Source organism: Manis javanica, chromosome X (assembly GCF_040802235.1).
Source record: "Manis javanica isolate MJ-LG chromosome X, MJ_LKY, whole genome shotgun sequence".
Taxonomy (NCBI): Eukaryota; Metazoa; Chordata; class Mammalia; order Pholidota; family Manidae; genus Manis; species Manis javanica.
The window spans coordinates 103,496,349-103,568,437 of NC_133174.1; the positions used below are offsets into that span (position 1 = coordinate 103,496,349).

At 36.7% G+C, this 72,089-nt stretch overlaps 1 pseudogene; it reads right to left on the bottom strand.

Moving 5' to 3' along the window:
- Positions 1-41,367: 41,367 nt before the first annotated feature.
- Positions 41,368-55,325, bottom strand: LOC118969016 (dnaJ homolog subfamily B member 6-like; annotated as a pseudogene).
- Between the last annotated feature and the right edge of the window lie 16,764 nt (positions 55,326-72,089).

Genomic DNA, 72,089 nt, shown 5'->3' on the forward strand with positions numbered 1-72,089 from the left:
TGTACTCCACAGGGCCTTTAAACATGCTCGTTTCTTGGTAAGATAAATTACCCCCTTTTATCTTGTCAATTCACTCTCATCACTGAGATCTTAGCTTAGTTTTCTTTAAGAAAGACATTTATGATTTCCACAACTTGATCAGCCTGCCCTATCTTGCATTCTCATAGTTCACTGTGCCTTTCTTTATTGTGCTTATCACATGGGTGTGTGGCCTGCCAGTCATCCAGGAGGTGGGAGGGTGGGAGGTGCTGTGTCAGCTGGGCTGATGGGCTTTTGCTTTACCTTTGTGTCCTCATAAGCTGACTCTGGGAGGGTTTCCCCAGCTTTGTGGAGGCACCTGGCTGCCACCTTTTTTTATAATTCAACCCAACTTTGTACTTGCTGTTCCTTGACTAATTATCTCTTATACTTTACCAACCAGATGCTCACCCTTCATGGTAGGGCTATCTGTACTCTACTTTCTCCATAAAAATAGTAAGAAAAATAATGTTTTGCTAGTCGTTTACTATGTGCAAGGTCTGTTACTCTATTTTCCCATTTAATTCTCACAACATCCTGTTCAGTATATTGTATTATCTCCATTTTACAAATGAGAAAACTGAAGTTCTGAGAGATTAAATAACTCAGCTTCAGTCACAAAACTGGTAAGTGTCAGAGCTAGAGTTTGTACTGAGAAACCTGGCAAACTGATTTCTGGTGATATGTTCTATTTGTGAAATGATATTTTCTTCATGAAGCCTTTCTTCTTGTGCCCAACAAGACATTGCAACTTTCTCTGCATATAGAAAATGTTTCTAGTATGGTGATTATCATATCCTGTACTTTCTTATGAATATGTGTATTCTCCCAAAGCATATCATAAAGGCCTTTTGAGGGCAAAGACGCTTCTGCTCATTGTGTACTCCCTTTGAATGATTTAGGATAGTCAATTAACTTTTGAGTTAGTCAAACTCTATTGAATGTGAGAAAGTTGGACCAATCAGTGGTTATAAGGTCAAATGAGTATAGCGGCCAAGCATGTAACAAATAACTGAGATAGCCCGTTTGGTTGAGATGTAGTGAAGAGCACAGCCCTATTTGAAGGGAGAGGCAGTTACTTGGTTCCTGTTGATTTTGGTCACACTGTATGCCTGGTGTTGCCAGGTTGTTCGATTTTTCAAGAGAAGTCAGAAATCTGGATTTTTTAAAAAGTGCTATCTCTTGCTTTTGAAATGTTCAGTTAAAACACAGACTAGACTTATGTGGGCTAGATCTGGGCCAATGACTGGTAGGTAGATGTTCTTTCTACTCTTCTTTGATATTTTGTTATGTAGAATAATGCTGTGTAAATGCATATTCTAATTCTTATCAAATTTGTTCTAGAAATCACACTGCTATTATCAGTAGTGTCTCCTATAATGTTTGAGAGTGGGAAGAAACAGGGAGAAGGAATATCAAATCTGTATGGTTGTATTAATATTTTGGAAAAACAAACATATATTTTAAAAAATTACCTGAGAGCCCTGTTCTATCATTATCTGTCTGTATATTTGTATGTATAGATGTATATGTAATTTGCACATATATCATTGAATATGTATTTATTTTATATACAGAATTTACAGATTTACATTACATTTTACATTTATGCAAATTTACTTTAGAATTTGCAGAATATGTAAATCGTGTCACAGATTTTTGAAAAATTAAAAAAGGCTCAGATTCAATTTTAGCTGAAAAATATTGAAAACTGGACCATCATATCATTGCTTTGGCAACCCAGTTCCCTAAACTAGCCAGACCTTGGAAAATGAGCATCTTAAAAATGTTTCTGCCTGTGTTAGAATTTGAAATGACTGTTTAATCTGTTTTGGTCATATCCTGTATGATAAGAATATTTTTGAGAAGCCACATGTTGACAAGAATGAAAATGAACTAGATTAATCACCTCCAGTACATGCAAACTATTAACTCTTTTCACATTCTGTTGTAAGAGCTCTCAGTTTCTTAGGTCACCAGAGCCTTACAGTGAATAACAGTCTTGATCAACATCTAAAAATAGGTGTACAGAGCTCATCATGGATGTGGCACAGCATGAAGTACTGTAGAGATAATGAAGATGATGGGTAACATTTTCAAGGAGCCAAACATTAGTCAGTCTCAAGCAAGAATGTAAATATTTGGTACTATTTTGTTAACTTCTTAAGACGATTACCCAGGGAATTTAGGAATTTCCTTCCTGGATTGGCTTTATGCATAGGCTAGACATTAATCTAAGGGACATTCATTTTCTTTCTAACTCTGTTGATTCTTTGTTTTACAACTTCTTTGGGCTTAAGAGTATTGCCTTAAAAGCAAATGACTTCAAACTTTCTTCTTTTTGGAGTTTCTTCCAGGTTGCTGGTTGCTTTTTTAGCACAAAAGTAAATAGAGATGGTTATATATTAGCCGGAACAATGACCACAGAAAGATAATATAATACCATCCACTGACATTTTGTAGATTAGAGAATGTTGGAGCTGGAAGGGACTCTAGCAGTTCCTTAGCAGTTGCCCTACCCTCTTATGGAGTTAAGACTAGTTATCTCCAAGATCCCTCATGGCTTGTTTGTCAAATGGGGCAGCTGAGGCCCAGGGTCAAAGTTTATATTTACTGTGGATCAGCCTTTTAGGGGGAAAGGGAGCTGGCTACTAAAATACCAAAACGAATTCAGATAATGAAAAATTGGCCATAATTTATGTGACATTTCAAATAAATGGAACAGAATTGGTCAAGTACTTGGGATCCTAGACATGAAATTTTCTAGTATATCTTTTTCTTTAATCTTGAACAAAATCTACCATATCTTGGGTATCTCTTGAAAGAAGCAAACCAATTAAACAAAAACAGCTAGCTCACCACCTGGCTCATTACAGGCACTCAACATCTATGTGTTCAGTGGTCACAGGCAGTGATGCTCACCAGTTTTATATTTTTTTCATGTATCTAACCTAGATGTTTTGATCCTTGCAGTGGAAGTAACTTTGTGATAGAAGAATAAATGTTCTTTGACCCGAGATTATAACTCTTCTTTGAGGCAGAAACTAATTGAACAGTTCATTTGGTAGTTTTTTTTAAATCATAGAACTGCTGCAAAAGGGACATTTGGCTGCTATATAATTTTGCTAGATATATAAAAAGAAAAGGGAGTGGCAACTACTTGGTTCCTGTTGATTGTGGTCACACTGTATGCCTGGTGTTGCCAGGTCTTTTGATTTTTCAAGTCAGAAATCTGGATTTTTTAAAAAGTGCTATCTCTTGCTTTTGAAATGTTCAGTTAAAACACAGGATTCCCCGGATTTTATGTCCTACCAAAATAAAGTAAATATGTAAAATAGGTAAATAGAACCTCATCAAATGTTAGACTGTCAGGAAAGAGCATGAAATTTGTGCGTATTGTTCTCATTGTTCGGCACAGCAGAATAGGAAACAGATGGTATTAAGTTTTAATCTTTCTCCTTTCACATCAGAACACTCATAGATAAATAAGATTTTTAAAAAAATTTAGTGGGAAATTGTACGGACTTTAATATTAATTGTGACTAACAGTTACCATTTCATATGAGCTATATAAAAATTATGAACTTCGCTTTTATATTTATCCTTCACATAACTGTGGGAATAATCTGTAACGAATAGTATTTGCATTATATTCTTCTCTTGCTGAAAAACCAATAAAGAATAGTTATAGCTTTAGTGGTCCTAAGTGGGAGCTCTAGAGACAGAAGTTCTGAGTCTGAGTCTCTACTTTTTGCTAGTTGTGTGACTTTGGCAATGCCATTTATTTCATTAAGACCCAGTTTCCTTATAAACAAAGTGGGAGAATATATTAAAACTCATAAGATTGTTGTGAGGGATAAATGAGACAAGGTTTAAAGTTCTATGCATAGTACCTGCATGAAGTAAGCCCTGGTTCCTAGTAGGTATTCAATAAATATTGATTTAATTAATTGATAGATATGTAGTGCCTGGACAGTAACTTGTAAATCCTACAGCCTACCATTCAAGAACTGGCTTCCATATTCATCCCAAGCACCAAAACTCTGAGTTTGTCATGGCCTGGTTAGGATCAGTCCCTTTGTTATAGCCAAACTAATTTCCTTTTCGGCCTTTATACAGTACTTAGCTTCTCGGTCCCATGCTTTCACTATTATCATTACCCCTACAGAGAGTGCTCCTCACTCTTCAATGCCACAACATTTCAATTAGTTTCTTAGTCTTGCACGAAACTCACCTTTTCCAGGAAATTGCCTAGTTAACCCCGTTCAACTTAGGTCTCACCATTATTGTGGTTCATCTCAGCACTCACATAAGCAGTTTGCATAATTCTCTGCACCTGCAGGTATACAGCTTAGCATTGTTCTTAAGTCATTTTTTGTTTGTTTAGCTCCCTCCTCCAGTTAGTTCCAAAGCTCTTCAGTGGCAGTAAGGAATGTATCTCCTTGTTTTGTTTATAACACCTTTCACATATCACCCTTGGCCTCTAGCCTCAAGAACATAGTTTCAAGTTCTTGCCGAATAAATGAATCAATGATATTTAATGAAATTGCATTTTATAGCTGTGAAAGGCAAAACATTAAATGGATGCAATTTCATGCTTATGATCTAAAGAAGCAGATCGAGTGTTCTGAAAATGAACAGGTATTTGTGATTATTTTTATATTTTATAAAATGAGGATGAAAGAGGAAAATGCAGCACTGTGTGACTGCAATGGCAATGGTTAGTATAACATATATTACATTACCAAATGTTCTACTGTCACAGAATGAATGTACAATTTAAAACAATGATATAGCTGTGTGACCCTGGGCATGTCAATTAACCTCTCTGCTTAGTTTCCCTACCTGTAAAATAAATAAGGGTTTAGATTGTATTATCTCTGTCTGCTCTCAGTTCTATCATTTTATGGGTTTTTAGACCACATATATCAGTCTAAATTGGTAATGTGGTGGTGTGTATATGATGTGAATTCTGAGTATGTGATATCTTAATAGTCATCAACTGTTGCCTTTTGGGGGTGTTGAAGTATATATTAAATATATATGGCTTTTGTCTTAGGTAGATGACATTTGTGATCTATTCTTTGAGAAACCAATATGTGGCTTTTGTCTTAGGTAGATGTTATTTGTGATCTATTCTTTGAGAAATCAAATGGTTCCAGGGCTAGGATAAAAAAGATTCAGTATTTTCTAGTGGGCTAAGGATGATGAATGAAAGAGAACCTGAATAAAGAGTTTTTAGTTGAGGAATAGATTGAGACTTAGGTAAAATAGGGTCAGCATTTGCTTTACCAATAAGCAGAAGAGGTTATCTTTCCTTATTCTCTCTCTCCCCTTTGTTTATCTTCCCACACTCCAGGGAACCAACCCCCTCAAAGAAGAATTTATCATTATCTACAATTCATGACTCAAAGTCATCATAAAAAATTGCTGCTCTTAAGCACAGACTTGTCTTTACAAAAGAAAAGCATGTAAAAGTTATATTAACATATGAAAGTAGAAAGATATAAATTTATATCAAGTAATATAAATCACTTGCAAATCTGCCAGTGCCCTAGGTTAATGAGATTAAAGAATTGTAACAGACTGATGAAGAATTTATTCCCCAAACACTAACCCAGAAGTAAAAGACAGACTATATTGATTTGTCTAGTTTCATAAAAATATTGATTTCTAATGATTGAGTGAAAATTACTTATTCAAAAACATCTTTTCCCCACCTGCCTTTTCTTAAAAAGCAAAAAAGTCTATATAATTACCTTATAATTGTAATTAAGATTATTCTTTTCATGAAAATAGAAATAATTTCAATGTATAAATGAGTATGTGGAAAATATATATGGCATAAGAGAAAGTCTTCCATAATGAGAATCAGTGTTTGAAGAAATGTAGTTTTGTCATGTAACAACAACCTAACACAGCTTTTCAGAGTCTGGCACTCTATGTAGTATACTGAACACATAGGTCTTCAAGCTAAGAGGTGAATTATCTAAAATGAATTACATTTATGTATCCCTAATACATAAAGAACTATAGCAACATGTTGTTGTATCCACAGAGGATGACAAACGGAACCCAAAGGGAACAGAGAAAAGCAACAATGGATGTTCCACAGCATCAAGGGGAAAACAAGCCTTCTACCAAAGGACTGAGAGAAAAAGGATGGGTTGCTATGAGGTCAAGAGTATGTACAGGGAGAGTGAAAGTGGGAAGTAAAGAGTTGTTGGAAGCACAAGGAATTGAGATCAGAGGGTAGGATATTCAAGTTAAGGATTTCTGATGTAGACCAGTATAGGGTTGGCAAGGTCTAGAGGGCTTCCATGACAGTAAGTGGGTGGAGATGAACGTCACAGGAATTAGAGGTTTAAGAACTATAAATTAGGGTACTGAGTGGACTGACTGTCCATAGGAATTTTTACTGATTGAATGAATACTGAATTCTGATTCTGGGGAAAGTATGCAGATATGTCCATAAATGAGGAAAACACAGTTCCTGACATCATAGAACTTCTAATACAGAAGACAGACAGTTAAATAAATAATTACAATAAAATATAATGAGTGTTACTTCTCAGAAACCAAAGAAAGACATCTAGTCAAGTCCTATATCTGTTATCTCTGGTAGCCAATGATAATGGGATTATCTTTAGGAGGCCTGTCCTTGCCTATTTTTCTATCATTTTTGGGGGGTAAAAAATGGCCTTCAGTTCATAAATAAAAACAAGCAGATTCAGAAAGGTTTCATGAGTTGTGAAACCATCACTACAGTTCAGTTTTGGCCATTTCCATCACTTCAGTAAGATCATTTTTTTCTGTTTACAGTTGGTCTCTGTTCTCACCCCTACCCCCTGGAAACCACTAATGTACTTTTTGTCTTTATAGACTTGCATTTTCTAGACATTTCATATGAAAGCGTCATATAGTATGTGGTCTTTTGCCTCTGGCCTATTTCACTTAACAATGCTTTTGAAGTCCATCCATATTGTAGCATATATAAGTATTTTGTACTTTTTAAGGATGAAAAGTAATCTATTGTATGGCTATTTCAGATTCTAAACCAAGATTTGAACTGCCACCTATGTAAGGCAAGACAAATTTATGGTCTAAACTTAACAGAATGATTACCTGATAAAACAAAAGCATCAACATTCTCCAAAAGTCCCAGGACTCAGAGTCTAAACAACATAATGGTCAAAATTTCTGACAGATGATCTAAACTGGACATACTAAAAGCCAGGAAAATATGACCAATCCTCAAAGGAGAAGGCAATCAGCAGATGCAAATCTTGAGAAAACCCAGATGTTGGAATAATCGAAGTCTTTAAAACAGCAATTATACCTATGATCCATGAGGTTAAGGAAAGAACACTGGAAATGCATGGATAGATGTTCTGAAGCAGAGAAATAGTACTAAAAAAAAAGAACCAAATGGAAAATTTAGAACTGAAAAGTGTTCGAGATGGGCTCAATAGTAAACTAGAGATGATAGAGGACAAAGCCATTAACTAGAAAATAGGTCAATAAAACAAATACTGTATGCTCTCATTTATATGTAGAATTTTAAAAAGTTGAACTCATAGAACCAGGGAGTAGAATGGTGGTTACCAGAGGCTTAGGGATGGGGAAAATGGGGAGAGGTTGATCAAAGGGTACAAACTTTCAGTCATAAGATGAATACATTTCTGGGGATCTCTTGTATAGCACAGTGAACATAGTTAGTAAAACTATATTGTATACTGCGAATTTGCCAAGAGAGTAGATTGTAAGTGTCCTCACTGGCCCAGAACTAACTATGTGAGGTGATGGATATGTTAATTAGTTTGATTGTAGTAATTATTTCACAATGTATATGTATACCAAGCCATCACATTGTATACCATAAATATACACAATTTTTATTTTTCAGTTATACCTCAGTAAAGCTGTGAAGAAAAGAAAACAGGTCAATAAATATTATTCAATCTGAGGAACACCAAGACAAAGATTAGAAGACTGAAAAAAATGAATAGCGCTTCAAGGACTTGTGAGACAGTATGAGAACATCTAACTTCATGTCATTTGAGTCCCAAGAGGAGAGAAGAAAGAGATTGGTGCAGAAAAAAATATTTCAAGGAATATTAGCTGAAAACTTTCTACATTGGTGAAATATAAATTTACAGATTCTAGTAGTTCAGTGAACCCAAACAGAATAACTTAGAGAAAACCATGCACAGCTCTATGATGATCAAACTAATGAAAACCAAAGATAAGTTTTTTTAAGAAATATTTAAGGCAGCCAAAGAAAACATCATATGTTTATATATATAGGAACAATGGTTCAAACATCTGTGGATTTCTCATCAGAAACTGTGAAAGCCAGAAGACAGTGCTGAAACAAATAACTATTAGCCCGAAATTCTATATGCAGTGTAAATATGCTTCATGACTAAAGATGAAATAAAGACATTGTCAGAAAAAAGGAAAACTAAGAGAGTCTATCAATAGTAGACATGTTCTATTAGAAATGCTAAAGGAAATTCTTCCAGATAAAGGAAATTATATCAGAGGAAAACTGGAATCCTCAAGAATGAAGGAATAGCATCAAAGGTGTTAAATATATGGGTAACTATGACTATTTTTCTCCTACATTCTTTAAAATATATTACCATTGAAATCGAAAGTGTAATATTGGTAGAGCTTCCAATGTAAGTAGATGTTATACACATGAAAAATATAAAAGGGCAAGGGACCTATATAGTTATATAGATTTTCACTTAATTATGATTTATCACTTATTAAAGTGATTATGAATGTATAATATATACTTATTAAAATGATAGTAAGGGAATACTAAGGATAATTATATGATTATAAATAATTGTAATTTATATAAATTATAAATAAACCATAAATAATTATGACTTATCACTTATTATAAGTGATTATGAGTACAAAATATATACACTTATTAAAAAGATAATAAAGGGATACTAAGGACAATTATATGCTTATAAATCTGGAAACTTAAATTAGACCAATTCTTGAAAGACAAACTACCAAAACTTACTCAAGAGGAAACAAGTAACTGAATAGTCCTATATCTATTAAAGAATTTGAGTTCATAAAAATTAAACTTTCAAAAAGTGGACTCCAGGTCCAGATGGTATCAATGGAGAATCCTATCAAACATTAAGAAAAGAGTACACTGAATCTGTATAATCTCTTCTAGAAGAAAAGAGGTTGACATCCCTGTGATATCAAAATCAGACATTAAAGAAAACCAGAAGCCCAATATCCAACATGAACATAGATGCAAAACCCTGAATAAAATATTAGCAAATAAAAATCATTAACATATGAAAATGACAGTGCATTAGGACCAAATGGGGTTTATCTCAGGAATGTAAGTATGGTTTATCACTGGAAATAAGTCAGTTTAATTCACTCTAATAACAGATTACAGAAGAAAAACGGTATGATCATATGAAAAGATGCAGAAAAAAGAATTTGACAAAATTTAGCATCAATTCATGATTTAAAAAATTATCAACAAACAAGGAATCAGAGGGGAACTGAACCTGATAAAGAAAATTTACCAAACCAAAACACCTGCAAACGAAACAGACAAAACAAGACAAAAATCCCTCAGGCAACAACATACTTAATGGTCAAAGGCAGTATTTTTTTACCTATCATCAAGAATCAGGGAGGGATGTTCACTTTCACCTCTTTTATTCACCTTCATACTTGAAGTCCTTTTGAGTGAAATGAGGCAATAAAAAGAAATAAAATGCATACAAATTGGAAAAGAAGAAATAAGTCTGTTGTTATTCACAGATGTCATAATTTTCTAAATAGAAAATCCCCAGGAATTTACAAAAATAGACACTAGAACTAATAAGTGATAAATGAGATTGACAATGTATGATACAAGACTAATATACAAAAATCAATTATATTTAAATGCTGACAATGAACATCTGGAAAGCAAAATTTAAAAATCCATGCCATTTGCAATAGTACACACAACATGAAATATTTAGGTGTGAATTTAGCAAAGTATGTGTATCTGTTTGCTGAAAATTACTGAACACTGATAAAAAGACTCAACATTATTAAATTTCAATTCTATCCAAATTGATCTATAGTCAATTCAATCACAATCAAAATCATAGCAGGATATTTATAGATACAAAAAAGCTAATTCAAATGTATATAGAAATACAAAGGAACTGAAATAGCCAAAACAACTTTGAGAAAGAAGAAAAGGTTGGAGAACTCATGCTAGCTGACTTCAAGACTTACTATAAAGCTACAGTAATCCAGACATGGTGGTAATGGTGAAAGGTTAGACATGCACTGTTGATACAGAATCTAGAGTACAGAAATATACCCACAAAAATATGAACAAGTTATTTTTTTTGTAGTTAAGTCTATTTCCTTCAGTATTTCATGCATTTAAAAATATTTTTATTTGGGTAACAGCACGTAAAATAAAACTTACTATCTTAACCATGAATAGGTGTACAGCTTAGTAGTGTACACCTGCAACTAATCTCCAGAACTTTTTGTCTAGAATTACTGAAACTTTCTACCCATTAATCAACAATTCTCCATTTTTTCCTCACTCCAGTCCCTGGAAACCCCCTTCTATTTTTTGTTTCTGTGAATTTGACTATGCTAGATACCTCATATAAGTGGAATCATACATATTTGTCTTTTTATGACTGGCTCATTTCACTTGTTATAATGACTTCAATACTCATCCATGTTGTGGCATGTGTCAGAATTTCCTTCCTTTTGGAAAATTGAATTTTGACAAAGTTCCAAAGGCAATTAAATGGAAAAAAATTGTGCCTGAAAAATCAAACAGTGTTCGAAAAAAAAAAAAGCACATCCAGTGCCCAAATCTTGGTTAGATACACTATCCTCCAAAGAAAGGAACCAGAGCTCTTTGGAAAAATGGTTAATTGTAGGGCCAGAGAAGGAAATATACAAGATGATTCTGGAACGTTCTCCATTGCCAGAAAACAAGGAAGCATGCAAACAAGCAAGCAAACATAAAACCAAAAAACGAAAAGCCAAAAACTCTCAATGATGGGGATATGTTAACGGGACACAAGATCCAAATGAAAGAAGTCCCAGTGGCCAAAGTGGGAATAATTTAAACAACAAAATAAATAAAATAGTGTCATAATCCAAAGTATAAAATAAATATCTGAATATATACTGATATAAATGTTCACTAGTAAAGAGCAATGACCAACTGATTTTCAAAATTTTGTGAGTACTGATAAATCAAAAGAACATGGATGGATTCAAAACAATTGTGATGAGGAAAATCATATAGATATCAAAGAGTACATACTTTATGATTCCATTTATATGAAATTCTAAAAATACAAACCAATCTATAGTGACAGAAAGTAGGTCAGTAGTTGCCTGGGAATGGAGGTGAAAGGAAGGATGGAAAGGTGCATGAATAATCTCTTTAGGATGATTAAAATATTTATTATCTTGATTGTGGTGTGTTTTCATAGTTATATATGTATGTCAAAACTAATCAAAGGTTATACTTTATTATGTACATTTTATTTTACTTCAACTAGGCCTCAATAAAGTTTTAAAAATTGTCTGATCCTCAGTCTAGAGTTCTTTTTATTACACTACAGTTATCTCTTCAGGTTGGGGATGGAACCTTTAAGAATGGCAGACAGAGAGAGAATCATTATTTAGGAGGTAATCTATTAGAGTTAGGGACTCCCAGATTTTGAATCATAGTGTTAGGTCAGACTTCAAAAAGTTGGTGAACTATAGGAAATTGCTCTTTTTACTAGGCTGACAGTGGTTGAATATCAGAATTTCACATGGTTCAATCTAGAGTAATTTGGATTTTCACAGTGGGTGTGTATACAGGGAAAGAACATAATATATGCATTACATTTAGACTTAGATGCAAATTCTTAAGAGTGGTGAAAAGTGACATCTGTGAGTTGATTCAAGGAAGGATGTTGGCTCTCACTTTTAGTACAATTCATAAAGGCTCAATAGAGCACATGACTTTTTTTTCTTAAAATGGAAATAGCTTCAGACAATGTAGAAAATTTAAAGAAGTAAAAATCACCCAAAGAAAATCACTGGTAATTGGTACAAATTCTTTAGAACTTTTTTCTGCACATAAGTAAACTCACATAGATTATAGCTTATTTTCTCAAGTGGTATTGTGCTATTGATACTAATTTGATATGAATGCCACACATGTAATTTTATTTTGTTTTTATCTTGGACACCCCTTCAAAGCAATACATAAAAGAATATTCTTTTGATTTTTAGCTTTCATATTGTTTTGTCATTGTATGGAGGAATCCTAATTATTTAAAAAATAATTTGTGTTGTTAACATTTTGGTAGTTTATAATTACACTACTCTAAACAACAGTCTAAAGAATATTCTTGTAGATACATCCTTGTACACACACAGGAACATTTCTGCAGGATAATTTGCTAGGGGATGGTCAGTGGGTAAAACAGTTTTGAGACTTTGGATGTATAGCTGGCAATTTGGTAAATCCTTTCAACACTGTTTCCTTGGCTTTGGGATACTGATATTCTCTTGGTTTTCCTTTTAATCCATTGACTAGTCCTGCCTCCTTTGCTGGATCATCTTCCTCTTCTAAACACCCAAATGTTAGATGTCCCAAAGCTCAGTCCTTGGAGTTCTGCTTTATCTACAATGGCTTTCTACATGACCTCAGTCGATCCTGTCTTCTAAATTCATATCTCTAGCTCTGACCTTTCCTTGAATCCCAGACTATCCACTTGGGTATCTAATAAGCATTTCAAGCTTAACATGTCTCAAATCAATATTTTTATTTCTACTTAATTCCTCAACCTGCCTTTCATTAATTAGCACCGCCCCCCCCCACCTTCTTCAGTTACTTAAGCCAAAAACTGAGAAATATCCTTGATTCTTCTTTCTTCCAAAATTCACATCTAATCCATCAGCAAATACATTCAGGTTTACCTTCGAAATATATCCTAAGTATGACAAACTCTCACCATCTCTGCTCAACCAATCTAGTCCAAGAAACCATCATTATCTAGGCTGAGCTACTGCAACTGGCTCCTGAGTGCTTTTATCCTTGCTGCATTAAGATCCAGTCTACAGAGCACAGAATGAGTGATCCTTTAAAAATGTGAATAAGACTATGCCAATGCCCTACTCAAAATCCTCCAACGGCTTCCTGGTAACCTTGTGAAATCCATAGTTCTCTGTTTCATACACTGTGTCATCCCTTGAATGTCTCCTTTGCTCCTACAGTTCTTTTTCACTTCAATAAATTTTATGCATAACTGCTACCTCTTCAGGGAGGACCTCACTGACCACTCTATGTAAGACAGCACCCCCTTCCATTCTTTTCCCTTTTACCCTGCTTAATCTTCTTGTCATAACATTTATTAGTACCTGACACAATAAATATTCATTTGTTAATTTGTTTATTTTGTCTGTTAAGAATGTAAGCTCTACCAGAGACAGGGCCTTTGTCTATTTTCTTTGTTGTTATACATAGCAGACATTCAGTGAATAAATGACTTAATGAGGGTGATTTCAGTAAGCTTTTAATAATACCCATTCCCTACCAGCAGTATCTGAGAGAGTCTGTTTTCACATATATTTGTCAACAATGGATGTTATATGTGTTTTTCATCTTTGCTAATCTGTTGATTACAAAATAATCTATCATGGTGACAAAATGTAGAAAAATGGTCAGGATGGAGCTTTTTTCTTTCTTAGTGGCACATAAAATAAAGCGCATCTTACAAATGATGGCATCATGTATTTGGAGTGCCTGTCATTTTGCCTTGCACTGTAGATACAGAATAGTTAGAGAACATGATGTCTGCCTTTGAAAAGCTGACAAATCAATTGGTAACTAAAATGTGCACAAATGTTTTGAGTAATTTGGGACTAAGTCAGGTAGTTACCATTTATTATCATTAGGTAAGTAGTTTTCTGGTTGTGTGTGGTGGGCCTGCCTCAGGGGTCTCCAGACGGTGGGTAAAGAGGGATGGGAAGACATGGTTTGGCTTCATCAGCAGAGTTCATATTCCAGCTTAAATTGAATAGCTCTTGTTTTACTTACATTACATTTTGGATTTCCTTGGTCTTCCCATTATTTCACCTGAATAAAGAGTGCCACTGATTAGAAATAAACATGAATATTTCGAAACTACTGTTCTAAATGCTTAGAGAGGGGCCAAGGGTATGTGCTAGAATTGTAGAAGAAAGCTTTAGTTAAGTAAATAGAGGGAAATTAAAGAATACTCCTTTATATTTATATAGTATTTTATACTCTTCCAAATGTATATACATGTATTATTTCATTTAAGCTTTATCACATCCCCATGAGTTAGGCCAATCAGCTAGCACTATCCTCACTTTACAAGTAGAAAGCATGAGTCTGTGAACTCCAAATTATATGGTTATTTAATATAATCTATGGCAGAACCAGAATTCACAAATCAAAAGTCAAGATATTCTAATTCCAATAACAGCATTAGTAAAATGTGGACACTTTCATATGTAAGAAAAATTAATTTATCTCTCTGACTTTGATTCTCTTACAACAATTTATTTAAAAGTTTTCTTCTCAATCATATTTACCTACAGTTTAAATCTAATCCTCATACTATATTGTTACTACACATATTTCTGCCTCAAGAATTTTGTCCTCTCCAATCCAGAAAACAGGATAAAATGTGTCATTGTAATGTGCAGAGGTGATTGGGTAGACTTTTTTTCAAAACGTAGTCAAGATGAGATGTTTCTATGAGATTGCAAAAAAAATGGCTTTTAATGGTGGTTTATTATAGAATCATAACATAACTGATGAGAAGATCAGACTTAGCTGACTGAGTCTGGCAGCTTAACAATAATTGGTGTGCTGACATAATTATTCTATGCCAGACATATTACCCAAATCATTTAATTTGATTCCTCACAACAACCTTGTTTAATGAAGTGAATGGTAGATCATGAGTTGACTCCTCTCAGCACCACCGCCCCCCCCGCTTTCTCCATAAGCCATTCCACAGGAGATCAACCTTGAAGAAAAATCATGTTTTCTTTTTGTCACCACCATTCAATTTTTAGAGATATTTTTTGCACTCTTTAATATTATACTTTAGCTTTTTAATTTCACTTAATCTTTAAAATTAGCCATGAACAGCCAAGATTCAGAGAGCCTTCATCCAACAAGTGAGATATTTCACAAAAGTGTAAATTTACCTGTAGGGTACAGTTTTGATGGACTGAAATAAAGGTTAATCTACTCCAAAAGGCAAGTTCTTAGGGATGAAAAGAAGACTTCAGGCTTTTAACAGCATCTTTTTAAAAAAATTGAGATACATACAATAAAATACACAAATCTTAGTGTACAGCTTTATGAATTTTGACATGTTTATACACTCATGTAACCATTGCCCAGATCTAGATATCAAACATTCCCTCTTCACCTATTTCACCCATCCCCCACAGACCCATGGCAACCACAGGTCTGGTCTCTGTGTAGCCCCATCTTATTGGTTCAAGAATGGACTCATTTAGGCTAGATGCAAGAATTCTGGGACTTCACAGGCTTCTCAAGAGTCTACTTTCCCAGGCAACATGGAGTTAGACAATTTCACAGAGAATCTTCCCAGTGTTCTGCTTCCTCATTCACCAACCACCACATCTGCTTTAACTTGCCTCAAGTTGAGACCAATTCTGCATTTATGCTAGAGAAATGGAAGAACAATAATGACATTTATTTAATATTTTCCCTGTGCCAGAAACATTATCAAATCATTTCATTGACTTCCTCACAATACTGATTATTACCCACTCACAGCAGCTAAGACAGTAAACTCAATAAATACGTACTGAATGATTGAACCGACAACATAGTTCTTAATATTGCCATTTTATAGTTGAAGAAACTGATGCTCAGACAAGTGAAATATATTGCCCAAGGTTACACAGGTGGTAAATTTCTTCTTCCCTTCTGTTTTTCTATTTTCATTTCTAAATTTTATTTCAAAAGTTATGCATACTTGACATTAAAAACCTAAACATTACAAATGGATAGAATTAAACTGAAAGTCTTTCTCCTCCTCTTCCCTGCTCCAGTCCAGAGATATCCAGAGATAACCACTATCAGTTATCTGGTATATCCATGTCTTCTTCACTGCATCCAGCAAATCTTACAACTGGTGTCATGGCTCTAGGTTGGACCTCATAACTCCTAGATTCAAATAATTGTACTATGTCTTTATCTTCAGGTCCAAGCTCCCATCCTGTAGCCAAAATTCTGCAGCTGACTGTTTTTATTATTGTATTCTCATGCTTTTGTTTCTGCCACAGTCAGCAAGAATATATTGGTGTTGTTTGTAATAAATATATTACTCTAGCTGAGTTTGCCAAATTAAATCTTTTCTATTTAAGTTGCCAGTGTACACTTGGGGGCTGTGAGAGACATTTAAGCTGTACAATACAGCAACTGTTTGATGATTGTGGTAACAATTGAAAGGGTAAGCATAGCAGCAGTATGCACTAAAACTGATAAATAGATTGTAAAGAAAAGCAGTACACAGTCAAAGAACTGGTAACTGCTTGTCTCTCCTCTCTGATGTGATGTGCTTGCTGGTGATGGAGCCTCAGTCTTTCTGGAGGCAAACTGTGTTGTCACAGAGAAAGGTAAAACTATCTTAATAGATCTTTAGTTTATCATCACATTTCTTCTTTCATTGTGTCTTGCTGTAGTTTATCTTTAATAAGGGATCTGTAACAATTCCATTTCCAGCAAATTGCTCCCAACATCTTTATTTAGCCCTTTTAACTGTTTCTTCAGCCAGTCAATTCTAAGTACCAACCATCAAGACTTTCTGACTACAATATAATTCCTTCCTTATCCTTACTCCTTTATACCTACTGACTTCTCTCCTTTAGCTCCCCAACCCTGCTACAAATAATCTCCTGTCTCTTTAGCTCTTCTGATGAATTTTTCTTTTTTTTTGTTATTTGTTTGCCTTCCCATTATGGGACCCATGATCAGCTACTTTAACATACCTGCTTATTAACTCAAATAATCTCTCATTTCTTTGATCTTTTGCTTAGTCTGCAAAGCTCATTCTCAACCCAGGAAAGAAGCTTCTTGTTATTCTATTGTGATTTCTGAGGAAAGTCACAAAACCGTGATGACCAAGTTCACAATAAATTTGGACTACTGAACTTTAGCTGGATTTCACACTTCACTTGCTAGTTCTTTTGTCCCTTCTTTACTTTATCTGATCATTCCCTATGGTAGACACCATACAGGCTTTATATAGGCTCTAGTATTTCAGCTTGAATATAGTTACTATCTAAGTCCTTGGGTAAGATTGAGGCCATTTGATATGGCTCCCTGGCCTTTCCTGATTTCCTGATTTCCTTCTAAGTAGATTTTTATTGCCAAACTCTCTTCTCCATTAATATCTAACCACCTAACATCCTGTCTTTATCCTGTAAGAGATACTTTTTCAAGGCAGGTGCCTCTCGTTCCCATCCTTTTCACACTCCTCTGGCACCTTGCTGCATCAATGATCTCCTCTCTGCAATGCCACTCTTTCTTCTCTTCCCACGAATAAGATCAGTTTCTCCCAGAGTCATTTACAATCTTCCTTGAAATTGGATATCTCCTAAAACTGCCGTTTCATTTCCCTCACACACCCCTTTACTGTCAGTATTTTTAAATGAGTAGGCTGTACTTCCAGTTTTCATTCCTTACTGCTTCTTTGTACTCCTTGAAAATTTGATTTCTATTTTCACAATTGTATTGAAATTATTTTTTACAAAGTTCTGATAATAGTTTTGTATAATGACTTTTCCAGTTGTCATCCTCTTAGTCCTACTCTAAGGCATATGTACTTGAGGCTTAAGTTCATATGTTGACTACCATATCCTTCTTAAAATTCTTTTATCTCTGTAAGGAGGACCTTCTCTACTATGGACTTCCTCCTACATTTAGGTGTTCTACGTTACTTTCTGCTGTTTATTGTAAACTTTTGCATAGAGAATTGAAAGCATATATCCATACAAAAATCTGTACTTGAATGTTCATGGGCATTTATTCACAATAGTCAAAACCTAGATTCAACCCAAGTGTCCTTCAGTAGGTGAATGGGTAAACAAATTGTGGTACATTCATCAAGCGGAAAACTAATCAGGAATACAGATGAACAAACTACTGGTGTACACAACATGGATGATTTTCAAAAAAGTATTATGCTAAGTGAAAGAAGCCAGACACTGAAGTCTGCATACTGTGTAGTTCAATTTATATGACATTAAAAAAAAAGGCAAAAACTACAGTGACAGAAAACAAATTAGTGGTTGCCAGAGGTGGAGATAGAGAAGAGGATGTTGAGTACCAAGAGCCAATAGGGAACACTCTGGGGCAGTGGAAATATTCTATATAATGATTGTAGTGGTGGCGGTTACATAACTGGAAACACTTGACATTGACAGTTTAGAGTTTTATTGTATATAAATTATACCTCAACAAAGCTCACAAAAAGTTAAAATACAAGAATCTAGAACTAGTACAATGACTTTCAAAACCTCATATATTTCCCAAAGAAATCAGTTGGTTTTTTTAATGGTCATTCTCTTATTCAAAGTTTTCTGTTATTTGCCCAAATAGGTGGTAAACTTATTTTTTGATCTACCAGTGAATCTAGTAGTATTAGTTACATGGAATGTGTCCTGCAAGTATTTGATTTGCTGATGGAATTGTTGAGAATTGATGTAGTGTAATATTTCAAATGTTTTTGTTAGAGAAACCTAAATTCAAATCATTGCTTTGCTACTCGCTGTGTGAGTTGGGGTAAATTTATTGCTGTATGTGTGCTTCTGTTTCTTCTTATGTAAAAGGGGAAAAGACTAGTACCTATTTTATATGTTTATTGTAAGAATTTAAAGTCATACTGCTTGTAAGTAGTTGACAGAGAAAACAATAAATGCAAAAACATCGGAAAGAATAAAATTTATATTTTATATAATTTATATAATCCTTTTAGAAGAACTTATTCAGTATTTAATTTTTGCACCCATAGTGGATTTATTCTTCAATAAAAATATAATCACTATCCACAATCAGGACCCCCTAGTTCTCTAGATGACCTTTGATGCTACAAACAATTGCTAATATATTTTCTTTCTATCATATCCTACCATACCCAGTTACCTATTTTTCTTCCTTCACTTTCTTCAAGCTTTTGCTTTTATCCTCTATGATATTTACTGTTACTTTTTAGATATGGGATTTTAAGACATGTCCTCAAGAAGCCATATATTTTATTTCCATTATTTTGTTTGCAACTGAAGTGCATTACTTGATGACTTGTTTAATAAATAAGTCAATTTTTCAGGTAATTATTCTTTAAAGATGATAAGTAATTCCTAAAAATAGCTCTGTAGACCATTAAACACTGACAAGTATTATCAATAAATTTTAAAGTAGACTAAAACTTAAATAAGTCATAGAATTTCTAAACTATAAGGCATAGACAAGTGTATATTCACTATAAGCCCCTTATTACCTGTTAAAGAAACTGAGGACAAAGAGACTAAATGGTTTGCGTCAGGACATGGAGCTGATTAGTTACAGAATCTCTTAGTTAATCCAGTGGCTTTCCATCAACGCCAGTCTCCATCTGTATAATATTTACGAATGTAAAAATGTAAATGAATATATTTTTTCAACTTACACTGAATCTCTTAGATCAAGAAGTGGATGTAATACAATTTCCCTAATGATGCCGTAACTCTTGTGCTCTCACTTTTCTCGTTGAGCCATATCAAAGTACCCCCACCTGTTCTTACATTAGGACACTTTTCATCTGTCAAGACACCTGAGAATATTTCAGTTCATATCTGGTATAAGATTCTTTTCTGTTGTTTGACCTATCTTTCAGCCTCCTACTGAAGCATTCTTCAGTGTTTCCAGTTCCTCTGATTAGTTTAGATCAGGGATCAGCAAACTACAGCCCATGGGTTAAATCTGGCTCACTGCCTATTTTTGTAAATAAAGTTTCCCTGGAACAGACCCATGCCCATTTGTTTATATACTGTCCATAGTTGTTCTTGCATTACAATGGAAGAGTTGGATACTTGTGAGTTGAGACCATAAAACCCATGAAGCCTAAAATATTTATTCTCTGGCCCTTTAGGAAAAGAGTTTGTAGATCCTCTGGTAGAGATGACGATCAATTTTATGTGATGGTCATATACATTTTGAGGGAAAGAATGTGTATTCTCTTTTCAGTATATTTATTAGATACATACCTAATAATTCAAATACATAAATTATATTTTCAAATTTTCTCTAGAATTATGTGTTTTTTCTACAGTCATACCTTGGAGATATTGTAGGTTTGGTTCCAGACCACTGCAACAAAATGAATGTTGCTATGGAGTGAGTCAAATGAAATATTTTTGGTTTCCCAGTGCTTTATGTTTACACCATACTGTAGTGTATTAAGTGTACAATAACATTATGTCTATGAAACAATATACATACCTTAATTAAAAAATACTTTATTGCTAAAAAATGCTAACCATCCTCTAAGCTTTCAGTGAGTCATAATCTTTTTGCTGGCAGAGGGTCTTGCTTTCATGTTGATGACTGCTAACTGATCAGGGTTGTAGTTGCTGAAGGCTGGGGTGGCTGTGGCAATTTCTTAAAGTAAGACAACAGTGAAGTTTGCCACATTGATTGACGTGTCTTTTCATGAATGATTTCTCTCTAGCATGTAATGTTGTTTGATAATTTTACCCACACTAGAACTTGTTTCAAAATTGGACTAAATCTTCTCAAACCCTGCAGCTGCTTTATCAACTCAGTTTATATAATATTCTCTATCTTTCATTGTCATTTCAACAATATTCACAACATCTTCATCAGGAATGGATTCCATCTCAAGAAACCACTTTATTTTTGCTCATCTACACGAAACAACTCCTTATCTGTTCAAGTGTTATCATGAGATTGTAGCAATTCAGTCACATCTTCATGTTCCACTCCTCATTCTAGTTCTCTTGCTATTTCCACCACATCTTCAGTTACTTTCTCCACTGGAGTCTTAAACCCCTCGAAGTCATTCATCAGGGTTGGAATTAATTTCTTCCAAATGCCTGTTCATGCTGATATTTTGACCTTTTCCCATAAGTCACAAATATTCTTAATGTCATCTAGAATGGTGAACCCTTTCCAGAAGGTTTTCGATTTATTTTGCCCAGATCCATCAGAAGAATCACTATTTATAGCAGCTAAGGCCTTACAAGATGTATTTCTTAAATAATAAGATTTTAAAGTTGAAATGACTCCTTGATCCATGCACTGCAGAATGGATGTTGTATTAGCAGGCATGGAAACAACATTAATCTCATCCATCTCCATTATAGCTCTTGGTTGACCAGGTGCATTGTCAATGAGCAGTCTTATTTTGAAAGGATTTTTTTCTAAGTAGTGAATCTCAACATTTTAAGCAGTAGGCTTAAAATATTCAGTCAACTATGTTGTAAAAAGATGTTTTGTCATTCAGAAATTGTTGTTCCATTGATAGAGCACAGGCAGAGCAGATTTAGCATAATTCTTAAAGGCCCTAAGATATTTTGGAATGGTAAATGAGCATTGGCTTCAACTTAAAGTCACCAGCTGCATTAGCCCCTAAAAAGAGAGCCAGCCTGTCCTTTGAAGTTTTGAAAGGCATTGACTTATCTTCTCTACCTATCAAAGTCCTAGGTGGCAACTTATTCCAATAGGAGGCTGTTTAATCTGCTTTGAAAATCTGTTGTTAAGTGCAGCCACCTTCATCAGTGATCTTAACTAGATCTGGATAACTTGCTGCTGCTTCTACATCAGCACTTCCTGCCTCACCTTGCACTTTGATGTTGTGGAGATGGCTTCTTTCTCTAAACCTCATGAACCAACCTCTGTTACCTTCTAACTTTTCTCCTGCAGCTTCCTCCCTGTTCTCAGCCTTCAGAGAATTTAAGAGGGTTAGGGCCTTCCTTTGGATTAAGCTTCAATTTATGGGAATGTTGTGACTGGTTTGATCCTCTATCCAGGCCACTGAAATTTTTTCCATATCAGTCGCAAGGCTGTTTTGCTTTTGCTTTCTTATTACTTGCATGTTCACTGGAGTAGCACATTTAATTTCCTTCAAGAACGTTTTCTTTGTATTCACAGCTTGGCTAACTGGTGCAAGGGGCTCAGCTTTCATTCTCTCCCAGCTTCCGACATGCCTTCCTCACTAAGCTTAATCATTTCTAGCTTTTGATTTAAAGTGAGAGACATGCAACTCTTCCTTTCACTTGAATACTTAGAGGCCATTATAGGGTGATTAATTGGCCTGATTTCAATATTGCTGTGTCTCAGAGCACAGGGAGGCCTGAGAAGAGGGAGAGAGACTGGGAAATGGCAGTTCAATGAAACAGTGAGAACACATACCACATTTACAGATTAAGTTCACCATCTTTTATGGACATGGTTCATGATGCCCCCAACAACTGCAATAGTAACACCAAAGATCACTGATCACAGATCATCATAACAAATACAATAATACTTAAAAAGTTTGAAATATTGCAAGCTACCAAAATGTGACACACAGATATGAAGTGAGTAAATGCTGTTGGAAAAATGTTGCCAACAGACTTCCTTGAAGCAGGGTTGCCACAAACTTTCAATTTGTAAAAAACACAGTATCTGTGAAGCACAGTAGGTATTATGCCTATACTTTCCTCTATCAAAGGTTGAGTGATATTGTCAATCTTTTCCTGCCATTACGTTTCTCTCAATTTCTTCTTGAATTTATAACAGATTTTGCACATATATAATGGTTCATTACTGTTCTATCCTTATTGTAACTTACACATTTTTAAATAAAAAAATTATCCTGTGTATTAAGTATGCTCCTTTTCCTTGAATTCTAGTTTGGTAATAACATCAGTTCTTCTGATTTATTTTATTTTTTATCTACATAATTTGATGTTTGTATAACCTTGAGAAGGAGACACATGAGGTGATTGTCAAGTACATCTAATATGTGTAATTCCCCTATATTTGCCTTTTCTTCAACCAAAAGAGATTGCCTGGGACTTGCAGTGCTGGACAGGACAGAGTAAGTAAGCCCTTTATAGCCTATTTCTCCCCATTAATTACAACTAAAAACTGTGGATACAACAAAGAAATGTAACTAGTCGAAGGCTGAAAAGTAAATGATAGGAGGTATTGGGGAGAGAATTAAAAACTTGAAAATGACCAGTAAAGCGATCAGTTCACTGTTTTTTCTGTTTTGTTTTGTTTGGCTTTGGCTCAAGGGTGGCAAGTGTCCCAGAACTGTGCAGTGGGTCTGAAGAGCAAAAACTCTTTGAATGACCCCCTCTTTTTAGTGAGAGGACTGAGAAAATGGTCTGGAATGTAAGGGAAATTCTTGTATTTTCTCTTTTCTTTCCAGGCTTGCTGAGATCATCACTAGTTACAAAGTCGCAGCACTATCATGATGTGGCATTACCTAAAATCTTGAGGCAAAACCAATCTTCCTTTTTCTTTCTAGAGGAACCAAGGAAAGGGGCCTTGGTGGGCCAAAGTATAATTCCAATTACTTTTTCTCTCTCTTGTTCTTCCTTCACTCTAATTTTGGCCCAGGTTGCATGGAACTCCACAGCAGCACATACTATGAGAGAAACACCTGTATTCTGGGCAGAGGAACTGGCAAAAGAGGCCTCTTGGAGCCAGAGACTGTGAGGAAGTCCCAGACAGTAAAGGATTGAAGAAGGGGGGTTCCCTAATTCTGCTTTAAACTCATGCAAGTTCTTTTTTCTTTATTTCCTCCTTAGTTGTCCATATTGATGTGTAGCATATATCTGTCTGCTCACCCTCAGACTGAAACAAGTTGCTGGGTCTTTGACTCAGTAGAGGCCCCTGGCTCTCTGTTTTATAGCTTAAGAGTATACATACTTGCATTGTTTACACATACAGTCGTCATTTTTGTGATTAGTGTCTCTGTTACTATCAGTACGCTGACCACCTTCAGAGCAGAGCTTTGGAATGCAGAGGTATGGAAAAAGGCAATGAGCTTGGAATGCAGACTGCTGAGAAGATAATTCCTATTCTTGAAACTACTGGCTACAAATTTCTCAATCTGTTAAGTGGTAAAAATAACAGTACCTTCCTTATATGTAATCTCATATATTGCATGAGATAATCCAGAGTTTGGACCCAGGTATGTCTGTTTCCAGAAATCAAACTCCTTATCACACCATGCTGACTCTCATAAAGTGCCAAATGCATTTTCCAATGGAAGCAATGCTGTAAAAAACATGACTAAATCCCCTGATTAACCCATAAATGTAATCTGGTCAATCCCACTCAAAACTCCAGCAAAGAAAGGAATTGGCCAAAATTCCTTAAGGTTGGAGACTGGGATGAAATGTGATACACTACAAAGTATTATCTTCAAACAATTTTCAGGTTTAGTGTGTTAGTACCCAAGAGCTTTGATCCATATAGAAGTTAAATTCCACTCAGAGTCCATGTTTATGGGACCATAATCAAATGCATAGAAACAGAAGACTCCCTGGAAACTCAAATTTCAGAATTGTGCAATGCATTGTTATATACATGGAAAGACTATGTATATGGCTATCACATTGCTTTAACTATTTGATTCCTGAGTAATACTAGGTCATTTCACAAGTAGACAGACAATACAAAGATTGTCTGACTAACAAACTACAGTATGTGGAGGTGGGGAGTTATGATCCTTTTCTTGAGGAAACACTCTTTGATTTGACAGCAAGGCACAGGCAAGCTGCTAATTTTAAATGGGTATGGTCAATTTTTCCAGCGACTCTCTTGTTATTCTTAATGCAGGTTTTCACAAGCTGGAATACTAGTCTTTTCCAGGAAGATGTTTATTTAGTCATTTATTTGTTTACTTATTTATTTATTTTTTTATTGAAGTATAGTTGATATACAATGTTATATTCATTTCAAGTATACAACACAGTGATTCAACAGTTATATACATTATTAAATTCTCACCCCAGCTAGTGTAGTTACTATCTGTCAACAGAGAAAGATGTTATAGAACTATTGACTATATTCTCTATGCTGTACTTTCATCCCTGTGACTCATTTATATCATGGTTGAGACTTTGTGCCTCTTTATCCCTTTCACCTATTTCACCCACTCACTACAACCCCAGCCCTATGGGAACCACCAGTTACTTCTCAGTGTTTGTGAATCTACTGCTAATCTGTTCACTTTGCTTTGTCTTGTTTTTAGATTCCACATATAAGTGAAACCATATGGTATTTGTCTTTCTCTGCCTGGCTCATTTCACTTAGAGTAATATCCTCTAGGTCCATCCATATTGTCATAAATGGCAGGATTTCTTTCTTTTTATGGCTGAATAATACTCTTGTGTATATGTACCACATCTTTATCTGTTCATCTGTTGATGGACACTTTGGTTGCTTCCCTATCTTGGCTATTGCAAATGATGTAGCAATAAACATAGAGGTGCACATATCTTTTCAAATCAGAGATTTTTTTCTTTGGGTAAATTTGTAGCAGTGGAGTTACTGGATCTTGTGGTATTTCTATTCTTAGTTTTCTGAGGAACCTCTGCACTGCTTTCCACAGTGGCTGTACCAATTTACATTCCCACCAACAGAGTAGCAGGGCTGTCTTTTCTCCACATCCTCATCAACACTTGTTACATCTTGTTTATTGGATAGTAGCCATTCTGACTGGTGTAAGGTGATATCATATTGTGGTTTTGATTTGTATTTCCCAGATGATTAGTGATGTGGATCAGCTTTCAATGTGCCTCTTGGCCATCTGTATTTCTTCTTTAGAAAAATGTCTGTTCAGGTCCTCTGTCCATTCTTCAACCAGTTATTTGTTTTTTTGGTGTTGAGTTGTATGAGTTCTTTATATATTTGGATATTAATCCCTTATCAGATAAATCATTTACAAATATATTCTCCCATACTGTAAGTTGCCTTTTTGTTTTGTTGAGGGTGTCCTTTGCTGTACAGAAGCTTTTTAGTTTGATGAAGTCCCATTTGGTTTTTTTGGCTTTCATTTCCTTTGCCTGGGGTGACATATCCAGAAGAAATCACTCATGCTTATGTTCAAGAGATTTTTGCCTGTGTTTTCTTCTATGAGTTTTATAGTTTCATGTCTTATATTTAGGTCTTTAAAACATTCTGACTAGATGATGTTTAGTAGGTGATCCATTAAAAAAAGATTTCTGTGGAAAAATACTACATTAAATGATGTAAAATTTAAAACAGATTACTATAAGACATTTCAGAACACTTTGAATTATGAATAAATATTCATTGGAAATCTTCAAGCTGGTGATAGAATAAGCAGTGCTTCCCAAACTTATTTGATTATGTAGCATGTTTTTAAGGTATACCTATTACCATCTCTCAGATCTACTAATCTGTAAAACATGATTTTCCTAACATTTATAGATCCATGAAGGCAGTATATACCCAATCTTCAAGCTTTGCTATGGAATGTTTAGGGGTAGGGACCAGTACAAGACAAGGAAAATTAATTGGGCAGATGGGTAAATCAAGTGGGTAAAAGCAAGTAGAAGCTTGTTAGGCAGATCCTGTACCACCTTGTCATCAGCAAAATATTGCAAACCCCCTCTTATTGTGAGTTACTAGGAAAATATCCAAAGCTGGCAACCCTGATCTGTTGCCTTTTCATTGTGTCATAACCCCACATATTCTTTCTCAGGCCAGCTTCTCTAGTCTCTGTCATCACACCCTTTCAGTTTAACTTATTGTCTTGCCAATGGGTTTCAGCCCCAGGCAAGTTCACTATGGATTCAATGAGACTGAAAAATGACAATGGAACATTCTTGGAGTGAAGGGCTTTATACTCAACTTTATTCCCACCGTGGCTGGTCAATCACTAGAATCCTGTCCACTCAGAGCGAGTCTGCATGCAGCAAGCCAGTCTCTGCCTCTGGGTCTCTCTGCCTCCACAGCTGTCTCAGTCTCTGTCCTCGGCTCTGCCACCACTCCAGTCGCTGCTTTCCTGCAGCCATGCAGCCGGGTAGCCATGCCACCATGTCACCTAGAGTACTGGGTGGAGCTGTTTATATAGAGTCAATAGCAACGTATTGCCCACATGTGTGTAGTGAGCTAGCCACCCATCAGGGCCAAGTGAGAATTCTGGCCACAGGAACCTTCACTTTATCCACATTTATCAACCAGATTTTATCAAGCAACTGTTACATACATTTCACTGAAGTTAGTTTTAAAAAAGTTTGATATATATGTAACAAACACAGTTTCTATTCTTGAGGATCAAATCATCTCATGTGTGAGACAAAACATATTACTCATGCAGTCTTCTCATTGTGGACAATATAACCATTAGAGGTATGTCAGGCTCATTCTTCTCCTCCCCATTCAAATACATTCCATGCCAATTTTGCTCTCAGTCTTTTAGCTTGTGCTATTCTCTTGCTTTGGAATGACCTCTGACAAATAAAAAACTCTAGAGATCAAGAGATCTCTAAAATAAAAGGGTTCATTGAGTCTTTACAGATGTTAGCCAGAAAAGGACTGAGTCCTGAGAAAGGAAGTTTCTGCTTCACCAGCAGCAAGGCCAGTTCACAGAGGCAACATGCCTGCCAGATTCAAGAAATGGGACATTTACAAGGGGTCTTAAGGAAAGAAAGTTGTTTAAATTTATATTTGCCATAGAAAAGGAAGGTGGGTGAATGCAAAGTTAGGAAAGCCTGGGGTTAGTTCACAGAGAAGGCTTGTGGGTTGGTTTTTGGATGACGTTAGGGACTGTTCATACATAAGAAAGATGCAGTAGTTCTGGGGGCCTGCTAGATCATTGTTGAAATGATTTCATTTAGGAAGGTGGAGTCTCTGGTTAGCTATGGGGGGAGGCTATTTTCTGATTAACTTCCCTTGTCTCTCCTCCATTCTCCAGCACTTATGTCATTTAATTTTAAGACATTTCAGAATTTTTTCCTTATCACCCCCTCCCCCTTTCTACCTATCAATTACTGGATCCCCTTTAAGGCCTGGCTGAGGTTTCCATCTCTTCTCTGAAGCTTCCCTCTGATCTTCTGTTATCCTGTGTTTTATACTGAGGTTTATTGTTAATGTGTATTTATCTTGCCTCCTCATATAGATTTCAAATTCTTTAACTAGGAAATGGTTTCTATGGGTATTACTCCCAGTACCTAGCACAATCGTGGATGCAGAGTAGGTTCATAATAAATATTTACTTATTGATATATAAAATATGCTTCTTTATTTTCATAGTATCTTGTAGATGGGGTTGAGGTGATGACTGGGAGGGGCAACAACATTTTAAGCAAAGCAATAGATGGTTAAAAATGACTAAGCTGTAGTGACATGACCTTCATATTCTAATGTTTTAATCTATTGACTCACTGTACTTCTGGTCAAAATAACACCATTTAAAATGGTATGTTGGCACAGTTCAAATTTCTACAATTAGAACCTCAGAAAGGATGTACCCACTATCTTGCTCCACATTCAAAAATATTCCCATAGCACACTTTAAGCAATTAGTGTGTATCCTCCTGATGCCTGCCAAAATATTAATTATATTAGCACAAAGAACCACTTTTTCCCAGAACTATCATAGAAATTGAAACTAAACTTCAGAAGAGATCAAGACTAGAAAGACTACCCTGTCACCATTTTATTATGCTTTTTCCAGTTGAAATCATCTCACCCTGTGATGTATAAAAGGGCATGCAAATATGAGGTGAAGTAAAATGAAAAATTAGTGTACATTCAAAATGGAGTTCATGCAAGCCAATTTTAAGCAGTAAGTAAAAGTAGACAATGCAGCTCATTTTACTTTGTAGAAGGATATAAGACACATTATTTTTCACTACCAGCTTCTCTTGTAAACAACAGTTTAGTTCTGTAAGTGTGACCTGTTCAACAGGTCATTAGCTAACTGAACTTATTAGTCAAAAAACTTTTTTCACAGCTTTTGGAAGTTGCTGCATTATGTAAATTCTTTTAGTTAAACCTTGATTGACCTGAATCTAACTAACCTGAATCTTCAATTAACAGGATATTTTTTAGATATCTTGTCATTGAATTTTAAAAGAACTTGAATTTTGAGAGAACAAGACAAATGGCAAGACAATTTCATAGCAAGTATAATATCAATGTCGTTGTCAATCATAGGTCATTCTGATGAGTAGGCCTATTCCTTGTATTTTGAGTAATACAGGGAAGCATCCCCCAAATAGCATCCTGTTGATGATGCCTGAACTTTTACTTTTGTTATTTATCTTTGATTTAAGGAATGGTAAAATCCAAGTGTTCTTGATGAAAGAATTACATAATCTCGTAAGTGAGATACATCCTTGCTGATTGAGTATATTAGATATTTCCCAACATGGAAGTTTGCTGAGAGGCTCATAATAGGCCAGTTCAGATGGGGTAGGGGTAGATCCAAGACCAAATGCAGGACACTGACCAAGGAGGGCAGACCTCTATGGCTACCATACAAAGGACCCTGGTTCTTCAGTGGGGAATGATGGGAAGCAGCACTCATGAGGATAAGGCAATGAAGGGAAGGCTAGGAGATACCACAGCAAACTTGATTTACCTCATTTTTTCTTAGGTCAGCCTTACACTCACTCCTAGAATTTTAAAAGGGTCCTACCACAGTGCTCTCTGTAATTTCTTAAACATTTTATTGTGCTAAATGTAAAATGACTGTATTTCACTATAATAATTCACAGTGATAGGCATCTGGAAAGTAAATTTTGAATTGACCTATTTTTCCCTGGTGAGCTCATGGAGAGCGCATAGCCACTGAGCCAAGCCACACCTTTGCTTTTGATTCTGAAGGTTTCTTTAGATGTCAGCCTCCCTTCAAAGAGAATAAAAACCCCAAATAACATCATAGTGGAGTCAGAGAGGCAATCCATTCCAGCCAGCTCCAGTTAACTGAGAAACAGTTTCTCCATCTACAGATCTATTTTATTGGCTTTTCATTTTTATTGCAACAGTTTGAGCTTTGGCAGTGCCGTGTGGAGACTCCCTTGGGCATGGGAGTCATGCATTTAACTAGAAAAGAACTTTGTTAGACTGGAGAAATTAACTATAATTTTAACACACTAATATGTTAGATCCATCTTTTCATAGAATCTAAGTATTAGTTTTCATTTGTTTAATGAGGTACGAATTCAAATGGAAAAGGTACAGGATGTATTTGTAGAATGAACTGTAATTATAATCAGAAAATAGCATTCAGGGGAAGATGAATTATATAGGACCTGTGTTGACTAACCCTGTGAGTTCATCCATTCATTCATTCAATAGTTACTGAGCACCCATTATGTAAACTGGTGATTTGTCTATACCCTTCCCTTTTGTTAGAGGTACCAAGTACTAAAGGGCCTTGGATTCTAAAGTATTTTAGAGTTTATTCTGAGGTCAGTGGATTTTAAGCATGGAAATGGCATCATGTGATTCACGTATGAGAACAGATTTTTTTTAATGAAGAAAAATAAAGAAATATTTTCAGGTGGTAGAAATGATAGGATGCTGTGATTGATTGGATAGGAAGAAGGACAGTGTAAGAGAGAGGGCAGTCAGGGATGATGTCCAAGTTTCTGGTTTGGAGAATTAAGTTCATGTTGGTAATAATAGCCCTTGTGCTGCCCTCTGAAGTGTCCATTATGTGCCAGGTATTCTGCTGGACACTGCTGTGGTGTAGGGAAAATTCTCTTTCAGTGGAAAACTATGTATTGTCCATAGCACACCTTCAGGGTTATCTAACCTGCTTAGATGGCAGCTGTTTTGCAATTCTGTAGATTGGAGATAACTGAGAGCAATGCAAAATAATGCTTGTCTATACACAAGCAAGTCTATTTCTCTCAAATGGAGGGACAACTCTCCCCTGGAGCAACCAGTCCTGCCTCCCATTTGCACATTCATTTCAATATTCCTGATCTATAAATGTGTCTGTTCTTTGGATTCTCCTTTTAAGGTTGTAACACATTAGAGTTTTCCTCATAACTGAGTTAAATAAAATCTTTTACCTGTATTTATTTCTGTATTTGTATGAGGATCAAGATTTTGCCATTTTTGGAAACGTTTTCTTTTAACGGTGGTGAATTTGACAAACATGATCTTGTCCTCATGGAACTTACATCCTGGGGGGCAAACGGATAATAAACCAAACATCTTAGTACATATGTATAGTGAAGTATTTATTACTAAGTGCTATAGAGGAAAATATAGCAGGGAAATGGTATAGGGAGTGGGGTGGCTGGAATGAAGTAGAGGTGCAATTAGCTAGGAGGGTCAGAGGAAGGCCTTAATGAGAAAGTTCTCTATACCTAACTTAAAACAACAAACAGATCCTTAACTTTGGACTTATCAGGGGCATTCAGAATTATGTGCCTATATAAACCCTATTTAAAATCCTGTAAGTTTTCCTAGTCATATGTATGTCTCTTCATGGAGGAATGGGGAGGGTTTGTTGCCCCGCCAATCTTTTTGTTTTTCCCTTCCCTCTCCTCTTGCAGGGGAAACACACTCCAACCTTATCCCCTCCTGTCTGATCAATATCTTATCTTCACTTAATGGGAATTGGTGGTTTACATTCAAGGAACCTCTTAGTAAGTATAGGCCAGTCATCTCAGAGACAGCTTTCTGAAACAGCTTGGAGGTAGGAAATTTTCAGTTTATACCAGAAATTTTTCAAATAGGTTGGGATCTCTCCAAGAACAAACCAATCAATGGGAAAGTATTAGTTAAATTTCTTCTTCTATGTGGATGGCATTATACCTGGTGCTATAAGGCATACAAAAAGAGAAAAGTACTGTGTGGAAATAAGTATTTAACCTACATTTGACAGAAATTCAAGTTATTTGAAAACAGACAATTAGAAGGATTTTATTGCTGTTTCTATAGTTAAGAAGATATATGCAGCTGTTCCTTCTATGCCTGTAGTTTGGAGACAGACAGAAAAACATAATAGATAATTCTTTTTAAGTGCCCCTTTCCCAGAAAACCTCCAACTCCCTTTTGGCTCAGGATGAGAACCACTGCTCTAAGTAGTGTTTATCTTTTCGAAAATTCAACTCCTAAATCCTGATTTCAGAGTTTCAAACTAAGGAAATTGTTTTGTATAATTGCTGAACTTATCTTCTGGATATTAGGCACAACATTAATTTAAAAAACATCAATTCTATTTCCAGTGTGCTCACAAGAAAATAATGGATGGCAGTTTTCAGGAGGTATTTACCAAACAGTGGCTCATCCATGTTTTCCTGGGGCCTGCACCTTTACCACTGGAACAATCTAGCACACACTAGGACTGATGGAAGCATATGCTGTGGCCATGACCTCATTTTCACAGTGTATTTGTGCCCCTGTCACTGCTTCATTTATCCTCTTCCATTTAGTTACTGATACCAGACTCTGAGGATGTTGTTTTCAGGTCTTCAACCCTCCTACCCTTGCTAGGTAGTGTCAGAACACTGGTCACTGGCACCAGCTGTGCTCCAGATCATCAAATCCAGGAAGGCCGTCATATTTGTTTTTTTGACTTTTTATATGTGTTAATTTTGTCTCCCTAGCTCAGTTGTTGGGAGTACCAGGCTGATAAGCATGACTCCATTAATGTTCACAAACAGATGTCACATCTCTTATGCCCATTAGTCCTTTATCTTGTACAGTCAGAACTTTCTCCTTGCTGCTGTTGGAGACATTATAAATTCACCATCATGGAATTTATGGGTTCACAAGTGGATGAAAGGGAAGAGATAGCTTAGGAAGAAAGATAGGTTGAAGGTTTTGAAAGCCCTATCCAAATGCAAATATGTAATCTGGTAGGGGTAATGCATTAAATCATTGCTAACCATCAACGTCTTTGCTAGATAAATTGACCAAGTGAGTTTAATTAGAGCCCTTAAATCAGAATAAGTTTCAGGAAGGAGCAAGTTTTAACTTGGGTAGGGAAGACCCTGTTGAACATGAAATATGTTAAGAGGGTCTCAGAGAGCAGGCCGCCCTGCTGCCAGAAGCTTGGGCATGCATTTATTCACAAGTATTTATTAGCTCTGGGACTACTTAGGGTGGAGGAGTAGAATGATGGGAGAAGAGGTGAGTGCAGAGGAAGTGAAAGAAAACAGACAACCTTCTTCACAATTTTGTCAAAGGCTAGCCCTTTCGGCATCCAAAGGTTATTCTTTGTGCAAACATCTTATCTTTTCTTTGTTAGTTTGTTTTACACCATACTGGAAATTCCCTAATCTGCTTGTTCCTTATCTGTCCTTGATTCCTTTGCTTGTTCGTTCATTGACAGCAGGGCTGAGAGCTCCCTGGCTTACAGGAAACTTTTCTTCTCTGTGGTCATAGAAGATATTTGCCTTGTAAGCTGCCTCGGCTGGGCTCTAGGGATTTATGTAAAGAGATATTTCAGGCAAAACCAAGGCCCTCTCATATTTTGGTGTTGTGTACAGACTGAGTTGATGAAAGGGTTAACCTCTGTTCCTGCCAAGGTCATCAGGAAGAAAGCTGTCCCCTGAGACATGCTAACATTAACCTGAGAACTAAAGATTACAGATGCAGAGGGACCTTTGAGCTGTAAGCCTTTTACAGGCAAACTCCACTAAATCAGAAAAAACTCAAGAGCCAGGCCGCTGGCAGGGAAAAGCTCAATTATACACTCTGTCAGAAGAAATGCATCTTTTGTTTCTTCAGCACTTGTACAAACCCTCAGTATACCTTGTCTGATTGTAACAAGCCAGTGCTTTGAAGGTAACACAGTTTCAGAAAGGCCACACACAGGCTTTGGTGTTGAGAGACTCGTGTTTGCAACCTTGCTGCACACTCCAAAGCTGTGTGGCCTGGATCAAAGACACATAACTGCTATTGCCTCAGTTTCCCAATCTCTAATATAGAGATATCCGTGACCAGCTCCCAGGGTTTTTAGAATTAGAAATAACATAGGAAAAGCACTAGCACAGTTGTCTCACAAAGTAGAGGCCCAGTCAGTGGTAGGTAATATTAATACAATATTACTGATACGAAATAATCCAGTCTCCTTCCTCTGCCTGGGCAATGGGTTAGAGAAGTTGGGACTGAGGAAAAGGGTACCCTAGCTCTACAATGGTTGGATAATTTTCACAGAGGTAGGAATTTATCATGCCAGAGAAGCAATGAACCGAAAATGTTTCAGTTAAATGATAAGAGCACACAGTATAAACAAAAGTTTTATTACATAATGAGCGACCCTAAATATGTTTATGGAAAATACAACTGTGAGACAATCACAATTAATATTCATATATATATATATACCACTCACCCACACACACACCACATTTTGTTTATTCATTCATCTGTTGATAAACACTTGGGTTGTTTTACCTTTTTGGCTATAGTGTGAATAATGCTGCTATGAACATATGCGTCGCTGCTTTTGTTTTTTGGGGGGTATATACCGAGGAGTGGAATTGCTGGATCATATGGTAATTCTATGTCTAACTTTTTGAGGAACTTCTAAACTATTTTCTTTGGTGTTGTGGATAAAATGAAGGTTCCTGTGGCCAGGATTCTCACCTGGCCCTGGTTGTCTAGTTCACTACACACGTGTGGGCAATGTATTGTTATTGACTCTATATAAACAGATCCACCCAGTGCTCTGGGCAACAGGGTGGCACAGTTGCTGCAAGGCTACAGGAGAGCAGAGGCTGGAGTGGTGGCAGCACCGAGGATAGAGACTGAGATGGCTATGAGGGCAGAGAGGCCCAGAGGCAGAGACCTGCTTGCTGCATGCAGACTTGCTCTGAGTGGACAGGATTCTGGTGATTGACCTGCCACCGTGGGAATAAAGTTGGGTATAACCCTTTCACCCCAAGATATTCTACTGTTATTTCTTTGGTCACATTGAATCCACAGTGAACTTGCCCGGGACTGAATCCCATTGGCAAGACAGGTGTCTATACTCTTTTACATTCCCGCCAGCAATGCATGAGAGTTCCAATTTTTCCACATCCTTGCCTTTTTTCCTTATTTTCCTTTTTTCTTTTTTTTTGTGCTTATAGTCATTCTCATAGATGTGAAGTGGTATCTCATTGTGGTTTTAATTTGCATTTCTGTAGTGACTAATGATGTTGATCATCTTTTCATGGGTGTATTGGCCATTTGTATATTTTCTTCAAAGAACTATCCAAGTCCTTTGCCTATTTTTGAATTGCAGTATTTGGGCATATTTTTGAATTGCTATTTTTGCTAAGCTTCAGTCAGCTCCAGCAATGGAGCAGAGTAAATTCTTTTCAACAAGAAAAATAAAACTAATTTTAAGAAATCAGGGACAAACGTGAAAAGAAACTTTCTGGAGATTGTGGAGGGTAAATTATGTTTCCTGAGTGAAGAGAAAGAAAGGGAGAACAAATGGTAGAGCCAGAAAGCTGCAGGGAGATGAAGAGACCATAAGAAACCCTGTTCTTTAATTAGCCGGCATAACTTGGCTACATCATGCTTGACTGTCAGTGGGAGGGTACAAAACAAGACTAAACTGAAGATTAAAAAAAGTCAGAAGGAGCAGTTTAGTGCAAATGATAATAAATAGGAAGATTAATATTCTAATGAAACAATGGTAAATGGTTGTGGGGTTGGCATAAGATATTTTGTATGATAACATTTGAAAGATGGTGAATAAAATTGCATCCTGGAGTTCAGTTGCTTGATGGTTATTCTAAAGTATTAGGATTTAGTTACTATTTAAGTTTATAATACACTTTTGATATGAACAAGGTTCAAGATTGCCTCTTACCTCAATCAAATCTGTTTGTTTTATAGCTCACACCTTGGGGGTTGTGGCATACCACTGCCATCTGGTGTCGGTATGTTCACATAGCAGGGTTATGTATTTCATATATTAAAAAAAAAACTCCTGAAGCCAGAATTTGGAAAACGGAAGCAATGAAGTGATAAGTTTAGCAGCAGTCTAAAATAATAAGGTGCTATTGTTTTTTTAAAAAAAGAGGTCAGAAAGCAACCTCTGAGAGTACTTATGAAATTCGGAGTGATGTAGAGGACATTCCTATTATTGATAAAAGGGGATTTTTTTTCACGGATGTGGACAATGAATTGTGAATGGATTCGTTGTCCTGGTGTTCTGGTTTACCCTTAAGTATGCTGTAAATGTACACAGTAGAGAAACTGATCAAATAAAAAAAAGTGCATTTGAGAGGAGACATTTTGTAAGCTCTGAATCTCTCCTTTTAAAGGTTAATCAAAAATTATTTTTCTAGAGTTGTGTAGCTCAATCTTTCTCTGTCATGTAAGAGTACTTAATGCTTCCAGAATTAATTTTACTGAAAGAAATGAGTTTGATGAACCAAGCCCCATGATGCTTTCAGGATTAAAAACCTTCTGTTGAAAATAGGTGTACTGGTAGCACAAATGGATATGATCTGCAGAGTCTTAAGTGCATGTCTTTTTGCTCTGGTCTGAGAAAGTTTGCTTAAGAAATGACAATTTTATAAAGAATGCTACTTCTCTGAGGAAAATAGTATTTTATTGAGCAACAGTGAAAAGTTGTGACTTTTAGATTTTGTGAACAATTAGCTACCTTACTTTGGTTTACAGCTGGGAGTTACAGGTGATGGAGGAAGCTGAGAGTGGCAAGAAAAAAATTTATTCAGGCATCAACAGGAAACTTCATGGGGCACTTTCCTGAAACTTCCATCTCAAGCAATCAGGTCTTATGAAACCTCAATTGATACTTTATAAATTTATCTAGTTCTACATTAAGCCTCTGACAACTTTAGTGTTAGCACGAATAAAGTGAATAAATAGGTATCAGTCTTAAAAACCTACAACTGATGTCTGCTTTTAACTCCACCTTTCCATTTCTTTTCCTCTGTGTTTGTACCCATCTGAAGCGAGTAGTTTGAAGATGATGCTCCCCGATAATCAGTGATCAGGAGTTAAATGGACACTTTCCTATCTGTAATTTTAGTACCTCTTCACAGTAATGACTGGATGTACTTTATTTTCCATTTCTATAGCTACCACAGAAGTGTAGGTCTTCATGCAAATTGCAACAATTGGTTTCTCTGCCTTCTATTTCTGTCCCACAAAGCCCATCCCATATAGAAAGTAGTTAAATCAATTTCCTCAAACATCATTTTCTCTTATTCAAGTGCTAGAATGTTTATAATTCATGTAATAGAGCAAATCTCAATTCATTCATATGACCTTCAAAGCTATTCTCTACATTGTTCTCATTTGCAATTTCCATAGTGTATTCTCTTATTAGTTACCAGTGTGGGCTCTGATGCAAACAAGCTATGTGACATTGAATTATCTTATTGAGGCTTTATTATGACCTTATGGACACAAATACATTTATTCCTACTTTGCAGATGAGGAAAAGGAAGTTTATAAACAGTAAGTACTTTGTCCAAGCATAACACAATTACTGGCAAACCTGGGATTAGAACCAGTATTAATTCCAGAATCAGTGCTGAATACCCAGTATGCAGAATATAGCACCTTCAGCTGTGTTTGAAGCAGGGACATAATTTCTCTTTTTAAAATTTGGTTTATTATTAAGGGGGTGCATTATGGAAAATAATCAGAACTTTCTCAATCTTTATTATATCACTTTGTTTTCATTTTCCTGATCTGATGCTACTGAATTTAGCTGATATCTTAGAAGAAAAAAATTGGTGAGAAAAATGATATATTATTTTATCATTTTAAAATTTCATGTTATGGAGAATTTAGAATGTACACAAAGTAGATAGAATAGTATAGTGAATCCCTAGGTACCCAAAACCCAGACCAAATAATAATCCATCATGCTTCATCCATACCTCCACCTACTATCTACTTCCCATAGTATATTTAAGCAAGTCCCAGTCATTGTATCATTTCATCTGTAAATATTTTGGTATGCATCTCTAAAATAATAGGACACTTTTTTTTAACATAATGACATTACAATTATTTTACCTATAACATTAACAATAATTCCCTTAATATCAAATAATCTGTCACTGTGTAAATTTCCCATTGTGTCAAAAATGTTAAATATTTTACACACTATATATTAGGATCCAAATAAGTTCTACACAGTGTGATTTGTTCTATTTTTGAAGTCTCTTTCAGTCTATCAGGTACCTCTCCATCTTTCTACTTGCTCTGTGAAATGTGTTGAAGAAACCTGGTTGTTTGTCTTGTAGAATTCCCACAGTATGGATTTTACTGGTTGCATTTCCATGGTGTAGTTTAACAAGTTCTTTTGTCCTCTATATTTCCTATAAAACGGTAATTGGATCTAGAGACTTAATTGGATCCAGAGGTTTAATTTTTTTCAAGACTTACTTTATATGTGATGTTGTCTTCTTCCACTGGAAATCATGAAGTGTCTGATTGTCCCTGTAAATATATTTATATTAACCTAGGAGATCATTTGTGTTTATCTACTCTGTGATAAGTGGTTCTATTTATTGGGGTTCAGCTTCATCTTTCTTTCATAAATCACACCCATAATTGTATTGCCTAACACTTCAGTTTCAGGTTCTTTAAAGCAAAGCAAGCACTTAACGACTCTCTCGAAGTGAGCATGGTGTAAAATTCTCGACGTTTCTCCTTTAATATCTCGTATTTATCTATCCTATGCCTAATTCTACAGCAAATACACTTCAACACCTTATCTTCATTAATTCTTAATAAGGCATTCAACTTTATCTGTTGACAAATTTAACTAAGTTACATAATTACAAAAGTAAATTGGAATAGACAGGTTTAGGAATAAACAACTGACTTTATAAACAAATAGGTAAGCTGGTGGCTAAAGGAATGTGTGATTACCCATGAGTTTCAGTATGTTTTGGGCATCAATTGATATGTTTTACAATGAAAATAGTTAATAAATGTGGCACATTAGTTAAATAGTAGTCTGTTAAAAAGCGCTTGTAGCACATTGCTGTCTAATAGAACTTTCTGTGGTAATGGAGATGTTCTATATCTGCATTGTCCAATATGCTAGGTATTAGCCACATGTGGCTATTGAGTACTTGAAATGTGGCTGCTGTGACTGAGGTAAGAATGCAGAACTGAATTCTTAATTTAACCCAATTTAATTTAATCAATAGCCTCAGAGAGCTCAGTTCTAGGATACAGAATCTGCACTAGGGAATAACTGGCTCTAGAGTCTAACTCTAGAGCCTGTGTGCTGAACTACAACACTCTACTGCTTCCTGATTTGGTGTTTCTCAGGATTTTTTTTTCAATGTATAAACATTCATATTTTCTTTTTCTTTAAAGAAATTACAAAGACCCAGTTTATCAGTTTGTCTTTTTAAAGCTAAGTGTAACATTACATACTTAATAACTGTCAAAACTTACTAAGTTACAAACTGGACAGCTACATGTAAGAGAATGAAACTGGATCATTGTCTAACCCCATACACAAAAGTAAATTCGAAATGGATCAAAGACCTGAATGTAAGTCATGAAACCATAAAACTCTTAGAAAAAAACATAGGCAAATTATCTTGGACAGAAACATGAGCAACTTCTTCATGAACATATCTCCCCGGGCAAGGGAAACAAAAGTGAAAATGAACAAATGGGACTATATCAAGCTGAAAAGCTTCTGTATAGCAAAGGACACCATCAATAGAACAAAAAGGAATCCTACAGTATGTGAGAATATATTCATAAATGACAGATCCGATAAAGGGTTGACATCCAAAATATATAAAGAGCTCACACGCCTCAACAATCAAAAAGCAAGTAATCCAATTAAAAAATGGGCAGAGGAGCTGAATAGACAGTTCTCCAAAGAAGAAATTCAGATGGCCAACAGACACATGAAAAGATGCTCCACATCGCTAATCATCAGACAAATGCAAATTAAAACTACAGTGAGATATCACCTCACACCAGTTAGAATGGCCCCCATCCAAAAGACAAACAACAAATGTTGGTAAGGATGTGGAGAAAGGGGAATCCTCCTCCGCTGCTGGTGGGAATTTACATTAGTTCAACCATTGTGGAAAGCAGTATGGAGGTTCCTCAAAAATCTCAAAATAGAAATACCATTTGACCCAGGAATTCCACTCCTAGGAATTTACCCTAAGAATGCAGGATCCCAGTTTCAAAAAGACATATGCACCCATGTGTTTATCGCAGCACTATTTACAATAGCCAAGAAATGGAAGCAACCTAAGTGTCCATCAGTAGATGAATGGATAAAGAAGATGTGGTCCATATACACAATGGAATATTATTCAGCCATAAGAAGAAAACAAATCCTACCATTTGTGACAACATGGATGGACCTAGAGGGTATTATGCTCAGTGAAATAAGCCAGGCAGAAAAATACAAGTATCAAATGATTTCACTCATTTGTGGAGTATAAGAACAAAGAAAAAAACTGAAGGAACCAAACAGCAGCAGACTCACAGAACCCAAGAATGGAGTAACAGTTACCAAAGGGGAAGGGACTGGGGAGGATGGGTGGGAAGGGAGGAAGAAGGGGAATATGGGGCATTACGATTAGCACACATTATGTGTGTGTGGGGCACGGGGAAGGCAGTATAGCACAGAGAAGACAAGTAGTGATTCTATAGCATCTTACTATGCTGACAGACAGTGAATGTAATGGGGTATGTGGTGGGGACTTGATGATGGGGGGAGTCTAGTAACCATAATGTTGCTCATGTAATTGTATATTAATGATACCAAAAAAAAAGTTACTAAGTTGCCAGCAGTCATGCACTATTAGAAAACATCCCCAGTTTATATTAAACAGAAATATAGAAATGTATTAGTATTAATTTCTTTCACCACTAAATACTGAATAAAAGAAAGTTATTTTTGTGGAAGATTCATCCTGTCTATGTTAAATTCACAGCAGATTGACACTACTTGGCTCACATTTCAAGAACAATGGAAAAGCAGGCCCGTGCTAGTGTTGGTGTACAGAGTCATGGCCACCTTGGATTATGTTTAATAAAAAAGAGCAGAGTGCCTGATGACATTTATAACAATGTCAAAGACAAAAACATGATCTTATTATGCAGTCTTAGCAATAAGCTCAAAAGTCTATGACAAATAGGGACTCCCATGAGCTGTTTGTAAATACTTTAGATGCAGTTATACTGAAAGTCAAGTTTATTTGAAATCCTCAAAAAAAATGCTCCTAATAATCCTCAGATGGCACTTGTTATAGTTAACATTTCTGGTAATTGTATGCATTGAATTACTTCTTATGCAAGCACAGCTGCTGCTTACCGTTTATCATTAAGGACTGTCCGTCTCCTTCAGCTTCTATTCTTTGACCATTTTCAACAGTTCTCTTTGTAAAGATTTTTCTGCCATTTATAATTTTAGTAAAAGTTGCTATAGATTGAAAGTTGCCCATCCCATTACCATCAAATGACATGGAAGAGAATGAAGTGAGGTCCCATGACCTGGAAAACAAAAGGAAGTAAATTGTGTATCAAAAGAAAAAAACTGCCCTCCAAAATATAGAATTCCCAGAAAGCAGTGGAAAATGACCCTGTGCTCAGTTTCTGCTTCCTTTGATTTCCTAAAATATCCTCAGATGGGTCTTCAAAGAAGTCAAGTAATAACAGGTCCCTTCCACCAAAAATTCCCTAAAGGTGTCATCTGAGTTAACAGGATGTGAAGCCAAACTCAAATGGTCAAGATGACTTCTACCTCCACCTCTGCCAGTTAACATTTCTTTGCTATATTTGCCACACAGGTCCTGTTTTTAAGCATCTAGTTACACTTTATATGCCTCAGCTACTTGTTTGAATGTTCTCTGCGTTTCTGATATGTCTTTTTAAATATCCTGGCTAAGGCATGTCTTTGCACACCTAGAACTTCATCTTAGTCCACCACGTTTTAAGATGCTGTTGGAACTAGTCCTTGTTTCTGGCTTTAGGGTCATCTGTGGGGCTCAGGATGCAGGAGTGGGGGAAGGGGAGGAGCAGCGGTGCACCGCATGGGTCTCCCCTCTGCTCCCAACTGGCTGCCCTTGTGTTGTCAGCGGCCTGGTGTTTCTCAGGATTTATCCTCAGACACCTCGTTGCCTTTGTGTATGATGTTCCTCACAGGAAATCTGAAAACTGCACTTTCTCAATCTCCCAGACCTCTTATCCTGGTGTGGTAGCCGGTTTCCATAATGGCCTCCAATAAACCCCACCTCTCAGGTATTTACACACTGGTGTGTCCACTCCCACACCAACTCATGTGTAACCAATAAATGTGTTGTAAGTGAGACTGCCTGACGTCTAAGGCTAAGGTATAAGAAGCCTTGCAGCCTCCACCTTTATCTCTTGAGGCACTCATTCTTGCAGCCCTCGGTCACCTTATAAGAATCCACTACCCTACTGGAGGGATTTTATGGAAAAGCCCCGAGACTTCATGGAGAGAGGCAGTATTCTTGCTGGGACTAGCCTTTAAAACCATCCCCTCCAAGGTACCAGATGAGTGAAATCATACTGTAGCCTACTAACCAGCCCAGCTGCGAAGTAAGTACTCAGATTATGAGACTTAATAAAATATTTGTTGTTTTAAGTTTGCAGTAGATAGATGGAACCCCTGGCAAAATTTTACCCTTTCTTCAAGGGTTAGTTTGGGTATCACCTCTAAGAACTGTCTAATTTCCCTTTTTAATGCCTCTTCCCAGCTTGGGTGAGTTGTAGATCTTCTTTGCTCCCATGCCATATGAGTACTTACTATATATTTCATTCTACATTCCTGGGTTTGTGCTATCTGCCCCACTAGACTGTGGCTCCTTGAGGGTGTTCCCCTTTGGGAAAGTAGTTCAGCCCAGTACTTGGCACATAGTAGCTATTCAGAATTATTTGACTAAATCACAGAGTCTCAGGGTTGGAGGGATTTTAGATGCATTTAAAACCACCCAATTTGATCTATAAAGTGTTTGTCCATCCAACCTGTGTGGGAAACTCCTCCCATGAAGAGAATTTACTTCTACCTGGAGTCACTTATCCCATCTTTAAATAGCTCTGACTGTTAGCACATGTTTGTCAGTTTAACTCTTGCTCTTGATGGCTTTTCGTTTCAGCTCTTAGGGCTCATGTGCTTGTTAATAACATTTGTTTGTGCTCACTTGTGCACTGTAAACATGTTTTCACCCTTTTTAATATTCATGTCATGTATACCTAACTTGCTTGAAATATACCTTACAAGCATGAAAATAAGGCAATCATCTTAGTTGTATTTTATTGTTCACTGCTGGAATGTGCTGCATCCAGAAGTAACTCAATTTATGCTGTTAGCTGACCAGTAGAGTGTACTAGTTAAGAGTATGGACTCTGGGATCTTGCATTCAAATCCTGACACTACCACATATTAGTATGTGAAAAGTCACTTGGTGTAAACAAGTCTGTTTTCCTATCTGAAATAAAGATAATTTCCTCATATATTTGTAGAAATTAAATGAGGTAGTGTACCTAAATATTGCTTAACCGGAACCTAAAAATACGAGATTCTCAGTCAGTGTTAATGACATATCTATTATAGAAACACAGTGACAGTTGACCAAATTAAGCATTCTTTCTCCTATTGAACATTGGGTAACTGCCTGGTTTTATTTAGCCTCCCTTGTCTATTTGTCTCACCTTTGCCTGGCTGCTTTCCCTTTAAAACTTTACTATAGTGGCATTCAGCTTTTTAAAACTTACCTGCTTTTATGGCGAAAGATTCAAATTTGTAAATAACCCCACATCTGCAAGATAATAGATGTTTTTGTCAAAATGTTAGATAGACAAACTATTTGGAATCAAAGCGTATGTTTAACTTGCAAAAAGAAAAAAATTGTAGCATAGTATATAGACAAGTCCATATTCTAATTTCATTTGTAACAATATCCAAATTCCTACCATAAAGAGTTGAAATATTACTCTCTTGATTTCGACCTGTGTGACTTGTCTAGATCTCAGCTTTCTCTTGCATAAAACAGGTAAAAATTCCTATTTACATCTCAGGATTTCTGTGAAAGAAGTTGAGGTCTTTAAAGGCAGGTATTGTGGGGGGAAATACTTCCTCTCCACTCTTGATGGTTCCTTCCAAGTGGAAGGACATCCAATAGCATAACACACCCGGCCTCTATCTATTCCTTACTCATTCTAAGCCAGAGATGGGAAAGGAATAAACTATTTGGTGACTTTGGATGCAAAAATTAAGCATACAGAGTTCAGCCTTTTCCTCTCCCCTGCCTCCTTGGGAGCAGCTGCCTACAGGAAGCAAATAGCCTGCCCTGTACTCTAGGGACTGGCTCTGTTTTTCCCTGGTCTAATACTGTTAAGTGCTTAAGTTTTATGAGAAATGATGTTGATATTTTGGTATCTAACTCACTACTATGTCCTACATCTCAATTAGCTTAGAATTTGAGCAGGAAAGAGAGATTTATGGGGCTGTCTCAAAGACTTTAAAAGCAAGGGGCTAGGTATTAGTCATTTTTATAGTTCTCACACCTAGCACAGCATATGGAACATAGATACTTAATTTATGTCTTATGGTTGAAACTGTTTTGAATAATACAAAGTGCTATGCAAATAAATGGTAATATTTACCATTTATTAAAAAAACAGTGCATTACTAGTAGATTTATATATTTCTAATTTCCAGGAGAAGCTATTACCATGACATAGCGGATGCCCCAGGAAATTTATATGACCATTGTCTTAGTTCAGGCAGTTATAACAAAGTAGCACAGACTGGGCAGCTTTTAAACAATAGAAAATTTATTTCTCACAGTTCTGGAGCCTGGAAGCCCAAGGCCACAGTGCCAGCATGGTCGGGAGACGGCCCTCTTCTGGGTTGCAGCCTTCTTGTGTCATCGTATACTGGAAGGGATAAGGTTGCTTTCTGGGGACTCTTTTTTAGGGAACTAATCCTATTCTTGAAGGCTCAATTCTCACGACCTAGTCACCTCCCAGTTCCCCTCCTCCTGATACCAGCCCCTTGGGCATTAGGTTTTCAACATAGAATTTTCCCGGGTGGAAGGACCTGTCAGCATTCAGACCGCAGCAACTATAAGCTCTGCTCTGCAAGTTTTGTAAAGTAGAATGGAGAGCCTAGTTTTCTTGCAGATACTACAGGTTAGAAAACTTAGGTGCAAAGCAGTAATATGACTTGCCTACACTCTCACAGCAAGTTTGTAATCATGTTTGAAGTAGAAGAGCAACTTTAGACCTTTATTAGTGTAGGTTCTTATTTTGAAATTTGGTGGAATACAGAGAACACATGTGTAAACTTACAAATCACTAAATGTGGATGGTAGACTTGCTTACAAGTCCATTTGGAGGATCGGACATAGTTAGATATGTTCTGGAATCTTTAGATCATGAAGTCATGGAGGCAGTTTGGATGAAGAAGAGGTGTGAAGTTTTCAATTGCTATCTGAAGAGTGATTACCACCAAATTGCTACATTTATAGAGACAGCAACAGATGTGTGACAGCTGGGTTAATTGAATGGTAGGCCATTATATGTAATTCCATGTGCATATTATGGAAAAGAACAGGTGTGACCAGTCAATTATCAAATGAAGAGAATAAATATCACCTGGAGAGTGTACTGATCTACTGTACTTAATGATTTATTTTTCTTAGCTTGCAAGATAATCTAGCAATTAATTCTTGTTGGTGTGGTGACAAATTTTACACCTAGAGAGCACATACTGCTATAAAAATATATGGCAGAGTTTGCTATTCATTTCGTATTTCTAACTTTATGTGAAGCCTTTGCAAAATGGACAATGATGTGAATTTCTGGAGCCATACCCCCATCCCAGCACCACTATGTATAAATGTAAATGGCATTGAAGTCAGTGAATTTGACACTTCCACAAACTTGGGCTGCTAGAATATTCACTAAATCTTGACACTTGTAAGCAAGAGCACAGGACTGATATGAGACCTGAAATCTCGTCACTGGCTGTGTCATTCAATAGTTTAGGGACTTAGAACAAATTAATTGTTGATCTCACTAAGCTTCAATCAGTTCCATGTCTCTGAAATTAAATGATTGGATCAAATGACCTCTAAGTCCCTTCTGTGGTTTGATCTCATTGCATGAAAAAAAACACATTTATGTGTCTTTTAAAACATGTTAAGACATCCAGTGTTTTAGCTGTTTTTTCCCTGTAATTATAAAAGATATTTAAGGCAACAAATTATCAGCACCATTATCCCTTGGTAATGAATATATCAAAAGCATTCAGTTAGTATTTGTTGATGGGCTGACTAATTATCTTATGTGAAATGCTGAGTATGAAAAGCAGAAGAAAGTGCCTAATTCCGTCATGGAGATCCTTTTTGTTTTCCCCAGTATGTATCATCTGTCCCTATGTATGATATTCAATGTCTAACTTCTGTTTAACAGTGGATGTATCCTTTAAAAAATGCAACAATAAGAGAGACAAAAATAGAATTTTGAAAAAGCAATAATGGTTATCAGGTCAAGAACTTATAATTCAGGCCCCTTCCATTGAATTAGATAGTGGATTACTTAATATTCTGCAATGATAGAAATCTGGTCAGTAAAGTCCCTGAAATCAGGGACTGTGTCTTGTCATATTTAGGTCTTCACTGCCAGGCACAGAATGGGCACTCAAAAGTATTTAATGAATAAATAGAGGGAAGAAAAAGAGGGAAGAAGTCAGGGAGAGAAGAGTGAGTGAGTCAATTAACCAGCAAGTATTTGAATGATTTCAAATATTATTCTAGAATTGTGTTCTTTTCTACTGTTTTCACATATTATTCTAGGATTGTGGGCAAAGAAGCAAAGGCATGTGCTATAATGAAATACATATTTGGTCATTAGATGACCAAATATCTATTTCCCAGGTATATGTGGTCTTTTCAGTTCCTGAAAACACTGCAGTCTTAAAGGTGAAATGGGTGTTTTGTTAATGAGAGACTTTTGGACCCCCCACCCAAAGGCAGGGGCTGAAGGTTGGATCAGCCAATGGCCAATAATTTAGTCAATCATGACTATGCAATGAAGCCCTCACAAAAACCCCTGAGAAGAGCTTTTTGTTCTCTCTCTGTGCTCTGTTCTGCCTGCTGTGCTCGGTTGGATCCTGCTTCTTGGTCAGGGAAAGCTTCTATGCTTGGGGAACCAGAATGCCACCACGTGCCACCAAGCCAGGCCCCAAGCTCCACAAGGATAGAAGCTCCTTTATTTGGTACCTTTCCCTATGTCTCTCTTCATCTGGCTGTTAACATATATCCTTTATGGTATCATTTATTAAACATAAGTGTTTTCCTGAGTTCTGTGAGCTTCTCTAGAAAATTAATCAAATCTAAGGGGGAGGTCGTGGGAACCTCCAATCTATAGCTGGTAGGTCAGAAGCACAGGGAACTGCCTGGGGCTTGTCACTGGCATCTGGAGTGGGGGGTGGAGGTCAGTCTTGTAGGACAGAGCCCTTAACTGGAAATCTGGTGCTGTCTCCAGGCAGATAGCATCAGAATTGAGTTCAGTTTCCCAGCACCCTGCTGGTGTTTGAGAATTGCTTGGTGTAAGAATGTGTGGGAAGACCCCCTCCCACATATTTATACACATTGGAATCGGGTCCAGGTACCTGAATGAAGTTACACTAGTATTACTGATGTGAATAATATTGTTCATGTTATACATATATGTAGGGAACAAATACACCATTGCATTTGGTAGCAGAGATGATACACATAACAAGTAAGGTTCCTACACTCTGAGGATTTACACTTTTAAGATAACATATGTATATATTTAAAAATGAAAGTAGGTTATACTTTGCATCAAAAATAAAAAACTTAAGTGATATTGCATTTCACAAGAGGAAGAGTTTATAATGGGTTGGCATAACCAGGATGAACTTCATAAAGTGGAACTTGAGCTGATGGATGAAATAGGGAGTATATTTATATTTATATTTATATTTATATTTATATTTATATTTATATTTATATTTATATTTATATTTATATTTACAATGCTTAATATGTGCCAGGCAATGTACTAAGGCATTGAGGATACATCCAGGGGTGATGTGAAGGATTTTTTTACAGTTGATAGAGCATGGATATATATCCTAGGCTTCCACCAATCAGAATTCATGAAGTCTAGTAGGTTGTACTAGTGTCTACTGATTAAGTATCAATCTCAGATGAAGCAGCGAGTAAAAACAGTCTGTGTCTTCATGGAGCTTACATATGTAAAAAGGAATGTTTGGTGCTAGAGTATCATGAGGGAAAAAGCAGCCACTATAAAGGTGCGACACTAAATATGGTCCACTGGACAATAAATATGTAGAATATAATTAAGGGACTACCCCTTAATTATATTCTGAGTTTCTATCCTCTTTTTTTTTTCATTCGGCACTAAACTACTACCTTTGGCATCTCATCCATGGCTCTTGTAGCCTATTGTAAAACCTCCCCTGCATAGATTGGATCTGTTTACTTCTTGTTAGTTACAGTTATGCTTTTAAACACTATGAGTTTTACACTCCCCAAGTCTCTGTTGTGTCACCTATGACAGATCCATCAAGACTTCATGATATTTGAGGCCATGACATGGTAATCATTATAGCAAGGTTTCGAGCTTGGTTGAGAATGAGGAAAAGGGAAAGACATGCAAAATTGGTTCAACTTTACTGGTTGCTAGAGAGATCTTTTTAGGCCAAGTTTTTTTTCAGACCTGTTAATGATTGCACTTTTGCTTAATCAATGGCTCACTTTTGTAGTAAATCCTTTCTGCTTGTTAAAATGTCTGAAAACACCAGACTGACCATTTTTCAGGCTATTTCTTAATCACCTTTAATCAGGAATAATTTTTTCAAATCATTCATTAAAAGTACTGTCTTTTACACAAAGGACATTCTTAATCATTCAACACTGGCAAAATGAAGTATGTTATTGAAGTGCTAGGGAAGATCAGTTTTTCAGAGTATCAACAATGAAGACCATTTTACTGCCTAAGGCTTTTGTTTAAAAACAAAGAAGAATATCAACCTTATTTTTTATTTTAGAGTTTATTGCTAAAAGTACTTTGAAGATACAGAAAAATTTTAAAGTTAACTAAAAGCACTCACGTTCATACAAAAAAGATACACAACAAAATCTCAAGTACTTTATCTTAACACTTATTCATAGAATGATGCTTTGTATATGCTTTTGTATCCTAATTTTTTATTTAATATTACATCTAAAGCATTTCCGTATGTCCCTAAATATTTTTCTAAAATATAGTTATAATTGCTGCATAATGTTATGTCATATGGATGTAGAAAGCTTTCTTTTACTATTACTGTATTATAGGATGTGGGTAAAATTGCTATATTTCCAGAATCTCTCGCCTGGCCTTAGTGCATCTCCATATCAGTAGGTGTTTCCAAGGGGTGGAGAGAAAAGTAGTCCATGTCCATATCAATAGGTGTTTACAAGGCAGGTGGAGAGCTAGCGTGCACCTGGACCAAAGAGGTTTGGTGGGGCCTTGGCAGCCAGGTAATGAGAGACAAGAGTGAGCAGGAGCAGACGACTGCTTGTAAGCAATCAATGGGTTTCGCTCACTTTACTTCTCCCTTTGGCTGATTTCAGCTTTAAAGGTTTATTTGCCCTGGGCTGGGTGCATATTTTCCCCCGGAGTTACATAGGATATTTAAGTTCTTTTCATGTATAGGATATGTGAGCCATACCGCCACAAACAAAACTCACTTTCTTGCATTTCTGATCATATCACTAGGTTATAAACCTATATTTGCAAGTATTGTGCCCAAATATATGAATACTTATAATGCTCTTTATACATTTTATTATCTAGAAAGATTATACCTATATACACAGCCACCAATATATGAGAGTATCTGTCTGACTGTATTCTCACCAAAATTGAGTATTACCACATGGAAAAAATGGTGATCATGTTTGTTTTTACTAAACTGGTAGACCAGGTGCCCAGACTGGCTTTCTCATGGAAAACAAATAAAACTCGTATTCAAGATTTATGAGGTATTTTAAATAAATCTGTAAGCTGGAAAGGAAATAGGAAATTATCATCCAGTGACCAAATGGAGACAGAGGCCTAAAAGGCTAAGCAATTCTCTGAAGCCAAGTTTTGCTTTAACAGCATTTGCTGAGCCTAGCAAATTTGTTTTTCACAGCCTTGTGGAGTCCAGTGAAAAAGCCCATGGTCCATCTAAGATGGAGGATCTAACAGGAGATTCTTCAACAAAGCTCGGGCGCCAAAGAGCCACACCCACAGTGTAAGGGCTAACTAGAAATAAATCTGTTCCTCATCTGGGAGACAGCAAGGAAAATTATATTACCTGAATTGAGCTTTGGTAGGAATAACAAGCTAGCCCTCACACAGGTTTACACAGGTTTATAGCCCAAATACACACCATCTGGGTGGCCTGGAAAACCTAAAGCTGAGTATTTAGTTTAAAGCAAATCCCAACTGGTAGTTCCTCCAAGTGCCTGACAGAACCAAACACAAATCCTTTTTTGAGGGAGCTTACCTTTATCTCAAGTGCAAGATAATTTCCACAGAGATCAAAGGAAAATGAGGAAAAAATTCATTAAACTCATGCAGAAAAAGTCACTATGAATGAGAGCCTGTAGGAACAATAAAACAACCCAATAAGATCCACAGAACTTCAAGAGGAAGTTTGATCAAATTAGATCAGGCTCAGAGTATTCTAAGCCTTATATTCTTATATTATTATATTCTTCAGTTGGAAAATAAATATACTGATTAACTTTAGGATTTCAAATGATTGCTATCAAATAGATAATAGTCTCTGGTCACAGTGTGATTAAGTTGAAAAATCAATGGATAGCTACAAAAGCCCCATATTATTGGAAATGAAAATACACTATTCAATAACTAAGAAATCAAAGGAGAAATGAAATAGAAATTATGAAATACTTGGAAATAAAAAAATTAAAGTATAACAAAACTTAAATCCTGATAAGGATTAGATGGAAATTGTAATAGTCTTAAATGTTTATATTAAAGGAAGGCTGGAAATTGATGACAAGCGTACATCTCAAGAATTTAAACAAAGAATAGAAAAATAAATCCAAAGAACAGATAAGGAAAGAAGAAAAATTTATATTAGTGAAATATTGAACAAACAGAGAGGACTAACACAGCCAAGAATCAAGAATTAGTTCTTTAGGAAGAAAAATAAAATTGACAAGTCACTGGCAAAAATAAGCAAAGAATAAAAATAAACATATGGTACAAATGACAATGTTAGGGGCACAAAAGGACATATAACAAAACATGCAGCTGTTATTAAAAAGATGAGGACATCATGAACAATTTCATGCCAGTACATTAACGACATGATAAGATCCCTAGAAAAAATTACAGTGTATCAAGAAGAAATATAAAATCTGAATATTGACATATTTATTAGAAATGTTAAGCATTTACTTCTTTCTACATATAAAATTCTGTTCTCACAATTTTTAATAGTGAATTCTACATAATAACTAAGGAACAAATTATTTCTGTCTTCTACATGCTATTCCAAAGTATAGAGAAAGAAGGGACACTTCCTATTTCATGAGGCTATAATAACTTTGGTACCAAGTTCTGAGAAAAAATGTACCTGAAAGGAAATTAAAGAACAATGTCACTCTGAATACAGGTGAAATTCCCAAACAGCTGCTATGGCAAATAGTTTGGGGGTTCCTCAAACATCCAAACATAGAAATACTATATGATCCTGTGATCCAGCAGTTCAACTCCAGGTGTATTCCTAAGGGAATTAAAGCAGAGACCCAAACAAATATTTGTATGTCAGTGTTCATTGCAGCTTTATTTACAATTGTCAAAAAGCAGAAACGGCCCAAATGTCCATCGACAGGTAAGTGGAAAAAATTAATTTGTGGTGTTTAAACCACCCTTTCTTTGGTATTTTCTTGTGGCAGCCCTAGCAGACAAAGGTACATATTTTCACCTAAAAAGAGAGTCCTAAAATACATGAAGAAAATACTGAAAGAATTGGAGGAAGAAATAGGCAATTCACCAAATAAAAGTTGTGCACTTCAATACCTCACTTTCAGTAACTGATAGAATAGTTAGGCAAAAGATAAACAAAGAAATAGAAGACATGAATAGCATTATAAATCTACTAGACCTAACAGGCATATACAGAATATTCCACCCCTCACAGCAGAATACACCTTCTTCAGTGCACATGGAAGATTATCCATAATAGACTGTATTCTATGCCTTAAAATAAGCACCAATACATTAAAAAGGTTAACATCATAAAATGTTTGCTGATTGCAATGACATAAAATTGGAAATAAGGGAAATAAATTTTGGAAATTCACAAATATGTGGAAACTAAAAAATATAGCCTTGTGCATTACGATTAGCACACATAATATGGGGAGAGGTGGTGCATGGGAAGGCAGTATAGAACAGAGAAGACAAGTAGTGACTCTGTAGCCTCTTACTATGCTGATGGATGGTGACTGTAATGGGGTATGTCATGGGGACTTGATAATGGAGGGAATCTATTAACTACAATGTTGCTTATGTGATAGTATATTAATGATACCAAAATAAAAAATATATATATATATATAGCCCTGTGGAGAATATAGCCAATGATTCCATAACGTCATCCAGTGTTGACAGATAGTAACTGCACTAGTTGGGTTGAGGGTTTAATAATATGGCTAACTGTTGAACCACTATGTTGTATACTTAAAACCAATATAAGATTGTATGTCAATGTCAAAGCCTAATTTGGCTACTCAGAAAATGAACTAAGATACGATATGAAGAAGAACTTCCAACATCAGCACTCTCTGGAAGAGTCATACCAGAAGATGATCATCAAAAAACCTCCACAAAGATCCAGGCGATGCTGCAGTTGTAGCTGCATTCATCCCACCGGTTTCTGGACTTGCCATTGGAATGAAGAAGGAGATATCTAAGCTGGCCTGTGCATACAGTAAAACAACAAATTTGACTGGATCTATACTATTGGAACTCAACCAAGAATTAGGAGAAGTGCAAGTTGTAGTGCTCCAAAATCTTACAACTATAGACTATCTACTGTTAAAAGAACATATGGGATGTGAACAGTTCCCAGGAATGGGTTGTTTTAATTTGTCTGATTTCTCTCAGACTGTTCAAGTACAGTTGAACAATATCCATCATATCATAGAAAAATTTTCACAAATGCCTAGGGTGCCTTACTGGTTTTCTTGGCTTCACTGGAGATGGCTGGTAATTATAGATCTACTTTGGTTATGTAACTGTATTCCTATTCTGTTAATGTGTGTGCGCAATTTAGTTAGTAGTTTAAAACCTATACATGCTGAAGTTACTCTACAAGAAGATATGTCAAAGAAATAATCTCCTCCCATGTTTTCTTCCATCTGCTACCTCTATAGCTTTTCTTCTTCCTTCCTAATTACAACCCTTAAATAGTATTTGTGCCTCATGGAATTTACCGAGTATCATAATTCCTCCAAGTGGTAAAGATAACTCAAGACAAATGCTGGGCATAGAAGCCAAAGGGCAAAAATCTGCAAAGAAGTAAAAAGCTAACCTTTTCAAACAATATGGCTTCTCTCTCACTTACCAACTTTACATCTCGCTGTATGGCCCTGGAAGATGACTGGTTAGCCAGAGACAGGTAAGATTCCTCAAGGGAGGAACAACCTAAGACAGGCACAGTCGCAGGGGGGCCATCAGGTGAGAAATTGGGGATCAACAGTGGTGACGCTTAGAACATCACCCTCCCTGTTTTGAGAGAAATCTTCTGCATCCGTGGATGCTTTAATGCCCTTGTCTAGCTTGGATTAACACATAGTCTACAGGCACACACCTGATCATCTACAATTGCTTTCTTACAACACTAAACTATGTTTTCTACCTTTATCTTGCATCTACCTACCACTTCAGCATTTTATTAAAAATAAAAATAATAATAATAATAAAGTGAGAAATGTGGGATCCTCATATAAATCAAGTATAAAAATCAAACAAATATTCATATTTGACCTGATTGTTTATAGTTCATAATGCGTGATCAAAACCAAAAGTTTCTGTGATGACTGCGCTTGTACTCTTCACCATGTAAGAACTTATTCACTATGTAAGAATTTGTTCACCATGTAAGAACTTGTTCATTATACTTCAGAAGATTGGAGACTGACAAGAATTAGGCTTGGGATGGATTAATGATTGTGCATTGAGCATTGACTCCCCTATGCAGAATTTTATTGTTGTTATCAACCATTTGATCAATAAATATGAGAGATGCCATCTCAAAAAAAAAGATTGTATGTCAATGATACTTCAATTAAAAAAATCAAGTATATCACAATAACAAAAGAAAAATTACAAAGAAAAGTGTAAAATCCTTTAACAGGAATGAGAATAAAAACACAACACATGATCTGATTGGGAAGATGGCAGCATGAGTAGAGAAGTGGAAATCTCCTCCCTAAACCATAAATATTTTTGAAAATACAACAAATACAACTATTCCTAAAAGAGAGACCAGAGGATACAGTACAACAGCTAGGCTACATCTACATCTGTGAGAACTCAGCACTTCCCAAAGTGGGTAAGATACCAGCCATGGCCTGGCATGACCCGAGTGCTACCCACACCCTAGCTCACTGGTGGAAGGAAAGGAGTTGGAGTGGGGAGGAAATGGAAGCTCAGGACTGCTAAATAAACAGCCCTAGTAATCTGCACCAGGAGCACAGACACACATTGCATGGTGTGCAGGATATTAGGGAAATGGAAAAGTAAAATCTGCAAGCGGGTCTCTACAGCCAGCTCCCCTGGGACAAAAGAAAAGTGAGTCCTTTTAGAAAATCTTAAAGGGACGGAACCATCCCAGCACACTTAGCCCAGAAGGCTAGGAATTCTAAAGAACTTCAGGCACTCTAACCCCATGGGTGGCAATGAAGCTTTGAAGCCCATCATGGTGATAAACAGACTGCCATCCATTCCCCCTCCGGCATAGTCCCACCATAGTGGTGGAGCAGCCGGAGAGTGGCCACACTCACAGCAGCGGCCCAGAGTCTCCTTCTGGCATGCAGCCACCCACGCCAGACCTGGGGCTGTTGCCATCATGCAGCTGCTTGGTGCAGGCAGAGGCACCTGGGGCAAGGCATGAAGAGGCGCAGTTCTCACAGGAGAGCACAGCTCCCATTCCAGCTACTCCCCACAGGGGTCTGGGCTGCTCTGAGAGTTGCTACTGGTGTGTGAGTAACCGACACAGGCAGTGGAGAGGGGCTGGGCAATCAGCAAGCAGGAAGGGACATTGTTCTCCCAGCGAACACATGGACCACCTGCCTATGACTACCTTTATTGCCATGAAAAGGCAGAAGATTTTGTCCAGTCCATAATTACCCAGACAACCCCTGAGAGAGGGCCTGGGGAGACAGATATAACCAATATTCCTGAAAAAGAATTCAAAATAAAGGTCATAACCATGGTGATGGACTTGCAGAGAAATATGCAAGAGCTAAAGGATCAAGTTAGGAAGGAGAATACAGAAATAAAACAATCTCTGGAAGGACTTAAGAGCAGATTGGATGAGGTGCAAGAGACCATTAAATAATCAGAAATCAGAACAGGAATACAGAGAAGCTGAGGCAGAGAGAGAAAAAAGGATCTCCAGGAATGAAAGAATATTAAGAGAAATGTGTGACCAATCCAAATGGAACAATATTCACATTATAGGTGTCCCAGAAGAAGAAGAAGAGAGAAAAAGGGATAGAAAGTGTCTTTGAAGAAATAATTGCCAAAAACTTCCCCAAATTGGGGGAGGAAATAGTCTCTCAGACCATGGAAGCCCACAGATCTCCCAACACAAGGGACCCAAGGAGACAACACCAAGACATGTAATAATTAAAAATCAAAGATTAAAGACTAGGACAGAGTATTAAAGGCAGCCAGAGAGGGAAAAAAGGTCACCTACAAGGGAGAACCCATCAGGCTATCATCAGACTTCTCAGCAGAAACCTTACAGGCCAGAAGAGAATGGCATGATATATTTAATGCAATGAAAAAGAAGGACCTTGAACCAAGAATACTGTATCAAGCATGATTATCCTTTAAATATAAAGGAGGGATTAAACAATTCCCAGACAAGCAAACGTTGAGGGAATTTGTATCCCACAAACCACCTCTACAGGATATTTTAAAGGGGCTGCTCTAGATGGAAGCACTCCTAAGACTAAATAGATGTCATCAAAGAAAATAAAGTCACAGCAAAGAGAGCAGACCAACCAAATACTAACTAAATGCAAAAAAATAAACTATTCACAAAATCAGTCAAAGGAAACACAAAAGAGTACAGAATAAAACACCTAACATATAAAGAATGGAGGAGGAGGAACAGAAGGGAGAGAAATAAAGAATAATCAGACTGTGTTTATAATAGCTTAATAAACAAGTTAACTTAAATGGTTAGATAGTAAAAAAGCTACTCTTGATCCTTTGGTAACCACGAATCTAAAGCCTGCAATGCAGTAAGTACATATCTTTCAATAATCACCCTAAATGTAAATGAACTTAAGGCACCAATCAAAAGACACAGAGTACTAGAATGGATAAAAAAGCAAGACCCATCTATATGCTGCTTACAAGAGACTCATCTCAATCCCAAAGACATACACAGACTAAAAGTCAAGAGATGTAAAAAGATATTTCACGCAAACAATAGGGAGAAAAAAGCAGGTGTTGCAGTACTTGTATTAGACAACATAGACTTCAAAACAAAGTAACAAGAGATAAAAAAGGACATTATATAATGATAAAGGGGGCACTCCAACAAGAGGATATAACCATTATAAATATATATATGCACCCAGTGTAGGAGCACTGACATATCTGAAAGAAATACTAAGAGAATTAAAGGAGGAAATAGAATGCAATGCATTCATTCCAGGAGAATTCAACACACCACTCACTCCAAAGGACAGATCGAGCAGACAGAAAATAAGTAAGGACACAGGCACTTAACAACACACTATAAGAGATGGACCTAACAGACATCTACAGAACTGCACACCCAAAGCAGAAAGATACACATTCCTCTGAAGTGCACAAGAAACATTTCCCAGAGTACACCACATACTAGGCCACAAAAAGAGCCTCAGTAAATTCAAAAGACTGAAATTCTACCAACCAACTTTTCAGACCACAAAGGTATAAAACTAGAAATAAATTGTGTAAAGAAAACAAAAAGGCTCACAAATACATGGAAACTTAACAACATGCTCTAAAGTAATCAATGGTTCAATGACCAAATTAAAATACAGATCAAGCAATATATGGAGAAAAGTGACATCAACAGCACAAAACCCCAACTTCTGTGGGATGCAGCAAAGGCAGTTCTAAGAGGAAAGTATATAGCAATTCAGGCCAATTAAAAGAAGGAAGAACAATCCCAAATGAATAGTCTAAAGTCACAATTATTGAAACTGAAAAAAGAAGAACAAATGAGGCCCAAAGTCAGCAGAAGGAGGGACATAATAAAGATCAGGGAGGAAATAAATAAAATTGAGAAGAAAAAAACAATAGAAAAAATCAATGAAACCAAGAGCTGGTTCCTTGAGAAATAAACAAAATAGATAAACCCTAGTCAGACTTATTAAGAGAAAAAGAGATTCTACACCCATCAACAGAATCAGAAATGAGAAAGACAAAATCACAACAGACCCCACAGAAATACAAAGAATTAGTAGAGAATACAATGAAAATCTATGTGCTAGCAAGCTGGAAAACCTATAAGGAATGGATGAATTCCTAGAAAAATACAACATTCCAAGGATAGCCAAGGAAGAAACAGAAAATCTAAACAGAGCAATTACTGGTACCAAAATTGAATCTGTAATCAACAAACTACCCAAGAACAAAACCCCTGGGCCAGATGGATTCACCACTGAGTTTTATCTGACATATAGAGAAGACATAATACCCATTCTTCTTAAAGTTTTCCAGAAAATAGTAGGGGAGGGAATACTTTCAAACTCATTCTATGAAGCAAGCATCACTCTAATACCAAAACTAGGCAAAGACCCCACTAAAAAAAAAAAAACAGAAAAACTGCAGACCAAAATACCTGATGAACATAGATGCAAAAATACTCAACAAAATATTAGCAAACCAAATTCAAAACTACATCAAGAGGATCATACACCATGATCATGTGGGATTCATCTCAGGGATGCAAGGATGTTACAACATTCGAAAATCCATCAACATCATCCACCACATCAACAAAAAGAAAGACAAAAACCACATGATCATCTCCATAGATGCTGAAAAAGCATACAACAAAAGTCAACATCCATTCATGATAAAAACTCTCAATAAAATGAATATAGAGGACAGGTACCTCAACATAATAAAAGCCATATATGACAAACCCACAGCCAACATCATACTTAACAGTGAGAAGCTGAAAGCTTTTCCTCTAAGATCAGGAATAAGACAGGTGTGCCCACTCTCCCCATTGTTATTCAACATAGTACTGGAGGTCCTAGCCATGGAAATCAGGCAAAATAAAGAAATACAAGGCATCCAGATTGATAAAGAAGAACTCAAACTGTGATTATTTGCAGATGACATGATATTGTACATAAAAAACCCTTAGGGCTGCACTCCAAAACTACTAGAACTAATATCTGAATTCAGCAATGTTGCAGGATACAAAATTAGCACACAGAAATCTGTTGCTTTCCTATACACTAATGATGAACTAGCAGAAAGAGAAATCTGGAAAACAATTCCACTCACAATTGCATGAAAAAGAATAAAATACATAGGAATAAATCTAACCAAGGAAATGAAATACCTATACACTGGAAACTACAAGGCACTCTTAAGAAAATTAAAGAGAACACTAACAAATGGAAACTCATCCCATGCTCTTTGGTACAAAGAATTAGTACTGTCAAAATGGTTATCCTGCCTAAAGCAATCTACAGATTCAATGCAATCCTTATCAAAATAAGCACAGCTTTCTTCAATGAACTGGGACAAATAGTTCTAAAATTCATGTGGAACCATAAAAGACCCCAAATAGCCAAAGCAATCCTGAGAAGGAAGAATAAAGCAGGGGAGATCTTGCTTCCCATCCTCAAGCTCTACTACAAAGCCACAGTAATCAATACAATTTGGTACTGGCATAAGAACAGACCCAAAGACCAGTGGAACAGAATAGAGAGTCCAGATACTAACCCAAACATATATGGTCAATTAAAATATGATAAAGGAGCCATGGACATACAATGGTGAAATGACAGCCTGTTCAACAGCTGGCGTTGGTAAAACTGGACAGCTGCATGTAAGAGAACAAAACTGGATCATTTTCTAACCCCATACACAAAAGTAATTTTGAAATGGATTAACGACCTGAATGTAAGTCATGGAACCATAAAACTCTTAGAAAAAAACATAGGCAAAAATCTCTTGAACAGAAACAGTAGCAACTTCTTCATGAACATATCTCCCCGGGCAAGGAAAAAATGCTCACAAATACATGGAATAAAAAAATGGTCAGAGGAGCTCACCAGACAGTTCTGCAAAGAAGAAACTCAGATGGCCACCAGAGACATGAAAAGATGTTTCACATCGCTAGTCATCAGACAAATGCAAATTAAAACCACAATGAGGTATCACTTCACCCCAGTAAGGATCGCCATCATCCAAAAGACAAACAACAACAAATGTTGGCAAAGTTGTGGAGAAAGGGGAACCCTCCTATACTGCTGGTGGGAATGTAAATTAGTTCAGCCATTGTGGAAAGCAGTATGGAGGTTCCTCAAAAAACTCAAAATAGCAGTTCCATTTGACCCAGGAATTCCAGTCCTAGGAATTTACCCTAAGAATGTAGGAGCCCAGTTTGAAAAAGACATATGCACCCCTATGTTTATCGCAGCCCTGTTTACAATAGCCAAGAAATAGAAGCAACCTAATTGTCCATCAGTAGATGAATGGATAAAGAAGGTGTAGTACATATACACAGTGGAATATTATTCAGCCATAAGAAGAAAACAAATCCTACCATTTGCAACAGCATGGATGGAGCTAGAGGGTATTATGCTCAGTGAAATGAGCCATGTGGATAAAGACAAGTATCAAATGATTTCACTCATCTGTGGTGTATAAGAACAGAGAAAAAACTGAAGGAACAAACAGCAGCAGACTCACACAACTCAAGAATGGACTAACAGTTACCAAAGGGAAAGGGACTAGGGAGCATGGGTGGGAAAGGAGGGATAAGGGGAAGAAAAAAAAAAGAAAGGTGGCACTATGATTGGCATGTATAATGTGGGGGGGGCACGGGGAGGGCTTTACAACACAGAAGACAAGTAGTCATTCTACATCTTACTACGCTGATGGACAGTGACTATAATGGTGTATGTGGGGGGGACTTTGTGATGGAGGTAGGCTAGTAAACATAATGTTCCTCATGTAATTGTAGATTAATGATACCAAACACACACACACACACACACACACACAACACACAAAAACTTATGGGTTACAGCTAAAACTGTTCTTGCAGGGAAATTTATAACTGTAAATGCCCATATAAGAAAACAATATCTCAAATCAGATGCTTCCATCTAAATCACTGGAAGAGTGAGAGTAAACCAAACCTAAAGAAAGCAGAATAAATAATATAATGATGATTAGAGAAGAAATTAAGGAAATAGTAAATAGAAATACAATAAAGATAATCAGGGAAACCAAAAGTTGGTTCTCTGAAAAAATAAAATTGACAAACTTGTATCTAGACTGATCAAATAAAAAAGTTTTTGAGGGAAGAATCAAAATCAGAAGTGAATGAGGAGTCATCATTACTGAACTTAGGGAAATAAAAAAGGCTGTAAGAGAATATGATGAATAATTTTATGCTACTGAAGTAGATTACCAGTATGAAATGTACAAATTCCTAGGAAAAAAAATACTACTTTTGGTTTCTGGTCTAGTAAGGAACTTGGAAGTCATCACGCTCATCATCACAATAAGAAACATAATCTGAACAAACTGAAAATCAGCAACGCTTCTTTCATCCATCAGAGAATTGAGACCCCATGTCAAAGAACTGCCTCTCAAAATTGGAGAGACAGGTGAATACAGAGAATCTCAGCTTATTGGAGCAATAGCCCAGGAGCAGAAATCTCCATTGGAATAAGTACTGGGGAAGGATAACATAAACTATATAATTGACTAATTGCTGGAAACTAAATATGGATACATTTGAGTTAAAAACTCCAGGGGATACTCTTAGTCTTGGAATGGAAGGGGGTGAGGCTCACATTTTGTGAGTTTTACTTCCAATAGCCTTACCAGGTTCTCACAGTGAAGACAGGGTAGAAATCTTTTTATGGTTCTGGCATGAGGAGGGAAAAAATAGTCATTTTGATGTACATCCAGAGCATCCTCATCTTGTTAACAAGGACTGACTTCAAGGGAAATTATTTCCAGAGTTTAATTTACTAGAGTTTTACTGGAGCCCAGCCAACCTGGGGAAAGGGAAATATCCCACACCAGCCCTGTCTAGCCTTCCATCTGGGGGAAGAATAATAACTTTCCAGTTTCCTCTAACCTCCTGTTTCACCTAAAGGGGATAAAAGTGAGAATCCAAATTTGTGAATGTCAAGCTCAGGGGCACAGGTTCATTAAAAGACAGAGACCTAATCATAGGACAATAGAACACTTCCCCTTCCCTTCAACTTGCTGCCATATCAATAGTGCTCCTGTATAGCAGGGGAATACAATGGAAAGAACTGTACATGTAAGGCCTTACTAAGAAGTCTCTATCGAAGTCGAAAAACAACAGAGGAGACAAAAACAGGAAACCAGAAGAAATTTATGCTCTGGCATACCTAGCTATGACAAATAGTAAACACAGCCTAATTCCTATCAAGGTAAACATAAAACCTCACACTAAAAGCCCACTTACCTCATTTCCTTTTACCCAGTACATGATGTCTATCATTCAACAAAAGATTACAAGGCATTTTAAAAGACAAAATATATAATTTGAAGAGAGAATGAGATCATCAGAATCAGACTCAGGTATAGTAGAGATGTTGGAATTATCAGACCAGGGCCTTGATAAAACTCTGATTAATATGCTGAGATCTCTAATGGAAAAAGTGGACAAAATGGAAGAACAGATGGGTAATGTAAGTAGAGAGATGGAAACTATGAAAGAATCAAGGGGGATTCTAGTAAGTTGGAAAGTAGAGAAAGCATGGATGCATTTCTCCCACATACACACAGAAAATACACCTCCCCAGAGAGCATTTCAATCTGAAGAAATACTGAAATGAACACCTTCAGTACAATGAAGGATAGAAAACACACACACACAAAAGGGCAGGAGAGATAGAGACACGGTAACCTTGGAAACTCCACCCCCAGCACAGCTACCACCAAAGGGGAAGTGGAGGGAAATAATGACACAGGCAATGTGATCCAAATGAATAAGAAAAATCCCAGAAAATCTAATAAAACAGTTAACCAATCTACCTGATAAAAAGTTTAAAGCATAGAACATTCTCCAGAACAGATCACATATTAGGATACCAAACAAGTCTCAATAAATTTAAGAAGAGTGAAATTGTATCAAGCACCTTCTCAGAAAACAATGGTATAAAACTAAAAATCAATTACAAGAAAAAATTTGGAAAGAAATCAAACATGTTGAAGCTGAACAACATGCTTCTTAATAATGAATCAAGGAACAGATAAAAGAGGAAATCAAATAATACATGGACACAAGTGAAAACAGAAACACAACCATTCGAAATATGTGGGATTCAGCCAATGTGATTCTAAGAGGAAGTTTATAGTAATACATGCCACCTCGAGTAACAAGAACAATCTCAAGCAATCTAACCCTACAACTAAAGGAAACAGAAAAAGAACAGAGCCCAAAATTAGTAGAAAGAGGGGCATAGCAAAGATCAGAGTGGAAATAGAGACAGGAAATATTAGAAAAAAACCAATGAACCAAGAACTGATTATTTGAGAAGATAATGAAAATAGACAAACTCCAAGCCAAACTGATTGAGAAAAAGAAAGAGAAAGGGCACAAATAAGCAAAATCAGAAATGAGACAAGAAAAGGAAATAAAAGGCATACAGATAGGGAATGAAGACATAAAGCTTGTTGTTGGTGGATGAAATGATTGTCTAGGTAGAAAATCCCAAAGAATTAACAAAAAATTCTTGGAACTAATAAGCAATTATAGTAAGGCTAGTTTTGGTATCAGGAAGGATAGATGTGGAAAGTGTTCTCCTCATCTATTTTTAGAAAATTTTGTGAAGGTTTTGTGTTAATTATTCTTTAAATATTTGGTAGAATTCACCAGTGAAACCATTGAACTCATGTCTTATTGAGTCAGTTTCAGAAGTATGTGAGTTTAGAAAAATTAATATGCTTTTTGTTTTAGAACAGTTTTAAGTTTATAGAGAAATTGAGCAGATATTACAGTTTCCATAAAACTCCACTTCTCCCCACTTCAGTTTCTCCAATTACTATCATCTTGCATTATTAGTGTGGTATATTTATTACAATGATGATCCAGTATTGATATATTACTATTAAGTAAAGCCCATAGTTTATATTAGGATTCACTTCTTGTACTTTCTATGAATTTTGACAAATCTATAATGACATATATCCATGATTATAGTGTCATATAGAACATTTTCTTTGCCCTAAAAATCCTCTATGCTCCACCTATTCATCCTGCCCACCCCCACACCTGGCAGCCCCACTGAACTCTTTTTCAAAAACAAACTCCATAGTTTTGCCTTTTCCAGAAAGTCATATAGAGTACTGTAGTATGTAGCCTTTTCCATGTCTTTTTTTGTGACTTCATAGCTCATTTCTTTTTTCTCTTTTTGCCACTGAATATTATTCCTTTGTATGGAAATATGACAATTTGTTTATTCATTTGCCTATTGAAGGACAGTTTGATTGTTTTCAAGTTTTGGTAATTATGAATAAAGCTGCTATAAACACTTGTGTGCAGGTTTTGTGTGGATATATTTTCAGTTCATTTGGGTACATATAAAGAAACAAAATTGCTGGATCATGTGATAAGTCTATGCTTAGTGTCATAAGAAACTACCAAACTGTCTTCCAAAATGGCTGTACCATTTTTGCATTCCCATCAGTCCCTCTTGTTCTACATCTTCATCAGCATTTAATTTTGTCAGTTTTTTGGATCTCAACCATATTTAATAAGTGTGTAGTGATGTTTAATTTTTTTTTTGAGAGGGCATCTCTCATATTTATTGATCAAATTGTTGTTAACAACAATAAAATTCTGTATAGGGGACTCAATGCTAAATGCACAATCATTAATCCACCCCAAGCCTAATTCTCATCAGTCTCCAATCTTCTGAAGCATAACGAACAAGTTCTTACATGGTGAACAAGTTCTTACATAGCGAATAAGTTCTTACATGGTGAACAGTGCAAGGGCAGTCATCACAGAAACTTTCAGTTTTGATCACCCATTATGAACTATAAACAATTAGGTCAAATATGAATATTCATTTGATTTTTTTTTTTTTTTTTTTTTTTTTTTTTTTTTTTTGAGAGGGCATCTCTCATATTTATTGATCAAATGGTTGTTAACAACAATAAAATTCAGTATAGGGGGGTCAATGCTCAATGTACAATCATTAATCCATCTCAAGCCTAATTCTCGTCAGTCTCCAATCTTCTGAAGCATAACGAACAAGTTCTTACATGGTGAACAAATTCTTACAGAGTGAATAAATTCTTACATGGTGAACAGTACAAGGGCAGTCATCACAGAAACTTTCGGTTTTGATCATGCAATATGACCTATAAACCATCAGGTCAAATATGAATATTCATTTGATTTTTGTACTTGATTTATATGTTGATCCCACATTTCTCCTATTATTATTATTATTTTTATTTTTAATAAAATGCTGAAGTGGTAGGTAGATGCAAGATAAAGGTAGAAAACATAGTTTAGTGCTGTAAGAAGGCAAATGTAGATGATCAGATGATCAGGTGTGTGCCTATGGACTAAGTATTAATCCAGGCTAGACAAGGGCAGCAAGACATCCACGGATGCAGAAGATTTCTCTCAAAGCAGGGGGGGTGAGGTTCTGAGCCTCACCTCTGTTGATCCCCAAATTCTCACCTGATGGCCCCCCTGCGACTGTGCCTGTCTTAGGTTGTTCCTCCCTTGAGGAATCTTACCCGTCTCTGGCTAACCAGTCATCTTCCGGGGCCATACAGGGAAATGTAAAGTTGGTAAGTGAGAGAGAAGCCATATTGTTTGCAAAGGTTAGCTTTTTACTTCTTTGCAGATTTATGCCCTGTGGCTTCTATGCCCAGCACTTGTCTCGAGGTATCTTTACCACCTGGAGGAATTATGATACTCGGTAAATTCGATATGAGGCACGAATTCTATTTAAAGTTTGTAATTAGGAAGGAAGAAGAAAAGCTATAGATGTAGCATATGAAGGAAACTTGGGAGGATTGATTATTTCTTTGACATATCTTCTTGTATAGTACCTTAAGTATGTATAGGTTTTAAACTACTAACTAATTTGCACACACATATTGACATAATAGGAATACGGTGACATAAACAAAGCAAATCTATAATTACCAGCCATCTCCAGTGAAGCCAAGAAAACCATTTAGGCACCCTAGGCATTTGTGAAAATTTATCTATGATATGATGGATATTTTCCAACTGTACTTGAACCATCAGACAAATTAAAGCAGCCCATTTCTGGGATCTGTTCACATCCCATATGTTCTTTTAACCATAGATAGTCTATAGTCATGAGATTTTGGGGTGCTACAACTTGCACCCCTCCCAACTCCTGGTTGAGTTCCAACAGTACATATCCAGTCAAATTCGTTGTCTCACTGTATGCACATGCCAGCCTAGACATCTCCCTCCTCCTTCTTATGGCAAGTCCAGGAGATGGTGGGCTGGATGCAGCCACAACCGCAGCATCGTCCGGATCCCTGTGGAGGCTTTTTGATGATCATCCCCCGGCACGAGTCCTCCAGAGAGTGCTGATGCCGGAAGCTCCTCCTCATATCGTATCTTAGTTCATTTTCTGGGTATCCAAGCTAGGCCTTGATCTTCTGCGTAGAAACAAACAGACCCTTTGCCCACACTTTGACATGCCCTCTATACCACTGTGCAGAACTCATTGGAGGTCAGCACACAGTAACTGCTTTTTTTTTTTTTTTTTTAATTAAGAGAAAGGAATATTATCAGAAAAGAGTACCTCCATAGCTGATCATCTGACACCCTTTAAGTGATCAACATTAAGGATATTTAAAGCATGCGTTGATCTTTGATTTACCAATAGTTTTATCCTGTTAAGGAGTAATCCCCCTTTTCTTTCTTTCTTTCTTTTTTTTTTTTTTAAATGTTTAATCTACACTTACCTGAAGAATACTATGTTTACTATGCTCTCCCCTATATCAGGTCCCCCCTAACAACCACATTACGGTTACTGTCCATCAGCTTAGCAAAATGTTGTAGAGTCACTACTTGTCCTCTCTGTGTTGTGCAGCCCACCCTCCCCTTTCTCCCTCCCCCCCATGCGTGCTAATCTTAATACCCCCCTTCTTCTTCCCCCCCCTTATCCCTCCCTGCCCACCCATCCTCCCCAGTTCCTTTCCCTTTGGTACCTGTTAGTCGATTTTTGGGTTCTGTAATTCTGCTGCTGTTTTGTTCCTTCAGTTTTTCCTTTGTTCCTATACTCCTCAGATGAGTGAAATCATTTGGTATTTCTCTTTCTCCGCTTGGCTTATTTCACTGAGCATAATACTCTCCAGCTCCATCCATGTTGCTGCAAATGGTTGGATTTTTCCACTTCTTATGGCTGAGTAGTATTCCATTGTGTATATGTACCACATCTTCTTTATCCATTCATCTACCGATGGACATTTAGGTTGCTTCCAATTCTTGGCTATTGTAAATAGTGCTGCGATAAACATAGGAGTGCATCTGTCTTTCTCAAACTTGATTGCTGCGTTCTTAGGGTAAATTCCTAGGAGTGGAATTCCTGGGTCAAATGGTAGGTCTGTTTTGAGCATTTTGATGCACCTCCATACTGCTTTCCACATTGGTTGAACTAATTTACATTCCCACCAGCAGTGTAGGAGGGTTCCCCTTTCTCCACAGCCTCGCCAACATTTGTTGTTGTTTGTCTTTTGGATGGCAGCTATCCTTACTGGTGTGAGGTGATACCTCATTGTAGTTTTAATTTGCATTTCTCTGATAATTAGCGATGTGGAGCATCTTTTCATGTGTCTCTTGGCCATCTGTATTTCTTTTTTGGAGAACTGTCTGTTCAGTTCCTCTGCCCATTTTTTAATTGGGTTATTTGTTTTTTGTTTGTTGAGGCGTGTGAGCTCTTTATATATTCTGGACGTCAAGCCTTTATCAGATCTGTCATTTTCAAATATATTCTCCCATACTGTAGGGTTCCTTTTTGTTCTATTGATGGTGTCTTTCGCTGTACAGAAGCTTTTCAGCTTAATGTAGTCCCACTTGCTCATTTTTGCTGTTGTTTTCCTTGCCCGGGGAGATATGTTCAAGAAGAGATCACTCATGTTTATGTCTAAGAGGTTTTTGCCTATGTTTTTTTCCAAGAGTTTAATGGTTTCGTGACTTACATTCAGGTCTTTGATCCATTTTGAGTTTACCTTTGTATATGGGGTTAGACAATGGTCCAGTTTCATTCTCCTACATGTAGCTGTCCAGTTTTGCCAGCACCATCTGTTGAAGAGACTGTCATTTTGCCATTGTATGTCCATGGCTCCTTTATCAAATATTAATTGACCATATATGTTTGGGTTAATTTCTGGGGTCTCTAATCTGTTCCACTGGTCTGTGGCTCTGTTCTTGTGCCAGTACCAAATTGTCTTGATTACTATGGCTTTGTAGTAGAGCTTGAAGTTGGGGAGTGAGATCCCCCCTACTTTATTCTTCTTTTTCAGGATTGCTTTGGCTATTCGGGGTCTTTGGTGTTTCCATATGAATTTTTGAATTATTTGTTCCAATTCATTGAAGAATGTTGCTGGTAATTTGAGAGGGATTGCATCAAATTTGTATATTGCTTTCGGCAGGATGGCCATTTTGACGATATTAATTCTTCCTAGCCATGAGCATGGGATGAGTTTCCATTTATTAGTGTCCCCTTTAATTTCTCTTAAGAGTGACTTGTAGTTTTCAGAGTATAAGTCTTTCACTTCCTTGGTTAGGTTTATTCCTAGGTATTTTATTCTTTTTGATGCAATGGTGAATGGAATTGTTTTCCTGATTTCTCTTTCTATTGATTCGTTGTTAGTGTATAGGAAAGCTACAGATTTCTGTGTGTTGATTTTGTATCCTGCAACTTTGCTGTATTCCGATATCAGTTCTAGTAGTTTTGGAGTGGAGTCTTTAGGGTTTTTTATGTACAGTATCATATCATCTGCAAATAGTGACAGTTTAACTTCTTCTTTACCAATCTGGATTCCTTGTATTTCTTTGTTTTGTCTGATTGCCGTGGCTAGGACCTCCAGTACTATGTTAAATAACAGTGGGGAGAGTGGGCATCCCTGTCTGGTTCCCGATCTCAGTGGAAATGCTTTCAGCTTCTCGCTGTTCAGTATAATGCTGGCTGTGGGTTTATCATATATGGCCTTTATTATGTTGAGGTACTTGCCCTCTATTCCCATTTTGCTGAGAGTTTTTATCATGAATGGATGTTGAATTTTGTCAAATGCTTTTTCAGCATCTATGGAGATGATCATGTGGTTTTTGTCTTTCTTTTTGTTGATGTGGTGGATGATGTTGATGGATTTTCGAATGTTGTACCATCCTTGCATCCCTGGGATGAACCCCACTTGGTCATGGTGTATGATCCTTTTGATATACTGTTGAATTCTGTTTGCTAATATTTTATTGAGTATTTTTGCATCTACGTTCATCAGGGATATTGGTCTGTAATTTTCTTTTTTGGTGGGGTCTTTGCCTGGTTTTGGTATTAGGGTGATGTTGGCTTCATAGAATGAGTTTGGGAGTATTCCCTCTTCTTCTATTTTGTGGAACACTTTAAGGAGAATGGGTATTATGTCTTCTCTGTGTGTCTGATAAAATTCCGAGGTAAATCCGTCCGGCCCCGGGGTTTTGTTCTTGGGTAGTTTTTTGATTACTGTTTCAATTTCTTTGCTTGTAATTGGTTTGTTTAACTTTTGTGTTTCTTCCTTGGTCAGTCTTGGGAGGTTGTATTTTTCTAGGAAGTTGTCCATTTCTTCTAGGTTTTCCAGCTTGTTGGCATATAGGTTTTCATAGTAGTCTTTAATAATTCTTTGTATTTCTGTGGAGTCTGTCGTGATTTTTCCATTCTCATTTCTGATTATGTTGATTTGTGTTGACTCTCTTTTTCTCTTAATAAGTTGGGCTAGAGGCTTATCTATTTTGTTTATTTTCTCAAAGAACCAGCTCTTGGTTTCGTTGATTTTTGCTATTGTTTTATTCTTCTCAATTTTGTTTATTTCTTCTCTGATCTTTATTATGTCCCTCCTTCTGCTGACTTTAGGCCTCATTTGTTCTTCTTTTTCCAGTTTTAATAATTGTGATGTTAGACTATTCATTTGGGATTGTTCTTCCTTCTTCAAGTGTGCCTGGATTGCTATATACTTTCCTCTTAAGACTGCTTTCGCTGCATCCCACAGAAGTTGGGGCTTAGTGTTGTTGTTGTCATTTGTTTCTATATATTCCTTGATCTCTATTTTGATTTGTTCATTGATCCATTGATTATTTAGTAGCATGTTGTTAAGCCTCCATGTGTTTGTGAGCCTTTTTGTTTTCTTTGTAGAATTTATTTCTACTTTCATACCTTTGTGGTCTGAAAAATTGGTTGGTAGAATTTCAATATTGTGGAATTTACTGAGGCTCTTTTTGTGAGCTAGTATGTGGTCTATTCTGGAGAATGTTCCATGTGCACTTGAGAAGAATGTATATCCTGTTGCTTTTGGATGTAAAGTTCTATAGATGTCTATTAGGTCCATCTGTTCTAGTGTGTTGTTCAGTGCCTGTGTGTCTTTACTTATTTTCTGCCCGGTGGATCTATCCTTTGGGGTGAGTGGTGTGTTGAAGTCTCCTACAATGAATGCATTGCAGTCTATTTCCCTCTTTAGTTCTGTTAGTATTTGCTTCACATATGCTGGTGCTCCTGTATTGGGTGCATATATATTTAGAATGGTTATATCCTCTTGTTGGACTAAGCCCTTTATCATTATGTAGTGGCCTTCTTTATCTCTTGTTACTTTCTTTGTTTTGAAGTCTATTTTGTCTGATATTAGTACTGCAACCCCTGCTTTCTTCTCACTGTTGTTTGCCTGAAATATGTTTTTCCATCCCTTGACTTTTAGTCTATGCTTATCTTTGGGTTTAAGGTGAGTTTCTTGTAAGCAGCATATAGATGGGTCTTGCTTTTTTATCCATTCTATTACTCTATGTCTTTTGATTGGTGCATTAAGTCCATTTACATTTAGGGTGACTATTGAAAGATATGTACTTATTGCCATTGCAGGCTTTAGATTCGTGGTTACCAAAGGTTCAAGGTTAGCTTCTTTAGTATCTTACTGCCTAACTTAGCTCGCTTATTGAGCTGTTATATACACTGTCTGGAGAGTCTTTTCTTCTCTCCCTTCTTATTCCTCCTCCTCCCTTCTTCATATGTTGTGTGTTTTGTTCTGTGCTCTTTTTAGGGGTGCTCCCATCTAGAGCAGTCCCTGTAGGATGCCCTGTAGAGGTGGTTTGTGGGAAGCAAATTCCCTCAGCTTTTGCTTGTCTGGGAATTGTTTGATCCCACCATCATATTTAAATGATAGTCGTGCTGGATACAGTATCCTTGGTTCAAGGCCCTTCTGTTTCATTGCATTAAGTATATCATGCCATTCTCTTCTGGCCTGTAGGGTTTCTGTTGAGAAGTCTGATGTTAGCCTGATTGGTTTTCCTTTATAGGTGACCTTTTTCTCTCTAGCTGCCTTTAAAACTCTTTCCTTGTCCTTGATCCTTGCCATTTTAATTATTATGTGTCTTGGTGTTGTCCTCCTTGGATCCTTTCTGTTGGGGGTTCTGTATAATTCCATGGTCTGTTCGATTATTTCCTCCCCCAGTTTGGGGAAGTTTTCAGCAATTATTTCTTCAAAGACACTTTCTATCCCTTTTCCTCGTTCTTCCTCTTCTGGTATCCCTATAATACGAATGTTTTTCCTTTTGTATTGGTCACATATTTCTCTTAGTGTTGTTTCATTCCTGGAGATCCTTTTATCTCTCTCTATGTCAGCTTCTATACGTTCCTGTTCTCTGGCTTCTATTCCTTCAATGGCCTCTTGCATCTTATCCATTCTGCTTATAAATCCTTCCAGGGATTGTTTCACTTCTGTGATCTCTTTCCTGACATCTGTGATCTCCTTCCGGACTTCATCCCACTGCTCTTGCATTTTTCTCTGCATCTCATCCCACTGCTCTTGCATTTTTCTCTGCATCTCATCCCATTGCTCTTGCATATTTTTCTGCATCTCTGTCAGCATGTTCATGATTTTTATTTTGAATTCTTTTTCAGGAGGACTAGTTAGGTCTGTCTCCTTCTCAGGTGTTGTCTCTGTGATCTTTGTCTGCCTGTAGTTTTGCCTTTTCATGGTGATAGAGATAGTCTGCAGAGCTGGTACAAGTGACCGCTGGAAGAGCTTCCCTTCTTGTTGGTTTGTAGCCTTTTCCTGGGAGAATAGCGACCTCTAGTGGCTTGTGCTGGGCAGCTGTGCGCAGACAGGGCTTCTGCTTCCTGCCCAGTTGCTTTGGGGTTTATCTCCACTGTTGCTGTGGGCTTGGCCTGGCTGGGGCTGTTCCTCCAAAATGGTGGAGCCC